The following is a 72,089-nucleotide window of genomic DNA, read 5'->3' as shown; positions in this document are numbered from 1 at the left end:
CAACGGCCCTCGAAAGTATGTCACTTTTAGTGATAACTGAAAGGGTAAGGTGGTTGGCCTTGGTAAGGTGGCCATCTCACATGATAGCTCCATACAAAATGTTATGCTCGTTGAATATCTTGGCTATAATTTACTTTCTGTATCTAGACTAGCCGATTTCAGTTTCAATGACCTATTTACTGAAGTGGATTGCCAAGTGTTTCAAAGAGATAATCATAATATGGTCTTTACCGGCATACGTAGAGGTGATCTATACATTGTTGATTTCACTCAAAAGGCTCAACCTAGAACTTGCTGAATTGCTAAATCTTCTAAAGGCTGGTTGTGGCATAGATGGTTAGGTCATGTGGGCATGCGAAATCTTGATAAGCTTACTAAAGGTGATGTTGTCCTTGGTGTTAAAGATGTTATATTTGACAAGGATAGACTTTGCAGTGCTTGTCAAGCAGGAAAACAAGTTGGAGGAAGTCATCCCGTGAAGAACATCATGACCACGAGAAGACCACTCGAGCTACTTCACATGGATCTTTTTGGTCCCAATGCCTACAAGAGTCTCGGTGGTAACTCATTCGGATTGGTCATTGTTGATGATTTTTCAAGATTTACGTGGGTGTTCTTTCTTGATGATAAATCGCGGGTCCAAAAGATCTTCAAGAACTTCGCTAGGAAGGCCCAAAATCAATTTGAAGTGAAGATAAAGAAGGTTCGCACCAACAACGGAACGGAGTTCAAAAATGCCAATGTGGGCACCTTTCTTGACGAAGAAGGGATTTCACATGAGTTCTCGGCTACGTACACACCTCAACAAAATGGAGTTGTTGAGAGGAAGAACCAGACTCTTATTGAGATGGCAAGAACGATGCTTGATGAGCACAAGACGCCAAAACACTTTTGGGCAGAAGTAGTTGAGACAGCTTGTCATGCAACGAATCGTCTATATCTTCACAAGCTACTCGGCAAGACAGCATACGAGCTTCTCACCGGTAACAAACCCCAAGTTGGATACTTTCGAGTATTCGGCTCAAAGTGCTATATTCTTGATAAGCATCATCGTTTGAAATTTGCTCCTAAATCTCATGAAGGTTTCCTACTAGGTTATGGTTCAAACTCCCGCACGTACCGCGTCTACAACAATTTCACCCGAAAGGTTGAAGAGACGGTAGATGTGAAGTTTGATGACTCTAACGGCTCGCAAGTAGAGAAATTGCCAATTGATGTAGGTGACAAAGATCCTTTGGAAGCAATACAAGACTTGTCTATTGGCAAGATTCGCCCAACGGAGGTGAAGGAGAGTACCTCGTCCGTCCAAGTGGAAGCCTCTACTTCACGCCAAGGTGAACCACAAGTTGACCTCGAGGCAACCACAAGTAGAACACATCAAGATGATGGAAACGAGGATGTACAACAAGATGAACCTCATCGACCTCCTTCTCCACCTCCATGAGAGAACAACAATGCCAACGACAATCAAGAGAGACAAGAAGAAGAACAAGACAATGAAGAGGATGTTCCACTCCGACCCAAACAAAAGCTCTCACGAGTTCGAGCAAGAGTCTCAAGAGATCATCTCGTCGAACAAATCTTCGAGGATATTCAAACCGGGAGAATTACTCGCTCTAAAACTCGTTTGGCTAACTTTTGTGAACATTACTCATTCATTTCTAGTATTGAACCTATGAAGGTTGAAGATGCTCTTGATGATCTGGATTGGGTGAACGCCATGCATGAAGAGCTACACAATTTCGAGAGGAACCAAGTGTGCACGTTGGTTGAAAAGCCCGATGAGAAGCACAATGTCATTGGAAACAAATGGGTGTTTCGAAATAAGCAAGATGAAGATGGACAATTTGTACGTAACAAAGCTCGTCTCGTCGCTCAAGGCTACACTCAAGTCGAAGGTATGGACTATGGTGAGACATATGCCCCCGTTGCTAGACTTGAATCCATTCGCATCTTACTTGCTTATGCCAATCACCATGATATCACATTATATCAAATGGACATTAAAAGTGCATTTCTTAATGGTGAAATTGAGGAGGAAGTGTATTTTAAACAACCTCTCGGCTTTGTTAATCCCAAGAAACCCGATCATGTATACAAACTTCACAAAGCTCTTTATGGTCTTAAACAAGCTCCTAGAGCGTGGTATAAATGCTTAACTAAGTTCCTTATTGAAAAAGGCTTTGAGATTGGAAAAATTGATTCTACACTTTTTACTAAAAGGTTTAATGGTGAATTATTTTTGTGCCAAATTTATGTGGTTGATATCATATTTGGTTCGACTAACCCTCATTTTAGTGAAAAGTTTGGAAGGCTAATATCGGAGAAGTTTGAGATGTCTATGATAATTGAACTCAAGTTCTTTCTTGGTTTGCAAATCAAGCAAACTAAGGAGGGTACCTTTGTTTCCCAAACAAAGTATACCAAAGACTTATTTAAGAAGTTCAACATGCAAGAATGCAAAGGTATGAATACACCCATGCCTACTAGTGGACATCTTGACTTGACTAAGGATGGCGAACCGGTTGACCAAAAGGTTTACCGCTCTATGATTGGTTCATTGTTATATCTATGTGTCTCCCATCCTGATATTATGCTAAGTGTTTGCATGTGTGCACGATATCAAGCGTCCCCCAAAGAATGTCATCTTAAGGCTGTGAAAAGGATAGTGAGATACTTAATTCATACACCAAACTTTGGCATTTGGTACCCTAAGAGGTCTTCTTTTGATCTTGTTGGCTACTCTGATTCGGACTATGTCGGTGACAAGGTTGATAGAAAGTCCACTTTGGGTACTTGTCAATTTCTTGGTAGATCTCTTGTGTCTTGGTCCTCCAAGAAGCAAAAATCGGTATCCTTATCCACCGCCGAAGCAGAATACATTGTTGCCGGTTCATGTTGTGCTCAATTACTTTGGATGACCCAAACTCTTAAAGATTATGGGATACATGTGAAACATGTTCCATTGCTTTGTGACAATGAAAGTGCTATTAAGATTTCTCACAATCCCGTGCAACATTCTCGAACTAAGCATATTGAAGTTCGTCATCATTTCATTCGAGATCATGTTGCTAAAGGAGACATCGATCTTAGGCATGTTCGCACCGATAAGCAATTGGCAGATATATTCACCAAACTGCTTGATGAGAAAGTATTTTTCCATTTGAGAGGTGAATTGAACATCATTGATGCCTCAAACTTGGAGTAGAAACTCCATGTGGATGCATGCAAGTCATGAACCTCTATATGACTAATCCTTGATGTTTCTCTTATGATGAAGATCATGTGTCTTGGATATACTTGTACCCTTGCATGTTATCTAACCCTTGTAGGTACTTGGATAAGCCCAATTCTATGAGATTGCAACTCACTCACATCCTAAGCAATCTCTACATCACCAAGTCTCTACAATATGGTGGTTGAAGACAAGGAAGCATGAATCCTTTCAATATATCCTTTGACAATTTCTATATATAAATTTCATGATTGTCATTTTGTATACACAAGTGCTCTTCCTTGCAAAACTAACCCATGTAGGTAGATGAACTCAAACTACACGCGGTGCTCCAACTCTTGATGAACTACATCAACCTTGAGCATCCTACACAAGTTCAACTACATGATCAAGATCAACACCACCACCAAGGTATGTTATTCCATCTTAGAGAAGCTTTACCCCAAGTCATGGGTCAATGAAGCTCAAAATATGTGAATACATCAAAGTGCTTAAACGAAAAATGGCACCCCATTTTGAGCTTAAACGATGAGTATGACCTATGATCCTTCACTTGACTCCTAAGTCAATATACTCAAACATAGGTGACTTTGTCACCGACCAATTCTAAATGAAGTTCTCTAGTGTTTCTCTGTGTTCTTACATTCGTCTCTTGCATGCTTGTTCCCCTTTCAAAAAAAACTTCATCTAGATTTCTTTTCTTTGTTTTTTTTGCATTCCCTGCATTTAATTCATTGCAAATCCTTTAGTTAATTCCTTGCAAATCTTTGTGAGATCTTCTTTGCCTAGTGAATTGAGATGACAAAATATTTCCTCTATGTTAAACTCGGCCTCACCGATCTTTGCCTATCGGCTAGACCAAACCGACTCAGTGTCACTGATGTAAAAGAATCGGCGTTACCGATTTAACTACTGAGAAAACATTTTGCCATTACAATTGTCATTTCATCTCCAGCTCCACTCGATGATTCTTATCCTCTACCTGCATCACAATCTACATGTTGCTTTGTCGTGTGACTCAAGGACCAAACCTGTTTGACTCATGCTCCAGAAGATCCCTTCTTGGAAATTGATGTCAAAGGGGGAGAGAGAGATCACATCAAAGCTTATCTTATGGGAAAAAGAGACCCTATGGGAGAGAGAGACATCTTAGATTTCCCAGATGCCTATTATCCAAAGAGGAGAGAAGCCACATCTCTTTAAGAGGGGAAAGACATGTTAGTAAATGTCTCTTTGTGTCTTTGCTTTGATTTTCTTTTACCCTATCTTCTCCCATTATCCGATATCATATTCAGGGGGAGAAATAGTTCATATCTAAAGGAAGAAAATCTTTGGAATTCATTGCATATCTTTATTCCTTGGGGACATGACTATATCCAAATAGAGTACTAAGTACTCACTCACTACATGTCATCCCAGTCTTGGTACTCTTTTGGTTTCCTGTTCTTGCTTTGATTAGTAGTTATTCTTATGTTATCTAACCCTATTTTCTCAAGTTCATCTCTTCCAAAGTCATCTCAAGACCACAAGGTAAGTATATGCATCACACTCATGTGCATGATGATCTCTTGTTGATGTACATATTGTTTGCAAGAAGGACTCATGAACATGAAGGTACATTTTCTGCATTTCACATCATTTGCTCTGATGCATATAGCCAAGATACATGTAACTCATTGCTTGCTCTGACATGCTCATGCATTCACATGCTTTCATAATCTATCTTCACATGATTGCATAAATGTAGGGGGGCCTATGCATGTTACATGTCTTTCCAAAGCTTTACTTGCTACTCTTCATATCTTTATCTAAAGCTTTGATGTATGTTGTCATCAATTACCAAAAAGGGGGAGATTGGAAGCACAAGTGCTCCCTGGGTGATTTTGGTAATTAATGACAACATATCTCTTGTTGTACTAATACTTTTATCTAGTATATTTCAGATGAGTTCACCATTGGAGTGGCAGGACAAGAGGATGTGGAACCTCTTCTAGATGCTAAGGAGAAACATTGGCAAAAGCTCAAGACTCTTCATTTTCATTTTAGTGATCCAAGATCAATTGAGTCCATAGGAAAAGCCAATACTATTAAAAGGGGATGAGGTGTTGCTTAGTGGCTTGCTTGCTCAAAGTGCTTAGTGATATGCTCCAAAGCCCTCAACCACTTTCTCATTTCCACATATGTCTAAAACCTAAAGTCAAAACTCAGCCCCATCGATTTGATTCATCTGGCGCCACCGAGTTCACTTGACATAGCCACTGCCAGAAACCCTAATCAGTTTGGCCTCACCGATGGGATCTCGGTCTCACCGAGATGCCCCTGCAAACTCTCTGTTGCATATTGCAATTATTTCGGTCTCACCGAGATATGCGATCGGTCCCACCGAGTTTGCCTGACCAAGTCTCTGTTTCCTTATTACTGAAATCGGTCTCACCGAGTTCATGTGATCGGTCTCACCGAGATGAGGTTTTGCCCTAACCCTAGCGCATCGGTCCCACCGAGTTGATATTGTCGGTCCCACCGAAAACCCTAATGTTCACATTTTGAACCAGATCGGTCCCACCGAGTTTGGTAAATTGTGTGTAACGGTTAGATTTTGTGTGGAGGCTATATATACCCCTCCACCTCCTTCTCCATCTGTGAGAGAGCCATCAGAACATGCCTACACTTACACTACTCATTTTCTGTGAGAGAACCACCTAATCATGTGTTGAGACCAAGACATTCCAATCCTACCACAAGAATCTTGATCCCCAGCCTTCCTCAAGTTGCTTTCCACTCAAATCATCTTTCCATCATATCCAAATCCGTGAGAGAGAATTGAGTGTTGGGGAGACTATCATTTGAAGCACAAGAGCAAGGAGTTCATCGTCAACACACCATCTACTACCTTTTGGAGAGTGGTGTCTCCGAGATTGGTTAGGTGTCACTTGGGAGCCTCCGTCAAGACTGTGGAGTTGAAACAAGGAGTTTGTAAGGGCAAGGAGATCGCCTACTTCGTGAAGATCTACCCAAGTGAGGCAAGCTCCGTGGGCGATGGCCATAGTGGGATAGACAAGGTTGCTTCTTCGTGAACCCTTCATGGGTGGAGCCCTTCGTGGACTCGCGCAACCGTTACCCTTCGTGGGTTGAAGTCTACACCAACGTGGATGTACGATAGCACCACCTATCGGAACCACTCCAAAATCTCCGTGTCTCCAATTGCGTTTGCACACTCCAATCCCTTCCCTTTACTTTCTTGCAAATTGCATGCTTTACTTTCCGTTGCTCGTATACTCTTGCCATGCTTTCTTGAAATGTATTGTGAATGTTTAAAATTGTGCTAATCTCCAACCTCAACTTGAAAAACTTAAAAGTTGCTACCTTTACTTGTTGAGGGTCTAATCACCCCCCCCCTCTAGACACCTCTTCTCGATCCTTTCCCAGTCTCTTAGATGTGTGCGGTGCCCCTCTCCACAGTTTCATCCCTCGGTCATATTTTCGTAGTGCTTAGGCGAAGCCCTATGGAGATAACATCACCACCACCGTCACCATGCCGTTATGCTGCCGGAACTCATCCACTACTTCGCCCGTCTTGCTGGATCAAGAAGGTGAGGACGTCTCCGAGCTGAACATGTGCTGAACGCGGAGGTGTCGTACGTTCGTTACTTGATCCGTTGGATCGCGAAGAAGTTCGACCACATCAACCGCGTTAATAAACGCTTCCGCTTATGGTCTACGAGGGTACGTAGACACACTCTCCCCTCTTGTTGTTATATATCTCCATGGATAGATCCTGCGTGTGTGTAGAAAAAAAAATGTTTTCCATGCAATGTTCCCCAACAATTTGGTCCACATGCAAGTGTGTTCGTGTTCTGACCCTTTCCCGCATTTTTTTGCCAAATTTATAAACATCAGACGAGTCGGACGCAGCAACTGTCTGCAATCGGGTACGCAATAGACACGGTTCCCTAGGACTACCCATGTGTCGCCCCCTGCCCTTGTCACCCACATCATCACAGCAGATTGGGCTCCACGAGGCTTCCCTCCCGCTCTCGAAAATATCTACTCCCTCGCAATCTCAAAAATATCTACCCGCCTAGAGGGTTTATCTGTTTGCACACGATTAGTATGTGTGGACTGTGTGCGATATCTGTTACTCCCATTCTGCTTCAATCAGTTGATCCAAATTTTCAGTAGCCCTGGCATTTTACTCCCTCCTACATCACTCGCAATCTCAAAAATATCTGCTCGGCTGGAGTTTTTTTCTGTTTGATAGCACACAATTATTATGTTTTAACCGTGTGTGATGTTTGTTACTCCCACTCTGCTCTGCTTCAATCCCTTCATCCAAATTTTCGGTAGCCCCGCCATTTTACTCCCACCTAGTAAAATTTTCAGTACCCGTGGCATTTCCTCAAACACCACCTTGGACCCCCCCCCAACTCCTCCACACACACACACCAAATCCTTCGCTCACCCAAATCCCCCGCTCACACACATACACACCACCCCTACCTCGCTCGAAACCTAGCTAGGTCGCCGCCGCCGTCGCGCTGCCTCCATCATCAACCTCTGTCGATCTGCCCGTGCAGGTTACCCACCGATATACACACCCTCGCTGCCCTCAGTTTCTTAGATGACGCCTGCGAAATGCCCCCTTTCCCGCAGATCCCCATCCCTACCCCCTACCCCACTCTAGAGCGTCGTAGCCCAAGCCCGGCTACGCTTCTTGGGGAGCTCGGGGAGTGAATGGCCCAAAAGAGCTTTACCACAGTCTCTTCGCCCGACGTCGGCGAGGTGGCCGCCGAGGAAGCTAACAACGATGATTGGATGCAGCCTTTCAATCAGCAGGCTAGAGTATTCTGGCATGTCGCGGACGCTGACTAGGACATCGAGGTCGTTGACAGCAACGGCTTGACGCGGGCTATGTCATACATTAAGTTGCCCACCCCCAATCCCTCGGGTTCGACAACCGTCGATCTCATCGGTGGCCCTGCCAGTGATCTCCTGCGACTCATTGTGAACAATTTGCCATCCTTCATCGCCATGGAGCCCATTTTGTCATTTCTGACGGACACGTTCTGCGACACTGGCTTGGGATCCTCAGCTGCCAAGTCAGACCTCATCGACGGCAACCATGAGGAGGAGCCAATCTATGACAAGTGAGGAAACCCGTGATTTGTTTTGTCGTGCCTCTTCACCGGGGGAATCACATGATTTGTTTTCTCGAACCCCTTTTGTAGTGAGAACCTGTCCAGTATTTATTGCTATATTTGGTTGTTTGATTTACGCCTTTTTTATTTCTACGATTTTCGGTTGTTTGTAGTTAGCATGTCTAGTTTCAATTTCCATCTTTGGTTGTTCGTAGTATGCCTTGTTTATTTCAGTTATTCACAATGTGATGTTCTATATGTGCTAGTATGGACTGTGCAATTCAATTTCATTAATACCAATTTTAACAATAGCTCTATGAATGACTATATTTGGTTGTTGTTAAGCATGTTGTACTCCTTCCAGTCCTTTTTAGTTCGCATATAAGATTTGTCTAAAGTCAAGCCTCATAAAGTTTGACCAACTTTATAGAAAAATACCAACATTCACAATATGAAATCAATATCAGTAGATGTGGCATGACTTAAATTTTCATATTGTATAACTTTAGCATGGTAGATGTTGATATTTTTTCATGCAAATATGGTCGAACTTTATGAAGTTTGACTTCAGAAATTTTTTATGCAGAGTAAAAAGGACCAGAGGAGTATTTAACACGCCTTCCCATTTGATTTAACAATAACTAGTGTACTTCGACCTACACAATACAAGTTTGAATGACTATGTTTGCTTGTTTCTAAATATTAGGCATGTTGCAGTTAATAACACACCTTTCCACTTCTTGTTTTTCTTAACGAGCGTGCTTAAACCTTTGCCATGAAGCTATCATTTGGAGATTATGTTCTCTACCATGGATATATTTGGTTGATGTTTAGCATGTTGTGCTTAACATGCTTTTAGATGTACTTACACAGGACAATATTAGGAACATCTGTTGTTTACCATCGAGGTTACTTTCATCCCATGGCTTATATATACTCACTGTTCAGGATATCGGTAGTTGGTACCATATAGGCCAGAGGCTGATTAGGGATTAATTGTTGAATCAGACATTTAACTGAATATATCTGTAACCCATTTATCGGTAGGTTAACTAGGGCCATATCTAACATATTTGAGGCTACATAGCCAGATGCATTGTACTAAATGACTAAATATGCAATCCTAGGCCACAAAACAACAAGGATGGGCTATTTGGTTCTAGGCCTAGGAGTACCACACTTTGCCATACAATGTTGCCAAACTTGCCAAAGGGGTTAGTTCTTCAAACTAGAGCCACAAGTTGGCATGCCTAAGAGATCTTGCCACACTTTTTGAGTGTATGTGATGTGGGACCATAGTGTGGCTTGCCTAAGATGTGGCTTAAACCAAACACACAGCTAACCATAGGTGTGGCAACCTTTGGCAAACATAGTCTCAAACCAAGAGTGTTGCCTTAATGTTCTGATGATGTCTAGATATACGTAGAAGAACAGCAAGAACACCAATAACAAAGCAGCAGTTAACTACAGTTAATTGGCTGATATTTGTACAAATGTAATAAACTCCCTCTACCCCATAATATAAGATGTCTATTCATCCACGCCGTGAATATATTCGATGCTATAAGATCTTATGTAATGGGACGGAGGGAGTGTTATACTACATCATATTGCAATTTTTGTTTAGCTTCTAATGTTAACTTGGTGCTTTTAGGTACATGTCATTGGTAAAGATCCATGCTTCGACCCTTTCTGCGTATGGGGCGATAAGATATTGATGAATCAGCATCAAGTGAGGAAACTGATAAAGATTTGTTACTAAAATGGGTCAAAAATGGCAATTAAACTATTTATTTACACTTTATCCAAGACAACAGTGAACTGCAGCATGGAAAGTAAGAACTCTGCAGTCTTCTTTTTACTGCCCATAATGAGTTGTGTTAGATGACAATGTCTGAATCTTTTTCCTTTGTAATGGTTCTCAAAGCAGTTTACTCAAGATTACCTCTCAAACTACATGATTGGTGGGCATGCAAAGGTTAAAGTATTTCTACCATAACACAGTGACTATCTAGATGCCTTCATGTGTCATGAAGACAGTGAAGGATGGGCGGTCGGCCATCACAAGGGGTTGGACTGAGTTGTGTGTGCTTTTTGCATGGAGGATAGCACAATACAGGCATTCTGCTTCACCTTGTTCAACAATCAGAATGTCTTTTGCATCTTCCTTTACCGTGTTTAATAGTACAAGTATACAACCTTGGTTCCTCATTCTTTATTTGGTACTTATGTATTTCTTGAACATGTGTATCTGTGAATCGAATAATGCATTGGTTGTTTAACCCGATGAATATGAATAAAGTTATAGCCAACTTTCAAATTCAAATTCGGTACAATTTTAAATAGCAACGCTTTAATTAGGGTCGAAATATGCTCTGCAGGTCGTTACGGCACACATGGTCTGTAAAGCACAAACGTGTGTGATATACATGTACTTCCAACAAGGTTTGTAGAGAGGAAACGTGTGCGACCATGCACACGGTTGCCGTTTGTGAAGCGTGTGTGATATCAGACAATATCACAAACAGTGCGAGCAAACTAAATGTTTGTGATAGTGGCCTTATCATACACGGTTTACAATCATGAACTGTTTCGAATGTCATAGGCATCATAAACGTTGCACCACATAATAGCGTGTGTGATAATTATCCTGTACGACACTGGTACGATGGTCCGACGTTTTATAATCCTATCCGACACTCGTATGATGATTAGGTAATCTTCTTAATTACAGAACGCATTTGATTTGGGAGAAGTGAATGTGTGTGATAGTCTTTTGATCGCACATGCTTGGCAATCATGAACTGTTTGTGATGGAGTGCGCATCATAAATGTTGCACAACATAATAGTGTGTGCAATGGTAAGGCCAGAACACACAAGTAGAAAAGATGGAGCATTTGGGATATTTGATATATCACAAACATTTGTGTGAAGAATCGTGTTTGGGACAGATGCCCGCATCGCATAAGCTTAGTTATGCAAAACATATGCATTCCTAATACCTATCCCCGATGGTTTCTGGGTCGTGTGGGAAGGACCCCCCCCCCCCCTATCGCCCACACTCACTAGACGACGGTTTAAATGTCGACGCGGAAAGGGGTTAAAAACCATTTGTATAGCAGCTCGTTGTACCAGTGTATAATTGTTCTGGGGCTATGCATTTAAACTACAATATATACACTAAAACAAAGCATTGTCTAAATGTCTGGCAAAACTACACCATATGAGTTATGGAGTAAATAATCTAGACAGTACTATCATGTAGATTATCCCTCCTACAAAAGGTTTGGAGACAAAGTGTTTGTCACAAAGTATGGACACTTTCTACAGAAGGAGTTTTCTCGCTGAAGAAGTAAGTGGGAGGACAGTACAGCTTGACGATATTACAAAATCTCTGATGGATGTAAACAGAATTAGCTAAACAAAATTTGTTCCATAAATCTTCTATGCAACAGCACCAGAAAGTTTACTACACTAGTTGTAGACACACTGACTGTAACTAAAATTGCATAGGTCAGAAAGAGTTCATCTTAGAGGAAGATAAACCTACGCACTACAGGGAAGCGATGGTGGCGCTCAGCTCATAAAGGATTACTTAAAGCTATATAATCTAAAATAGTTTCATCAAGTTTAGAACTAGATCGATACTCCGGAAAAACAGACGCTGATGGTAATCATACTATCTATAAAGCAAGGATAGTTGCAAGAGAATTTTGCAGATTGTGAGAATTGATTATGAATCTATCTCACCAGAAGCAATAATAAGGTCTGAATGGATTATGATAAATCAAGTATCAAAAGAGCTAGAATCAACATTTTTATGAAATAGTTAAATAGTTTAACTTCATTGGAATGATGAGATTTGTGTATTCAAGAAGTTTAGTGGGATCAATATGACATTTCTAAAATTAAAATGTGGATGACATATTATTGGAAATAACATAAAGTTTCCTAGCACAATAAAAGGTTCATCGAAAAGAGTATTTTGATGAAAGACTCAGATAAAATAGCTTATTGTACATCAATTCTATGGAGATAGATCAAGATATCTAATTGTGCTAAAACCAAAGTATGTACATTTGACAAGGTTTCAAAGAAGTTTGAAATGGAGAATGATAAAAGATTTTCTCCTGATCATCGCATGGTGTAACACTTAGCAAAATCAATGTTCTAGGACAGTTGATGAGCATGTGTAGTGTTGGAAATATGCCCTAGAGGCAATAATAAAATGGTTATTATTATATTTCCTTGTTCATGATAATTGTCTATTGTTCATGCTATAATTGTATTATCCGGAAATCGTAATACATGTGTGAATACATAGACCACAACAAGTCCCTAGTGAGCCTCTAGTTGACTAGCTCGTTGATCAACAGATAGTCATGGTTTCCTGACTATGGACATTGGATGTCATTGATAACGGGATCACATCATTAGGAGAATGATGTGATGGACAAGACACAATCCTAAGCATAGCACAAAGATCGTGTAGTTCGTTTCGCTAGAGCTTTTCCAAGTGTCAAGTATCATTTCCTTAGACCATGAGATTGTGCAACTCCCGGATACCGTAGGAGTGCTTTGGGTGTGCCAAACGTCAGAACGTAACTGGGTGACTATAAAGGTACACTACGGGTATCTCTGAAAGTGTCTGTTGGGTTGGCACGAATCGAGACTGAGATTTGTCACTCCGTATGACGGAGAGGTATCTCTGGGCCCACTCGGTAATGCATCATCATAATGAGCTCAATGTGACCAAGTGTCTGGTCACGGGATCATGCATTACGGTACGAGTCAAGTGACTTGCCGGTAACGAGATTGAACGAGGTATTGGGATACCGACGATCGAGTCTCGGGCAAGTAACGTACCGATTGACAAAGGGAATTGTATACGGGATTGATTGAATCCTCGACATCGTGGTTCATCCGATGAGATCATCGAGGAGCATGTGGGAGCCAACATGGGTATCCAGATCCCGCTGTTGGTTATTGACCGGAGAGGCATCTCGGTCATGTCTGCATGTCTCCCGAACCCGTAGAGTCTACACACTTAAGGTTCGGTGATGCTAGGGTTGTAGAGATATGAGTATGCAGTAACCTAAAAGTTGTTCGGAGTCCCGGATGAGATCCCGGACGTCACGAGGAGTTCCAGAATGGTCCGGAGGTGAAGAATTATATATAGGAAGTGCAGTTTCGGCCACCGGGAAAGTTTTGGGGGTCACCGGTATTGTACCGGGACCACCGGAAGGGTCCCGGGGGTCCACCGGGTGGGGCCACCTATCCCGGAGGGCCCCATGGGCTTAAGTGGGAAGAGAACCAGCCCCTGGTGGGCTGGTGCGCCCCCCCTTGGGCCCCCCTGCGCCTAAGGATGGAAACCCTAGGCGTGGGGGGCGCCTCCACTTACCTTGGGGGGCAAGCCACCCCCTTGGCCGCCGCCCCCCTTGGAGATTGCATCTCCTAGGGCCGGCGCCCCCCTAGGGGGCCTATATAAAGAGGGGAGAGGGAGGGCAGCCGCACCAAGTCCCTGGCGCCTCCCTCTCCCCACGCACCACCTCTCCCTCTCGCAGAAGCTTGGCGAAGCCCTGCCGTGATCGCTGCTACATCCACCACCACGCCGTCGTGCTGCTGGATCTTCATCAACCTCTCCTTCCCCCTTGCTGGATCAATAAGGAGGAGACGTCTCCCCAACCGTACGTGTGTTGAACGCGGAGGTGCCGTCCATTCGGCGCTAGGATCTCTGGTGATTTGGACCACGACGAGTACGACCCCCTCAACCCCGTTCTCTTGAACGCTTCCGCACACGATCTACAAGGGTATGTAGATGCACTCCTCTCTCTCATTGCTAGATGACTCCATAGATTGATCTTGGTGAATGTAGGAAAATTTTTATTTTATGCAACGTTCCCCAACAGTGGCATCATGAGCTAGGTCTATGCGTAGTTACTATGCATGAGTAGAACACAAAGCAGTTGTGGGCGTAGATGTTATCAATTTTCTTGCCACTACTAGTCTTATCTTGCTTCGGCGGCATCGTGGGATGAAGCGGCCCGGACCGACCTTACACGTACGCTTACGTGAGACAGGTTCCACCGACTGACATGCACTAGTTGCATAAGGTGGCTAGCGAGTGTCTGTCTCTCCCACTTTAGTTGGAGCGGATTCGATGAAAAGGGTCCTTATGAAGGGTAAATAGAAATTGGCATATCATGTTGTGGTTTTACGTAGGTAAGAAACGTTCTTGCTAGAAACCTATAGAAGCCACGTAAAAACTTGCAACAACAATTAGAGGACGTGTGACTTGCTTTTGCAGCAAGTGCTTTGTGATGTGATATGGCCAAAGGATGTGATGAATGATATATGTGATGTATGAGATGATCATGTTCTTGTAATAGGAATCACGACTTGCATGTCGATGAGAATGACAACCAGCAGGAGCCATAGGAGTTGTCTTTATTTTTTGTATGACCTGCGTGTCATTGAAGAACGCCATGTAAATTACTTTACTTTATTGCTAAACGCGTTAGCCATAGAAGTAGAATTAGTCGTTGGCGTGACAACTTCATGAAGACACGATGATGGAGATCATGGTGTCATGCCGGTGACGAAGATGATCATGGCGTCCCGAAGATGGAGATCAAAGGAGCAATATGATATTGGCCATATCATGTCACTTTTTGATTGCATGTGATGTTTATCATGTTTTACATCTTATTTGCTTAGAAGGATGGTAGCTTAAATAATATGATCCCTCGAAATAATTTCAAGAAAAGTGTTCCCCCTAACTGTGCACCGTTGCGAAGGTTCGTTGTTTCGAAGCACCACGTGATGATCGGGTGTGATAGATCCTAATGTTCGAATACAACGGGTGTAAGCCAGATTTACACACGCAATACACTTAGGTTGACTTGACGAGCCTAGCATGTACAGACATGGCCTCGGAACACTGAAGACCAAAAGGTCGAGCATGAGTCGTATAGAAGATACGATCAACATGAAGATGTTCACCCATGTTAACTAGTCCATCTCACGTGATGATCGGACACGGCCTAGTTGACTCGGATCATGTTTCACTTAGATGACTAGAGGGATGTCTGTCTAAGTGGGAGTTCATTGAATAATTTGATTAGATGAACTTAATTATCATGAACTTAGTCTAAAAACCTTTGCAATATGTCTTGTAGATCAAATGGCCAACGCTCATGTCCACCTCAACTTCAACGCGTTCCTAGAGAAAACCAAGCTGAAAGATGATGGCAGCAACTATACGGACTGGGTCCGGAACCTGAGGATCATCCTCATAGCTGCCAAGAAAGATTATGTCCTAGAAGCACCGCTAGGTGAAGCACCCATCCCAGAGAACCAAGATGTTATGAACGCTTGGCAGTCTCGTGCTGATGATTACTCCCTCGTTCCGTGCGGCATGCTTTACAGCTTAGAACCGGGGCTCCAAAAACGTTTTGAGCAACACGGAGCATATGAGATGTTCGAAGAGCTGAAAATGATTTTCCAAGCTCATGCCCGGGTCGAGAGATATGAAGTCTCCGACAAGTTCTTCAGCTGTAAGATGGAGGAAAATAGTTCTGTCAGTGAGCACATACTCAAGATGTCTGGGTTGCACAACCGCTTGACTCAGCTGGGAGTTAATCTCCTGGATGACGCGGTTATTGACAGCAATCCTTCAGTCGCTCCCACCGAGCTACAAGAGCTTTGTGATGAACTTCAATATGCGGGGGATGGAAAAGCCCATTCCTGAGGTATATTCAATGCCGAAATCAGCGGAGGTAGAGATCAAAAAGGAACATCAAGTGTTGATGGTGAATAAAACCACTAAGTTCAAGAAAGGCAAGGGTAAGAAGAACTTCAAGAAGGACGGCAAGGGAGTTGCCACACCCGGTAAGCCAGTTGCCAGGAAGAAGTCAAACAATGGACCCAAGCCTGAGACTGAGTGCTTTTATTGCAAGGGAAGTGGTCACTGGAAGTGGAACTTCCCCAAGTACTTAGCGGACAAGAGGGCCGGCAAAACCAAAGGTATATGTGATATACATGTAATTGATGTGTACCTTACCAGTGCTCGTAGTAGCTCCTGGGTATTTGATACCGGTGCGGTTGCTCATATTTGTAACTCAAAGCAGGAGCTACGGAATAAGCGGAGACTGGCAAAGGACGAGGTGACGATGCGCGTCGGGAATGGTTCCAAGGTCGATGTGATCGCCGTCGGCACGCTACCTCTACATTTACCTACGGGATTAGTTTTAAACCTCAATAATTTTTATTTAGTGCCAGCTTTGAGCATGAACATTGTATCAGGATCTCGTTTAATTCGAGATGGCTACTCATTTAAATCCAAGAATAATGGTTGTTCTATTTATATGAGAGATATGTTTTATGGTCATGCCCCATTGGTGAATGGTTTATTCTTAATGAGTCTCAAGCGTAATGTTACACATATTCATAGTGTGAATACCAAAAGATGTAAGGTTGATAACGATAGTCCCACATACTTGTGGCACTGTCGTCTTGGTCACATTGGTGTCAAGCGCATGAAGAAGCTCCATGCTGATGGACTTTTGGAGTCTCTAGATTATGAATCGTTTGACACATGCGAACCATGCCTCATGGGCAAAATGACCAAGACTCCGTTCTCCGGAACAATGGAGCGAGCAACCAACTTACTGAAAATCATACATACTGATGTGTGCGGTCCAATGAGCGTTGAGGCTCACGGAGGAAATCGTTATGTTCTCACTCTCACTGATGACTTGAGTAGATATGGGTATGTCTACTTGATGAAACACAAGTCTGAGACCTTTGAAAAGTTCAAGGAATTTCAGAATGAGGTAGAGAATCAATGTGACCGAAAGATAAAGTTCTTACGATCAGATCGTGGGGGAGAATATTTAAGTCACGAAATTGGTACGCACTTAAGGAAATGTGGAATTGTTTCACAACTCACGCCGCCTGGAACACCTCAGCGAAATGGTGTGTCCGAACGTCATAATCGCACTCTATTGGATATGGTGCGATCTATGATGTCACTTACCGATTTACCGCTATCATTTTGGGGATACGCTCTAGAGACAGCTACATTCACTTTAAATAGGGCACCGTCTAAATCCATTGAGACGACACCGTATGAATTATGGTTTGGGAAGAAACCTAAGCTGTCGTTTCTAAAAGTTTGGGGATGCGATGCTTATGTTAAGAAACTTCAACCTGAAAAGCTCGAACCCAAGTCGAAAAAATGTATCTTCATAGGATACCCTAAGGAAACCATTGGGTATACCTTCTACTTAAGATCCGAGGGCAAGATCTTTGTTGCCAAGAACGGGTCCTTTCTAGAGAAAGAGTTTCTCTCGAAAGAAGTAAGTGGGAGGAAAGTGGAACTTGATGAAGTACTACCTCTTGAACCAATAAGTAGCACAGCTCAGGAAGATGTTCCTGTGGTGCCTGCACCGACAAGAGAGGAAACTAATGATGATGATCAAGGTACTTTGGATCAAGTTACTACTGAACTTCGTAGGTCCACGAGGACACGTTCCACACTAGAGTGGTATGGCAACCCTGTCCTGGAAATCATGTTGTTAGACAACGGTGAACCTTCGAACTATGAAGAAGCAATGGCGGGCCCAGATTCCAACAAATGGCTTGAAGCCATGCAATCCGAGATAGGATCCATGTATGAAAACAAAGTATGGACTTTGACAGACTTGCCCGATGATCGGCGAGCAATAGAAAACAAATGGATCTTTAAGAAGAAGACGGACGCGGATGGTAATGTTACCATATATAAAGCTCGACTTGTCGCTAAGGGTTATCGACAAGTTCAAGGGATTGACTACGATGAGACATTCTCTCTCGTAGCGAAGCTGAAGTCCGTCTGAATCATGTTAGCAATTGCCACATACTATGATTATGAGATATGGCAAATGGACGTCAAAACGGCATTCCTTAACGGTCACTTAAGGAAGAACTGTATATGATGCAGCCGGAAGGTTTTGTCGACCCTAAGAATGCTAACAAGGTATGCAAGCTCCAGCGCTCCATCTATGGGCTAGTGCAAGCATCTCGGAGTTGGAACATTCGCTTTAATGAAATGATCAAAGCGTTTGGGTTTATGCAAACTTATGGAGAAGCCTGCGTTTACAAGAAAGAGTGGGAGCTCTGTAGCATTTCTCATATTATATGTGGATGACATACTTTTGATGGGAAATGATATAGAACTTTTGGACAGCATTAAGGCCTACTTGAATAAGTGTTTTTCAATGAAGGACCTTGGAGAAGCTGCTTACATATTAGGCATCAAGATCTATAGAGATAGATCAAGACGCCTCATAGGTCTTTCACAAAGCACATACCTTGATAAGATATTGAAGAAGTTCAATATGGATCAGACCAAGAAGGGGTTCTTGCCTGTGTTGCAAGGTGTGAAATTGAGCTCGGCTCAATGTTCGACCACGGCAGAAGATAGAGAAAAGATGGGTGTCGTCCCCTATGCCTCAGCTATAGGGTCTATCATGTATGCCATGACCTGTACCAGACCTAATATAAACCTTGCCATAAGTTTGGTAGGAAGGTACCAAAGTAATCCTGGCATGGAACACTTGACAGCGGTCAAGAACATCCTTAAGTACCTGAAAAGGACTAAGGATATGTTTCTCGTATATGGAGGTGATGGAGAGCTCGTCGTAAAGGGTTATGTCGACGCTAGCTTCGACACAGATCTGGATGACTCTAAGTCACAAACCGGATACGTGTATATTTTGAATGGTGGGGCAGTAAGCTGGTGCAGTTGCAAGCAGAGTGTCGTGGCGGGATCTACATGTGAAGCGGAGTACATGGTAGCCTCGGAGGCGGCGCATGAAGCTATCTGGGTGAAGGAGTTCATCACCGACCTAGGAGTCATACCCGATGCGTCGGGGCCGATCACACTCTTCTGTGACAACACTGGAGCTATTGCTCTTGCCAAGGAGCCCAGGTTTCACAAGAAGACCAGGCACATCAAGTGTCGCTTCAACTCCATTCGTGAAAATGTTCAAGATGGAGACATAGATATTTGTAAAGTACATACGGACCTGAATGTAGCAGATCCGTTGACTAAACCTCTCCCTAGAGCAAAACATGATCAACACCAGAACGCAATGGGTGTTCAATATATCACACTGTAACTAGATTATTGACTCTAGTGCAAGTGGGAGACTGTTGGAAATATGCCCTAGAGGCAATAATAAAATGGTTATTATTATATTTCCTTGTTCATGATAATTGTCTATTGTTCATGCTATAATTGTATTATCCGGAAATCGTAATACATGTGTGAATACATAGACCACAACAAGTCCCTAGTGAGCTTCTAATTGACTAGCTTGTTGATCAACAGATAGTCATGGTTTCCTGACTATGGACATTGGATGTCATTGATAACGGGATCACATCATTAGGAGAATGATGTGATGGACAAGACCCAATCCTAAGCATAGCACAAAGATCGTATAGTTCGTTTCGCTAGAGCTTTTCCAAATGTCAAGTATCATTTCCTTAGACCATGAGATTGTGCAACACCCGGATACCGTAGGAGTGCTTTGGGTGTGCCAAACGTCACAACGTAACTGGGTGACTATAAAGGTGCATTACGGGTATCTCTGAAAGTGTATGTTGGGTTGGTACGAATCGAGACTGGGATTTGTCACTCCATATGACGGAGAGGTATCTCTGGGCCCACTCGGTAATGCATCATCATAATGAGCTCAATGTGACCAAGTGTCTACTCACGGGATCATCCATTACGGTACGAGTAAAGTGACTTGCCGGTAACGAGATTGAACGAGGTATTGGGATACCGACGATCGAGTCTCGGGCAAGTAACGTACCGATTGACAAAGGGAATTGTATACGGGATTGATTGAATCCTCGACATCGTGGTTCATCCAATGAGATCATCGAGGAGCATGTGGGAGCCAACATGGGTATCCAGATCCCGATGTTGGTTATTGACCGGAGAGGCGTCTCGGTCATGTCTGCATGTCTCCCGAACCCGTAGGGTCTACACACTTAAGGTTCGGTGACGCTAGGGTTGTAGTGATATGAGTATGCAGTAACCCGAAAGTTGTCCGGAGTCCTGGATGAGATCCCGGACGTCACAAGGAGTTCCGGAATGGTCTGGAGGTGAAGAATTATATATAGGAAGTGCAGTTTCGGCCACCGGGAAAGTTTCGGGGGTCACCGGTATTGTACCGGGACCACCGGAAGGGTCCCGGGGGTCCACCGGGTGGGGCCACCTATCCCGGAGGGCCCCATGGGCTGAAGTGGGAAGGGAACCAGCCCCTGGTGGGCTGGTGCGCCCCCCCTTGGCCCCCCTGCGCCTAGGGTTGGAAACTCTAGGGGTGGGGCGCCTCCACTTGCCTTGGGGGGCAAGCCACCCCCTTGGCCGCCCCCCCCTTGGAGATTGCATCTCCTAGGGCCGGCACCCCCCCAGGGGGCCTATATAAAGAGGGGGGAGGGAGGGCAGCCACACCAAGTCCCTGGCGCCTCCCTCTCCCCACGCACCACCTCTCCCTCTCGCAGAAGCTTGGCGAAGCCCTGCCGTTATCGCTGCTGCATCCACCACCACGCCGTCGTGCTGCTGGATCTTCATCAACCTCTCCTTCCCCCTTGCTGGATCAAGAAGGAGGAGACGTCTTCCCAACCGTACGTGTGTTGAACGCGGAGGTGCCGTCCGTTCGGCGCTAGGATCTCCGGTGATTTGGATCACGGCGAGTACGACTCCCTCAACCCCGTTCTCTTGAACGCTTCCGCACGCGATCTACAAGGGTATGTAGATGCACTCCTCTCTCTCGTTGCTAGATGACTCCATAGATTGATCTTGGTGAACGTAGGAAAAAATTTTATTTTATGCAACGTTCCCCAACATGTAGATGATTGGAGTTCAAAATACCTCAATAGTTGAACCCATCATGAGAACCATGATATATACAAAGATGAATGATTCTTATGTACTAAGTGGTAGTAACTGTGACCCTGAGATGGCTCACTGGGCAGCTAATAAAAGTTATCAAGTTCCTCATAATGATAAAAAGGATATGTTTTTGTCTAGAGGGGAGATGAAGACATTGTTGTATGAACAACATCTTCATGACTATAATAGATGACTATCGGGCTATACTAGAATAATAGTTTGAATGGTTTCAAACTTGAATAATATTGTGGATTCTATAATGGAAAAATTTACATGTTGAGGCTTAAGATGCTTCAAAGAAGAATGTCTGTATCAAGAAGTGTCTTGATAGAGATAAGATAAGAATGTCTTAATCAAGAAGTGTCTTGATAAAGATAGGATAAAAATATCTAAATCAAGAAGTGTCTTGGTATAGATTTGATGATCCTAAATGAAATGAAATTGACGACACTATATTACAAATAATAGGGCCATTATTCAAAGAAAAGGGGAGTTTAAAACCGACATAAAAAATACATAACAAGAGCAAGTTTCACAAAGGATCTAAATGTGACAAACCTGTTGACCATGAGACAACACCAGATAGCCATGAGTGTTAAGAAAATATGCAACTAGATTATTAACTCTAGTGCAAGTGGGAGTCTGTTCAAAGTATGCCCTAGAGGCAATAATATTGTATTATCATATTTCTGTGTTCATGATTAAGAGTTTATATTCTATGGTGTAACTGCTATGATACTGGAATATGCGATTCAGTGGAAAACTCATATGCATGTGTAGAACAATAAACGGTAAAATAAGATTCCTTGTCTCGCCTCTAAGACTAGCTCAAGTGTTGTCCGTGATCATGTTTTCCCAATCTTAAGATATCGTTAAGTGTAATGATAGTCTCAAAACAACATTGAGAGTGTGACGTTGGATGAACGATCATATCGAATTGGCCCAAACTTGTTTGTTATACTTTGAGATAGTATCGTCATAAGTCAATTGTTATAACATGAAGTGTTAACGTGTGATTTAGTTCCTTAGACCGTGAGAGTATCTTAGTCACTTCTTACCGTATGATGAGGTTTGGGGTTGCTCAAACTTCATCTATAACACGGTGATCATAATGACAGCTTACAAGTTCATCGAAAAGTTTGACAAGGGACACGATAGCTCGAGAGTAGAATTTGCTCCTCAGACAATGGAGAGATATACTTAGGGCCCTCTTAGTGTGATGACATCCATCATTGTCTGGCTAGACATAGGTGACGACGTCGCGGGGATACCAGAACATGTCAATGACAAAGAAGAACAAAACCGGTAACAAGGAGACCGGTATAGTGAGCATGTTATGACTCAAGAGGATACCGATATATCTCACCTCGGGTTTTGTAAAGTATCGTGAGGCAAAGGGAACGTCACATGATAACCAAAGGTTCACTTGAAGGCCATTCGTGTAATCATAGGGATTGATATGACATCCACGGTTCCGCTATTGGTCATTGAACAAAGGGGTTTCGCTCATGTCTATGATTTATCGAACCTACAGGGTCACAAGCTTAAGTTAATCACGATTTGATGGGTGTTAGTAGGATGATAGTGCCGAGGATTTATTTGTGAAATTGTTTCATTAATATTCCTAATAGTTCTGAGAGGAACCGGAAGCGTTTTGGGGTCATCAGAAGTGTTTGGGAGTTTATCGGGTAATACCAGATAGTACCGATAAATAATATATAGGTGGAAAATGATTACGGTGATGTTAAATTAATGATAAAAGGCTCTAGTGATTTTTATAAGTCTTTTATATTTAATTTAATATCAACGGGACTAAAAAGGCCAAGTGGTGGAAGGTGACTTGGGCCACAAAGGCCCAAGTGGAGATGGCGCCCCCTATCCTAAAAGGGGATGCCGAATTGGACAAGGGGAGGATTCCTCCTCCCCCTCTTGTCTGGATCCCCGAGGAGGGACTTTCCCTCCTTGGTGTCAACCCCTCCCTCCCCCTCTAACCTATATATACTAGGATATTTGTCCATTGAGATACACAAGTTTTGGAGCCTCCTCTAGTTCATCTAGTTCTAGTTCTAGTTGATCTAATTAGAGCTAGACCTACTTACTCTAATCCTCATAATTAGAAGCCCAGAGTGGTTCTAATCTCCTCCCTCTAATTCTCGAGCATTGATTAGCTCTGGATGGCAAAGCGCTACCGGATCATGAAGACCGTACTCTTGCAACCAAGTAGAGAAGTCGTGCTTTCGGTCTTTTGTTCGAGGGATCGTTTGAGGGCGGTTTGTGAGATTTTCATCAATGCTTTAAAGGACTTAAAGTATGATCTACACCGACTCGTCTACTTCCGCTGCACTCTGGAGTCGGTAACGATCGTTGATCCAAACCTTATATGCATCTTCATATTGTTCCTGGGTGATAGTAGGGCGATTTTTTTCCTTTCTACTACATTTTCCTACAGTGTCTACCAGAACCATGTTGTAGATCATGATGAGATCTCAAGCACAAGTACAAGGTTGTGAGTGTAAGTCCTCATACCCATGCCAGTTTCCATATCACTATTACACTTAAAAAGTTGATCAAAAGGTCTGGGAAACTAGAACATTTTGTGAGACAATAACTTGTTTGAATCTCTGTCATAGAGCATATCCTACCGTGGTTTCGATACCTAGGCTCATTCCTTGGGGAAATGCAGGGGACTTTCTACAATCCGAAATTGTATCTTAAAAGGTCATCAACCACCTTTTTTTGGTGTCGTTGTCGGGGAGGCATAACTGTCACTAGTCATTAGATTAGAGTTATTGTTTCATTTTTATTTCAGTTTGTGTCCTTGTATTTACTTGTTTTTCTAGTTTGTATTTTAATCAAAAACCCCAAAAGTAATCACGGCTAAGAAACTTGGAGAATTTGCAACTCCCGATGAGAATTTTATGCATGCACCAATCGCACTACCCAATGTTGCTACCAAAAAGTTTGGAATTAAGCCCCATCTTGTTATTGTGGTTCAATAAAACCAATTTGGAGAGGCTCCGCATTGACGGTATGCACTTGCATACTTTTACTGAACTTCGCAATATCACACGTATCAAAGATATGATTATGAACCCAACACTTTGAAGTTGCGTCTATTTCCTTTTTCCTTAAAAGGAAAAGCCAAAGAATTGCTTCTAGATTTTCCTCGAGGAATTATAGCTTCATGGAATTTATGTTGCAACATGTTTATGCCTAAGTTTTGTCCCACTATTGTATTTAACTAGATTATGTCACCGTTGAGCAATGGCGATAATGAATGCATCGTGGGGTCACGGTATCCTAGGACGCAACCTATTGTAGAAGGCATGACTGCTCTTGTCTTCCTGATGACCGAGTGTTGGGTCTTATCGTCAGGGGGGTGATCCGATTGTAGGCACTTGGCTCCTTAGTCAGCCCCGTTGTTATCTGACGCCTTGGGATGTAGTTCCATTGGACCTGACGTGTTGCCCCGTTGACTCATTGCCTTCTGATGGTATCTTTGATTGGCCTGGGCCTTTGGTCGGGCTATATGTATCCTTGGGCCTACCCCTTGGGTATAACCTCGTCGTTGTTACTTTTCTTTTCTGCTCTTTTCTTTTTCTCAGTTGCAGAAAATAGAGAATAAGAAAAGAAAAAACTAGCAGGCTTAGAAAAATGTGAAACTTTCTCTATGGGGTCTTCCATTTACACCTAGCCCCACAGAAAAGGTTTCACCAAGTTTTTAAGAATTTGAATTCAAAGTTTGAATTTAAGTCAAATTGGTTTGAACTAGAAGTATTTGATAGGAATGTCCAAAAATTGTAAATTTTTGGAGCTTTGAAAAGTGAATAGAATTATGGGCAAAGTTTGGAAGCTTAAATATGAGTTGAAATTGAATAGGATTTATGGAAAGGTTTGCATTGAATTTGGAAAGGGCAATTAAATAGAATAGCAACAAGGCTCAAATTTTTGATTTTCTGAAAATAGACATATTAACTATTTAAGGTCAAATATTTAATGGCATGATGACATGGAAATATATTAATTATTTGAGGTGAAATATTTAATGGCATGATGACATGGAAATGCAAAATAAAATTATTACAAACTCATTATGCCAAAATATGTGGTTTAAGACTCTGGGTTGTTACACAAGCCAATCGCTAAGAAGCTTCTCGAATGAATCTTCGCTATTTTCCAGTCTTTTCTTTCCCAATTTTTGGAAGTGAATGCAAATGCTAAGATATTTTGAAGGGAAACGAGCCCATGCCACAACAGAAAAATTGTATATGCCTCTCGTTCATTCACCTTCTCATAGAATTAAACTTTAGTTTGTTTTATGAACGTTGGTTTTGGTGGTTGAAGGCTACATTCACTGGAGCGAACCGAAGGCACGTCGCCGTCATCGCCCCTCCCTCATCGAAGCCGGGCAAACATTTTTTGTAGTAAATAGTCGGGAAGTCTCGTGCTAAGGCCGCATAGGACCATCTCACCAGAACAGCAACGTCGTCGATGAAGAAAAGCGTAGATTGGAAGGATCTAATCTGCAGACAAACACACAGACGCATACGAACGACGACTGTATCCAAGCGGATCCACCGAAGACAAACGCCGGCCGAACCCCACTGGATCAGATGAAGACACACCTCCACACGCTCTCCGGCGAGGCTAGACGCGCCATTGGGACGGGGGCAAGGCGGGGAAAACATTATTCCATCTTCTACGGGGTCGCTTGTGTTAGCTGAATGACATTTAAAGGCATCAAAGTGAAGCCATTCATTCCTACTCTGGCTAAAATCTTGAAGCTTGACAAGTTGACATGATAAATGAAAGAATTGGCCAAGCAAAGGTAGAACAATCCCTTCAAGCTCTCAAAACACATTCCATTAGTTTTATAGCATGCAAAGATACATAAACCGTTGGTTTGATCCCATGGGCGGGTGACCAGGCATTATGCTCGTCACCACAGCCAGACATTGCTTTAATCTTCTGAGCTCAAACCTAAGGATCTCCGCACAATACGCCTACTTAAGGTAAAACCGCCCAACCGGCTAATGTGAGCACGCCTTGAGGGGAGCAAAAACGGTAATCCCAAAAGTGCGTAACCTCACCACGGCGACGCAGATTTTGTTACTCGGAGGAGACCGCTTCAAAACAGAGCCATCCTCCGCTGACACTCTACACGAAGATAGTAAAAGTGAAGAGACTTGTGCAGTGGTCGCCGGCTGGCTAGAACTGGCTACCGGCGTAGGTCTGGCCGAAGCTCCAACCGGAGGGAGCCACGTTGTTGGACGTGATGGTACGGCCGTCGCTGGTGGTGACCCGGAAGGACAGCGGCTGGCCGTTGAGCATGGCGCCGTTCTGCCAGTTGGCGCCCCAGTTGTGGCTCATGGTCAGCCATCCTGTGCTAGGAGATTTCACGTACACCGCCGTCAGGTCGCCGGCGCCGGCAACGTTGGTGATGAGCACCAGATTGAAGTAGGAGTGGCCGGTGATGGTGAACCGGATGCCACCCGTCTTGACACACACCACCCTACAAAGTGCAAATACTACATGTTAGCTCGAGACGCACTGACAGGCCAACGCGTTAGAGCTACAGTCACCGATGCGATGGGTACCTTCTGTACTGGACGGGCACGACGCCGGCACGGGCCTGGGCGATCTTAGTGAACATAGGCTCAGCGAGGTCGAAATGCGACTGCGGCGGGTTGCACCACCCGCCCTCGTTGTTGGGGAGTGCGTAGTTGGCCGGGCAGAGGTTGGTGGCCGTCACGACGGCGGAGCCCGGCAGGCAGCTCCCGCTGCCGGCGCACCGGATCTCAAAGCACGCGCCGCAGCTCTGCCCGTTGTTGAACAGCGCAGTGCTCAGCGCCGCCGTGTTGGTCCCGTACCCCGCACTGAACATGTTGCCGTACCCACACGCTCCTCCTGCACACACCACACACATATCACAAAGATTAGTTAGCAACCATGCACCGGCGATGAACAGCTCAAATGGCTGGCCTAATTAGACCTCATTTCTGTGTGCTTACCCATTGTTCCTGACGCGTCGTTGCCGCCATAGAACGTGGCGCGGCCATTGCTCCAGGTTGAGTCATCGCCGGCGACAACTCCGACCATCGCGGCGATGGCAAGAGCTAGCAAGCCTAGAAACTCCATGCGTATATGGAATCCTTCTGAAAATCAGCAACGAGTGGGCTAGTTAATCGATACAGCCGAAAATCGCAGGAGAGAACAAGTACAAGGCTTGATAGCTCTAGCTAGGGACTTATCATCTCATCTACTGCTTACCGTATTAAGCAACTAGGCTTTGCTAGCTCAACACTTGAATTTGCAAGTGCGGAGATGTTGGGAGGAGTGCGAGGATCCTAACAGGAAGCTGTTGCCTATACATAGGCATAGGTCGGGATGCTCTGCATCTGAAATTGTGAGAAGTAAAGTCCACGTTTGCCACTGCGAACCGATCTTGATTTTTTTTTTGTTCGGGATTTATTAGTTAATATTATAATAGTGCATGTTGGTTACTGTAAATTCCAATGGTTAGTCCCACCTGTCGGTAATACACTTGAACATTTCAGAGAAGATACGTTTGTGTGTATATATACACAGTGAATAATATTTTGCCGGGAAAAATTGGAAGTAATTAAGTTCTCTAGGACATGGGCAAATGGGCACCTGTACTGTTAGCTCGAATAACAAACTGAGAGAAGACCTTGACTTCTCATCTATCAAGGAGTTGAGATACTGGGATACATAGTTAATGGCCAATCCACTGCGGAAATTAAAAGAGTTGATACGATTTAGTTTTGTGCACGAGTGCAAATTCCAAGATCACTTTGACTTCCAACTCGCTTCAAGTGCAAGGTAGTGTCCCATGTGGTAGTTTTGCTTATCACGAGATTATTAACCATTTTATTAGTAGATAGTTATGTCGGCTGCGTTGAAATGGTATGTCTGCAGGCTAAACAGATGATAGATTCAGAATGAACACTGGAAAACTGGGAAAGGTAAAATATATATATATATATATATATATATATGTATAGTTTTCGTTCATCGTCTACAATTTGGAATATACCAGAGACTCCAAGCATTAGGCATGCAACTATGACAAAAGGCACACACTGAGCTAAGGGCATCTCCAGCCGCGCCCCCAACAGGCCCCCCCAGGCCACTTTTTCGGCGCCGGCGCCGAAAAAACGGCCCGGTCGCGCCCCCAGGACGCTGAAAATCGCCAGTTCGGACCTTTTTTTCGCCCGGCGGTCACGGACCGAACCCGGCGCGCTGGGAAGCCGTTGGGGGCTCCGGCGCTAGGGAAAAGCACGCCTGGCCCACACCGACAGGGGAAAAGTCAAGTTTTTCTTCCCCCGACTCTCCTCGCACCCCCCGCGCCCTCGGCCACCACTAGTTGTATCCCGGCGACGGGCGCCGGCCTACTCCGCTAGATAGCCATTCCCCGCCGGAAAATAGCAGTGCTTCGCCGCGGCAGCCCCTCCCGCAGCACTGGGCACTGCCGGCCGCCGTTTCCGGCCGCGGAGGCGCAGTTTAACGGCGGGTAAACGCCCACCGATCGCAAGGTGTTCGGCGTTTTGACTGACTCGGCGATGGACTCCGATGAGGAGGAAGAGCTCGCCGCGCTGCTGGAGGAGGAAGCCGCGGTCGACGTCCAGGAAGAAGAGCATCTGATGGTGCTCGCCGCCCTCGCCCAGCTGCTGGCGAGCAATGAAAAGCCGCGTCGAGGTGGCTCGGCGCCGGGGCGGGTGAAAGCAAAGAACCGGCATCGTCTGCAAGGCTACTGCATGCTCTACTCCGACTACTTCGCCGATGCTCCACTTCATGGCGAGAGAACATTTCGGCGCCGTTATCGGATGAGTCGAAAGCTCTTCCTCAGGATTGTGAATTCCATCCGGGAGTTCGACAACTACTTCAAGTGCAAGATGGATTGCACTGGCGCTCTTGGATTCACCTCCATCCAGAAGTGCACGACAGCGATGAGGATGCTCGCATATGGAGCTCCCAGTGATTCACTCGACGACTATGGGCGCATGGCCGAGTCCACCAGCATAGAGTGTTTCTACAAGTTCTGTCGGGCAGTGGTGGCAGTGTTTGGGCCACAATACTTGAGAGCACCCAATGCGGAAGACACTGCTCGGATCCTAGCCCAGAATGCAGCAAGAGGATTTTCTGGGATGTTTGGAAGCATCGACTGCATGCATTGGAAATGAAAGAACTGCCCATTTGGTTGGCAGGGGATGTACAAAGGCGCCAAAGGCGGTTGCAGTGTGGTGCTTGAGGCGGTAGCCACACAGGACCTCTGGATTTGGCACTCCTTCTTTGGTATGCCAGGAACTCACAATGACATCAACGTGCTGCAGTGCTCTCCTGTTTTTGCCAAGCTCGTTGAGGGTCATTCTCCTCCGGTGAACTTCGAGATCAATGGGCACCAATACAACAAGGGGTACTATCTAGCTGACGGCATCTATCCGAGATGGTCGACATTTGTGAAGACGATCTCAAACCCTGTGGCAGGAGGCAAGAACGCCTGGTTTGCGAAGCTTCAGGAGGCTTGCAGGAAGGATGTCGAGCGGGCATTTGGTGTGCTCCAATCTCGATTCGCTGTTGTTCGGTACCCCGCTCAGACCTGGTCGAAAGATCAAATGTGGGAGATCATGACTTGCTGTGTCATCTTGCACAACATGATCATCGAGAGCGAGCAAGAAGACCCAGTGTTTGACACTGAACCATACTACAGGCAGGGTCCTCTAGCCGAAGTTGATCACCAGCTACCGGCAACTTGGACTGCCTATCTCAGTATGCGTCAAGAGATCCGAGACCCACAGGTGCATCATCAACTGCAGAAAGATCTGATTGAGCACCTATGGAGGCTCAAGGGGGGCGCCGCGTGATGAAATACGAGTTTTTATTTGTTGAACTATATAATTTATATTGAACTATTTGTTGTTGTACTATTTTGTTGAAGTATTTGATTTTTCTGTGATGAAATATGTGATAAGGAATAATTATGTTGATAATTGAACGCCGAGACACGGCGAAACCACGCCGAATATGGGCCTTTTATTCGCCGAAATTGGGCTGCAAAGTGGACCAATTTCGGCGTCTGGGGGCGACGACTGGGCGCAAAACCGCCCCCAGCGCCGAGTGTATCGCCGGCTCGCCCCCATGGGGCGATTTTTGTGCGTCCTAGGGGGGCCAACGGCTGGAGATGCCCTAAGAATTAAGATGGCATAAGTAACTGAAAGATGCTGAGCTTTGAGTTTTGAGTAGGTAATGACCTTTTAAAGGCACACAGTTGATGTAAGTGAGCTAAGAATTGAGATGCCTATGAGTACGTAATTCACAGTAAGCACATGTTGAATATATTCTATTTAGCACAAAAGAAAGCTGACTGCTTTCTTGCAGTATACCAAGGAATAGTTGAAAGCAGTCAGTCAGTACTACTGTGGTACCTTAGTGATAGACTGATAGTTGGAATTTTTTTCTGTCTAGTATTTCTGTCACGCAGAAATTTCTCCACATCTTCAGAAGGGCAAAACCAATTAAACAACCAGTATCAGTGCAAATTAATAACCAGTATCAGTCCAAGGAAATCAAGCAAGCAACTTGTTATTGTAAGGAGCCGAATCAGAGCTCAGGAATCAAGAATGTACTTGTTTAGTGGTTTCAAAATGGAACACTTGTTTAGCTCTACCAGCACGGCCAGCAAGATGCGGATCAGATGCTAGGGCACATGGCCACAGGGTCCTCCTAATTTGACTCCACATAGATTTAACTAAGCCCTCGATGCTGGAAAACAAGTGTTTCATAAAAGTTTGTCAAGTAAACTCTCAACAGCCGATCACATGTTGCCACTCTGCAGACTTCTAGAACCACATGGGATCGTGTAAATTTGTTAAGAAAAGGTTTTTTTTTTCACTTTCTCTTGCCACTGCATATTCAAAGGTTTTGCCAAATACGGAAAATAATGACTAACTCTTTACATGAGTAGAGGTTTTGACACCAAGGACAAGCGAGGTCATTATATGGCTGATATTTTACTAGAACTAAAAACCATCCATTGATCATGTAATAATACAACTAGGTACTCCTCTTTGAACTAAAACCACGACAAAAATTATGGAACAGAGGGAGTAGTAAGAAAACAGTGGTTTACATGGCATACCAATGCTAGCTACACTAGAACACTTCCAGATTTGGCTCTTCTCCTGCTACAATGATCGCTACGACGAGATCGCATGCCCAGCAAGCCCCTTGCAAGTGCAGGACACGAAAGTACAGAAAGCACTGGCTAATTATGTTTAACTAGTCAGGAGTCAGGAACATGGACCATCTCTTTCAACAAGGTCCTCTGTCAGACAGATATGGTTGTATTGTACCTTCAACATGGCCCTCGTATTTTATTTTATTTTTGTATTTCGGATTCCTTTATTGGCCTAGAGCCCTGGGATAAATCAAGTTCCTCTCATGAACTTGTCAAAATATATGGGGTTTGAGAAGCTACTCAATATCGCCTGAAGATCTTTATTTCTGTTGTCTAAAGGACAGTAAACATTTAACCATGAACCCATGACAAACATTATCCCAAATATCAGGCTTGTTCATATTTATATCAGCTGTACAAGATAAAAATATATATCCCAATTCATAAATAACACAACAGTTACATAAACGGGAGATGAGAAACTCAGGAATAAGGTCCAACGTTGGTCATCTCTGATTGCAGCTGGAACACAGGTGCACCAGCTTGATTCAATTAGCATGTACTCATACTTTAAAGTGGTAAGTACATGCACCAGCTTGATTCAATTGGAGTAGCACAGTACAGTGAACCTTGAAAAATACCACCCACTTTGCTAAGCCGCAGGGTGTGAATCAATTAATTCACCAAAACGTGCTCGCTGTAACTTTTCAATCACTCCATCCAAGTGAACAGTTACATACTCAAATCTATTCAATGTTAAGACTAAATGGGGAAAAAAAATCACACTTGTCACGGTAAGCGATAATGTCGTCTGATGAGGCTAACTGAGTGCATTCTCCTGCTAAGAAAATTGCAAGTTTTCCTTTTTGTGAGAAAGAAAATTATACAAGTATTACTCTCATTTCGCAAATTTAGATAGTCTTGCGATCTCAAAAAAATAAAAATAAAAGACTGTCTTGCTCACTTTCTTTAGCCAATACTCACGTGCTTCTGGAAGCTTCATGCCCATTTTTCCCACACCAAAATACATTTGTGAATGAAGGGAATGTCGTACAGGCTATAATACCATTCTCCAAAATACAACTTGGAACTTCCGAAAGCACAACAGGCCAACAGCCGTAGATCAAAATATTCATTCATGCCAACTTATTTGTTTGTTTCAACAAAAGAATCACTCATTTGGTCCAGTTTTACATACAAACGTAAACCTCGAGGGGGGGGGGGGGGGGGAATCCCTGCCCTCTTCCTCTTGCAAAATCATTCTAATATGTATACAATCAACAAATCAAACAAATCATGTGCTCCTGCCACACATCGTGTGTATTTACAGTGTTCCTCTGCTGCTGATTTCATTTCCAGCTGCTTCAACAAACTATGCACAACATCAGATACATATGCACATCCTCTTTACATGAAAAGGTAAGTTGGTAGCGGTAATCCAATATAGTATACACACTGCACACCAAAATGGAAACTTGGCAGGCAGAAAAACTTTCACAGCGGTGATTCACCCATGAAGACCCAGATCCGCAACTTCCCGGGTTCATGGTACTCACGCAGTCTAAACCTCGCAATGGGAGCACCGGACATGCCAAAACTCACATTAGTCAATCATTCAGCATGAACAAGGTCACCAGCATTCTTGTAGATACTCCCCATTATACTTCTTTACTGTACCACTTCATGATTATCACAAAATCCTATCATCACTTCTGTTTTGTACAAACAAACCCTATACATCACTTTGATTGCCCCGAGGGCAGCCCTCATGTTCATGTGCACTGCTTGTACCATTAATCCACGTGCCCGGTTCCATCATTTGCTCTTCTGTATGATATATATCAGGCACCACAAGTCCACAATTAGAAAACAACAGGTATGATTGTTGCTTTGAAATCAAACAAACAGAAACTAGCCTTGATGGATGAAGATTAAAGCTATCCAACTAATTTCCATTAAGAAAAATACTGGAGAAATAAATAAATAAAACTTTAGCCAAACCATTGTAGATCATGATGATAAACTAAAAGTTGAATATGTTAATGCCACTAAGAACTACAATGTTGATTTCCATACTAACATCTGTGCAGACTTTTGCAGATGAAAATATCTGAATGGTTCTTCGACTTCGTGCCAGCCTCAACTCTACTTTTCCTTTTCTCTAAAAAGCTTTACCCCATAAACTTGATTCCACTTTCAAGTTCAGATTCCCACCCAGGCAAACCATACAGACTCCTTTGAGTCCACGGCTCCACGCAGAATTCTAAGAACTTAGCTTGGAGGTTCAAGTTTCTTAAGTTAATTGATTGATACTCCCTCCGTAAACTAATATAAGAGTGTTTAGATCACTAAAACAGTAATGTAAACGCTCTTATATTAGTTTACAGAGGAAGTACTTCAGTATTAATTTTGCTGAAACTGCCGTAAACAGCGGTCTCTTGAAATTATCAACAGAAGCGACACAAAACATTAGCACTGCAAAGGTGGGCGCTTAACATGGCTCCAACTTGAAGTCCTACTGTTACTAGTTAGTAGGATGTGCTTGTGCCAGATGTTCATGCTGACTGTTATTAACTTGCCTTATAGCTTCAAAATCTCAAATACCTATGGCGTGAATAACACTGAATAGTTCCATATTCAGATCTTCAAAAAAGAGAATCTCAGATTATGCTTGATTATTAACAAAACACAGTTTAAGTTCATTCAGAAATATCAAAGAAAATGCAAGCCTTTATCATAACAAGATAAACTAAAATAGAAAAGTGCTCTAATCTGACATGTCACTCAATCTAAACCAACATAGAACATTATTAAAAGAAAACATCAGCCAGTATAAGAACCTATATTCAGTTTTCAACAGATAAAACTTAGAAACACTAACAAGAGCAAAAACACCCAGAATATGACAAGAAACCTACCATGGTAGGGTCCGAAAGTATAGCATATGCTTTCCCAATTATTTTGAACAAATAATCAGCGTCTCTGCGGATCGCATTCACAATTTCGCTCCATACTGTATCATCGATATTTTCACTTCTCACGAGAAAATTACCTGCCTGTGCCATAATTAATGTTAATGAACAGAAGAAATCAAGAAAGATGCCATAGTTGTCTACATGAAGATCGAATATAGTACTTTGTCTGGATGATGCCTTAATGCTGCTTTGCGGTATGCTCTTTTTATATCCACAGCAGAGCAGGATGGCTCAATTCCTCTGCATGGAAAAGCAGATCTCAGTCAGACATTCCAGGTGTGTTTCCGGGAAGAGACATTCAGTAACTAAGTTCTTCCCACTTTCGCAGAACAAAACTTTGGAACTATGTTCCAACATGCCCTATCCACATTGCTTTCCAACGGAAGTTCCTTTCCATAGGGAGCAAATGCATGTAGTGTACTCCCTCCGTTCCCAAATATAAGTCTTTTTAGAAATTCCAACAAGTGACTTCATACGGAGCAAAATGAGTGAATCTACACTCGAAAATATGTCTACATACATCCGTATGTTGTAGTCCATTTGAAATGTCTAAAAAGACTTATATTTAGGAACGGAGGGAGTAATTCTAAATGCCCAACTCCCCACTTTTTGCAGTAATATGGAAAATAAACTGTGACTACTCACCACTATCAGAAATGATTTTCATAACTACACACATGAAAGAAAGACACATTCATTGCACAAGGTGATGTCATGAATGACATGATAATAGTGTAGCATTTTCATCTAACTGCTGCAGAGCTTATAGGTAAAATGACAATTTCACTTTAGGAATAAGTTGGTCAGAGCGCCCTTCTATCAACTTAATCAATACTACCTCTCTTTCTAAATATAAGACATTTTGGCAGTATAAATTAAACTGCCAAAACGTCTTACATTAGTGAACAGAGGATGTATTAATTTACAGCATTGTAATTAATAGAGGTTAGAAGGACAAATTGTACATGTCGAAGGATGCAGCAGCAATAAAATTAGACACAAAGATGCACGGATAGATATCGCATAAGTTTAGGTCATTGTACAAAACATGATTGTGTATGTTCTACTTCAAACGAAATTAGAATAAGGACAGAGGCTTACAATATCAGATACATATTCAGTGATGTCCTTTTTCTGGCATCACGCTCCAAAGCAGAAAGCCTAAGATTGGCTCGGTGTAGATTGTTACGAACATTATCTAATTTTTCTGATGGCATGGACATATTGTCTTGTAGTTGTTCCTCAAGAAGAGAAATTAGTCTCCGAAGATCATTTTCTGCCTGATAGTAGTCCCTTATAAGTTCATACAAACTAGCCCTTCTAGAAATAACCTACAAAACACAATACATTAGGGGTGTTTTTCTTGGTTCTTTCTTATTTTCATACTCTTGTCCCCCATTTTGTGTACAAAGAAGGCTTTGGGATAACATCTTCTCGCAGGTCTACAATTTATCTAAAAGTTAATTGACAGCATAATTAGTCAACCAGCTCTATTCAAGACTTATCCAGTCAAACTTCCAACGTCATAAAAACAGTATGTATAGTGGATATAGAAAATATAACTCAATGTGAAAGGTTCAGCCAAAAGAATCCAGTAGTAACTCAAGCAACCACATAGATTTTTAACTTAGTTGCTCACACCATTCATATGAAGAAATTTTCCCTACTACAATGGCGATGTCAACTTCATCTGATCGAAAGGATGGAGAAAGCAGTAACTTTGCATAAAACATACAAGGTATAACTGGTAAATGGTAATCCAGAAAGATCTCCAAGCTTCGGGTTTCACTGAATGCAACCCAAGAACATGCATGTTATGCATAGGAAAATGAAGAGCAGGACATTACATATTGGAGCATTCCTATGCCCATGTGGCAGTAAGCAATCCAAAATCAAAGTATTATTATCTACCTATTTTTGGGCAACTTAGACAAAAAAGTACCAAATCAATACATCGCACATCAGGACGTTTAAGGTGGAGGGAGATGTTCACCAGATGGGTTAGCAAGAATAAATGCATGCCCTGCCAAAATACTTGATGAAATAAACAAGCACATTTATAGCACACCATATCATACAGACACTTTTGGCCAGAATCTAAACAAAAATAGAGAGCATGGTTAAATTTTGGTTTGATAGAAGATGAGGATCTTTCACCAACCTTACAATAGCTAGTGTCAAGGGCTATAGCTAGCGAACAATCTGCTATGGCGTCTAAAATTTGGCCCATTGCTTGGTATGCAGCCGCACGGTTGCCAAAACAGATTGCTGAAAAATGTAATGACTCCGCGTTGCTCAACAAAGCAGCACTATAATGTTCCACAGCCTCTGAATATTTACCAGCTTGAAAAGCTTCATTCCCAGCAACCTAAAATGAAGAAAATAAGAATTTCATGCCTCTAGTGCAAAATCCTTGCAATACTTGTGGAATCAGGGATATTATGTATGTACATGACCGAAAGACAATGCATGGTAGATAGAATTTGGATACAGTGGGACATCATATGATTAGACCAACACAGCATAGACAACCTGTAAACAAAATGCTGGATAGTTTTTTTTTCTAGAACAAAAATGTTGGATAGTTGGAGTATTGGACATCATATCTTTAGATAGTGAGGCTGCGATGATGCAATTGATAGCCTGTGACATGTCATCAACTAAATCATCCATGGAAGTGAAATAATAGAGGCAGAACGGACATACTTTAAGACGCAGTAGTTCAGAGATTGTCTTTGAAAGTAATGAAACTGATTGTTGAGACTGCTTCCCGCACCTAGTCAATATTTTCACAAATTTAGCAAACCATATGAGTAGTGACATATAGAACATAAAATCATACAACACTGACATAGAAATCTTCACAAAATATTACTTGTATTCCGCAGGTGTTGTTTGCTCGTACTTTTTCAAGAACTGATGAGCCTCTTCAAGCTTTCCTATGAAGAAATATGACTTGGCGATAAGATAATAGCACCAAGATTTCACAGAAAACCCGTAGCTGTCCAAGTTAATGTTTTCTAGATGCTCATCAAGACACAGAGGCACACTATTTCTTTCTGCCAGTTGCAGAGTTTCTTCACAAAACTGAATTAATTCTTCATATCGCCGCAGCTGCCAAGCCCCATGAAAGTAACAGTTAATTAATACACTTACTAGCTACAGTAGCAGTCAAAACTTGGCAATATGGTATGTAGGAAAAACAAGTTTACCGTAAATACAGACCAGTAACAGGGCTTCTGCTTTCATTTTCATCAAGTTATCTGAATGAATGCTTACGGACAAAGCATCTGTGATCATTTGTAAGGCGCTTGGTATCTTGTCAAATTCCTTTTTAACAAGATATTCCTTAGATTGAAGCATGAAAGTAGATACTTTCTGTTCGCAAATGACAACAACATACTGATTAGATAATCAAGTTCCATTGCAAAAGGAAATTGGTTCGGGTGGCTTTTGAGTTTTGACCCATCATAGTTCATATCAATAATCAAGTTCCATGTAACAAAAAAAATAGATCAAATATTTCCTGGAAAAAAATGCTATATATGGTTGCAGAATCATATAAACTTTATTATCTTAGATTCTATGATAAGGCATTCCACTATGAAAAGGACAACAGAAATGCAACAAAATACTTAATTGATTAATAAAAGGAAATAAGAAAACATATAATCAACCATCACACAAAAACAAATTTAATGTAAGGAAAGTAGTTTAGCAAGAAAATAGGTAGGCTATTGTAAGTGCATCTAGTGCCCCCTTTGTGGGTTTTGGATGATTAATGACAAAAAAGTTAAGAAACTAATATGTTTGTGAATATATAGAGGTGAAAGTCCCTGAGGATAGGAGGGGCATGAGGCCCAACATGGCGCGCTCGTAGATGGCGCCGCCCACGCAGCGAGCCCCGCTACTTCAAGCCCTGCCACGCGCTTCACGTCGTCTCCCATCACGATGCGCCGGTCCCGCCCCCGCGTGGCTGCCACAACGACGTGGACCCTTGGCGACTTCCTCGCTGCGGCTACCAAACAGATCAACGCAGCTCTCCCGATCCCTGGCAAGCGACCACGGAGATGCCCGCCCAACTTCTCCCCACGCCGCGGGCGATCGGCCTCGACTGCAGCTTGCAAGGCCGCTGCCCCCCCCCCCCCGGCCGAGAGGCGCGCCCAAGTCCACATCCTTCGCACCCTTGGTGTCGTTGGAGTCAACCAGAGGATCACAGCCGCTGAGATGAAGGCGTATGACGACCTCTTTGCAGTGCCCATGGCCCATCCCCCTGTCAGTCCTATCGGCCATCGCCGCATTGGTGGATCGCGAGCTCCCCGCTGATCCTGCCGTCGCGTCGATCACCACGGTGATCGCGGGCAGCCCGATCGAGGCCTAGCTGTGCCCCCGCGCCCTTCGTCGACCTCATCCCCATGGAGCACAACCCCAAGATCTTGATATGGAATGTGCGCCGCCTCAACGCGCGCGCACGTCTTACTGCTGTCAGGTCACTTGTTGTAACCGCCAACGCATCCCTTGTCTGTTTGCAAGAAACTAAGATGGCTTTGATCTGCTCGTCGACTGTCCTCGAAGCCCTCAGCTCGGAATTCGATGACTACGTGTATCTGCCCGCACTAGGAACCAGTGGCGGCATTCTGCTAGCCTGGAAGAGTAGGGAGATAGTCATCACTGACCCCCTATTCACCGCCAACGCCTTGACTGCCCGTGTTTCCGCCCCCACTGGCGTTGGCACACCGTGGTGGATCACCGTGGTCTACAGACCCCAGCCGGATGAGGCCAAGATCGCCTTCCTGCAGGAGCTCCGCGACATACGTATGGATTCACAGGGCCTTGGATGATTTGCGGGGATTTCAACCTCATATGTCGTGATGAAGACAAGAACAACGGGAACGTCAACCGACGCATGATGGGCCGCTTCCGGCGCACCCTCAACGACCTAGCGCTCAAGGAAGTTTACCTTAACGGTCGCCGCTACACGTGGTCAAACGAGCATTCGCCCCCGACACCGGTCCACCTCGACCGTGTCCTTTGCACCGCAGACTGGGAGGAGTTGCATGGCGAATGCCACCTCCGTTGCCTCCCCTCGGTCGTCTCCGACCAAAGTCCCTTGCTGCTCGATTGCTCGCCGGTGCGGCCGGCGCATCGCCGCTTCCGCTTCGAGGAATTTTAGACGCGCATGGACGGGTTTCATGACACCATGGAGGCTGCATGGCAATCCGTGAGCGACATCGACCCCTTCCGCCGCCTCATGCTACGCATGCAAGCGACCGCGCGCGGGCTCACAAGTTGGAGCGCCAAAACGGTGGGTAACGTGCACCTCAAACTTGCGATCTCCCAGGAGCTCCTCCTCAAGTTCGACACCACGCAAGATCACAGAGCCTTGTCTCCTCATGAGTACTGGCTGCGCCGGCAAATCAAGGCCTCCTACCTCAGCCTCGCCTCGCTTGAGCGGACTATTGCCCGGCAGCGCTCCCGCCTCGCCTCCCTCAAGGACGGCGACGCCAACACGTCCTTCTTCCACCGACAGTGCACATATCAGCGGCAGAAGTACAGGATCCACAGCCTTGTGGTCGATGGGCAAGTGGTCACGAACCCCTACGACATGGCCGCTGCGGCGTATGCGCACTTTGATGGCCTCCTAGGCTTCGCGTCCCCCCGTGAGTGCGCTCTGGAGCTTGAGGCGCTGATCACGCCCGTCGACTTGGACGACCTCGAGGCCCCCTTCGACGCCAAGGAGATATGGAACGCTGTGAAGCGCCTACCCGCGCGCAAGGCCCCTAGACCCGACGGCTTCACCGCCGAGCTTCTTCGCGCATGCTGGCCCATTGTTCAGCAGGATTTCATTGCTGTCTTCCAGCAACTTTACGAGTTGAGAGGGCGTGGATTCAGCTCCTCAACCAGGCGCTCCTCACGCCGCTCCCGAAGCGCACGGATGCCAGAGGCCTCGACGACTACAGGCCCATAAGCCTCATCCACCTCGTCGCCAAGATCTTTGCCAAGGTCCTCTCGCTCCGCCTCGCGCCCAAGCTAAACGCCCTCGTTAGCACCAGCCAAAATGCGTTCATCCCGGGACGAAGCCTGCATGACAACTTCGTCCTCGTACGGCAGTCCGCGCGCCTGCTACATCAACTAGGTGTGTCGCGCGTTCTGCTGAAGCTGGACCTGACTCGCGCATTCGACTCGATCAGCTGGACATTCCTCTTCGACGTCCTGCGCCAATATGGTTTTGGTGCCAGATTCCTGGGTTGGCTAGCGATCTTGCTCTCGTTGGCCAGCACCAAGGTGATCATGAACGGCGAACCAGGCCCGCCCATTTGGCACCGTCAAGGACTACGGCAAGGTGACCCCATGTCACCCCAGCTCTTCGTTCTCGCGGTGGACACGCTAGGCCGCCTGCACCGTCGCGCCACCGAGCTAGGCATCCTGCAGCAGCTGCACCCCCGGCGTTCGATCCCTTCCGTCTCGCTGTACGCGGACAATGTGGTCCTGTTCTACCACCCCACGTTGCGCGACACATCCGTTGTTAGGAGCGTCTTGAAGCTCTTTGGGCGCGCCTCTGGCCTTCACGACAACTTCTCGAAGAGCTCCGCCACCCTGATCTGAGGCGACACGTTGGGCGCCACGCCGCCCCTCGACCTGTTGGGTTGCCCCGTTGTAGAGATGCTGATCACCTACCTGGGCATCCCGCTCACGTTGCAGCGGCCCACCGCTGCCCAGCTTCAGCCCGTCATTGACAAGGCCGCCGGCATGCTACCTTGCTGGAAGGCGCACCTCATGAACAAGGTTGGCCGCCTCGCGCTTGTCAAGGCGGTCCTGGCGGCGACCCTATCCATCAACTGCTCGTGCTTGCCCCCCCCCCCCCCAAAGAAGACCCTGAAGGCACTTGAGAAGATCCAGAGAGGCTTTCTTTGGGCTGGGCGCGCGGAGGCTAACGGCGGTAATTGCCATGTCAACTGGCGGCGCGTCTCCAGGCCGATCTCTCTTGGCGGGCTTGGCCTTCGCGTTCTGGCGCGCACAGGCCTTGCGCTCCACATACGGTGGCTATGGTTCAGCCGCACGGATCAAGGCAGGGCCTGGGCCGGGGCCGGACTGGACCTACAGTTCAGCGACGAGGAGCGTGTGTTCTTCGCCTCTACCACCATGTCGGTTGGGAACAGCACGCAAGCCCTTTTCTGGGAGGATCGGTGGATTGATGGGTGCTCCGTCCGCGAGATCGCGCCGTGCCTGTACGCGTGCATCCCCAAACGCCGCCGTAAGCTCCGAACCGTGGCGGACGGCATCCTCGCCAACCGGTGGGCGCAAGACATCCAGGGCGCCGTGGGAGTCCAGGAGATCGGGCAACCTGCAGCTATGGCACAAGATTGAGCACACTACTCTCTCTACTGAGCCGGACCGCCTAACCTGGAAGTGGAGCGCGAATGGCACCTACTCCGTTGGATCAGCCTACCTCGCCACATTCCATGGCTCCATCCCCTGTGACGCATGGAAGCTCACCTTGAAGTGTTGGGCGCCCCCGCGTGTCAGGTTCTTCCACTGGCTAGCACACTTGGATCGCTGCTGGACAGCGGACCGCCTCGCCTGCCGCGGCTTGCCGCACCCCGTGTGCTGCCCACTTTGTGACCAGGCGCTCGAGACCATGAACCACCTCCTCCTCGCCTGCCCCTTCGCCCGACAGACCTGGCACGAGGTGTTCAGTTGGCTTAGGGTCCCATGCCCCCCGCCTGCTCACGAGCCATCACTCAATGACTGGTGGCAATCCACAAGGCAGCTCGCGCCCAAGCCCATGCGCAAAGGCCTCGCATCTACGGTCCTGCTCGTCCCCTGGATGCTACGGAAGCACCGCAATGACCGCGTTTTCAACCAAGGCCGCCCCTTGGTTGCTGACCTGCTCGCGAAGTTCAAGGAGGAGGCTGCCCTTTGGGCCGCCACTGGCGTGTTAGGGCTTAGAGCTATCATCCCGCAAATCTGGGACGTCCATTGACTACCATCCCGAGTTGTAACCGCCTCCTAGGAGGATTGTAACTATTAACCCTCCCCTTTTCCATAAAATAAAACGCAAGCTCTTTTGCGTTTTCTCGAAAAAGAAGTCCCTGAGGATTTGGTTTAACCGTGGAATATGACTCCTAAAAATGTTGTAAGAACATTGAAGCCTTCAGAATGCCCATTGAAGGATTGGAAGTTATTGTGAAGACTTTTGTTTACTAATTTATTTTTCTTCATTTGAGTCGTAGGGCAACGTACTATTAACAGTGGTCTAAGTGAAAGTAAGATTGAAGTCTTCGTGTGTGCGCACAATCAAACCAAATTCTTCAGAGAGTGAAGACTTAGAAATCTCTTTCAAAGTGAGTCATTTAGCCTTGGTGCCGAAGTTAAGTCTTTGGGACACTTGGGTTAAATTCATCACTGAGTAAGATGACTTGTTCCACAAGTCAGTCCATGCGCGCTTGTGTTTGAAATTCATATCGTTAGCCACGTGCCGCGTGTCATTTCAGCCCCCTTGGGTTGCTCGCCAGCTATAAATAGCCACCCTACCCCAACCATTTGTTGTTGGCTACTCCAAGTGAATTTGGGACAAGTGTTGTCTGAGCAACCCTTCCTCCCAAATATTTGAGAGAAATTCTAAGTGAGGAAAAAACACCCAGAGACTAAAAGTGTCAAGTGATTAAGCATCACCAAAGAACTTGATCAAACCTAACTTTGACTTGTTACTCTTAAGGACTGTGCATCCTCTAGATGGTTAGGAGTCGTTCAAGCGCGTCCAAAGTGCGGAATTGCCGAACAACAAGCTTTTACCGGTCCGGAGATCACCGCAAGATACCCCAAGTAATTGGGCGGGTTCGAGGACTTAGCTCAAGGAGAACAAGGCGAAGACTTGTGTGTCTTCAGAGTTGTGGCTCAGCCTCTCCAACCCAGGCATAGAACTATGCCGGCAGTTTGAAGTTTGAACTGGGGTAAACACATCATTGTGTCTTTGTCGAGCAACGGGTTCTAATTCCTCGCTCCTATTTACTTTCTGTAATCTGCCGATTTTCGAAGAATTTCCTCTTCCTTCTTTCTTTGTGATTGTTGCGAAGTTATCTAAGTATTTTCATACCTTTCCGCTGCTTAAGTTGTCGTTGAAGTGGTGTACTTTGTTTTCTAAATGAAGATTCCGTCCGTGCTTAGGCTGTTAGATTTACTCACACCTATAGCTCGTTTGTCTTCTGCTCCTGTGATAGCAGGTTTACTTTAGTCATGGTTACCTAGTAGGTTTGCCGCTTGCCTCGTAATTTATCTAGTTCTTCTACTAGATTTCCTCTGAACTGTGGTGATGTTGTCCTGTTATTCTTCTATTTACCGAAGTATTTTGTATTTTAGAAGAATTTGCTCAAATCTACCATTCACAACCCCCCCCCCCCCCTCTAGTTGACACATTTGATCCTACAGCGAGGCATTAGAGAGAGTAAGTCATAATCAAAGGGAGGTGTGTTTAAACGGTATTTTTCTGCTCATAGTCATCTACTGAACATATCATTGCATCGTAGGGGCAGAAGGCAGGTAACAGATCCACCAGGCATCTTTTTCATATTTATCATGTATGTAATGGGCTAAATGGAAATAGCTTCGTAAAATTTTATCAGAAACTATTGACGAATACATTTTTACCAATGGATCTTCTAAATAGATTAAGCAATGTGATACATTCCAGTTTATCCGGCGTGTTCAGCAGAACTGCAACAAGTTGGGAGCTGTACGAGTGCTTCATTGTGATGGAGATTTAGCGGAGTTGTGGATGACACATGGAACAAATTGTGAAGCTCTAGGAGAACCAGTACCATTTAACAGCTTACGGGTAGTTGAATGAAAAGTGGAAGCGGTTGATGTAACAGAAACCTCAAATTCTCAACACAAGATACTGTTGAGCATAAATTCATCTATGCTTTCAAAATTTGTTAAAATTCTGCTGTGAATTTGTCTTAATTTCTTGTATAGTTCCCTCAACAATATATACAGTTTTCCCAGTCAAAAAAAAACAATATATACAGTTTTTAGTATTTTCCAGTTGAAGCCGCAAATCTACTAAACTATGGTAATCAACAATTGCACTTAACATAAGCATCCCAGAAATAGTTATTTTGCAATGCGGTTCCTCGATAGCTCGTAAAATCATATTCTAGAAAAATTAATCTCAAAATCATGTATGCTTCTGGTTTCGCAGTTCTCTACTCAAAAGTCAAAACTCACTCAAAGTAGCATAGAGGGATACAGTTGATAGAGCAGACTAATTCTACAGATTCCACAGTTCCTCAAGATATGATAACATGAACAACGACAGTATAGCACCAGAGGCGGGCCTACCTGAGCTTTTTGTAGACCATCAGAAGCCTCTTCTATGACTTTACGATCCAAGCTTGCCGCATGATTAGACTTCAAACAGATTTCAAAACCCTTTTGTGCTTCTTCGACATCCCCCAGAGCAAGCAGACAACTATACACATTTAGCCGAGCATATTGATTAGATCATATATTCAGCAATATTATACAAGTTATATAACAAGGGCAAGACACTTATGACCAATTACATGCACTACTAACTCCTAACATCAAATAACCACATTAAGTTATGGAATTCGAATTAACAAGGCTATTAACACTTTGCAAACTAATGTCAACTGAATGTACACAAACAACAAGGAGTATAGTTAGGCATGTTAAGGCAGTACTCAGCCTTAGACTTAACTACAACACATGAAATGTTTCTTTCCTCTGAGATCTGAAATTGCTAAGAAAAAAACAATTGAATTGGATATTTACTTAAGAACAATATCTAGTTTTTTCTCCTTCACCAAATAAAAAGTTTAAGAATTATGATGCAAATTCCAATTATTTAAAAAAACTGTATATATGTGAAAGTTCGCAAATTGGTGATTTGTCAATGTAACAGCCCTAGGTATTCATCTTACTTGGCAGCTCTGACTTGTGCCTTGAGAAAGCTGGAATCAATTTCAGTAGCTTTCCGACAATCAGAGAGGGCATCTCTCATCCTACCGAGAGATATCCGGGTAGCTGCACGATTGCTGTAGCACAGCATTAATGCTTTCTGAGAAGCTTGATTTTGAGAAACAGAATTAATCCCATGGGTATAGCATTCCTCCGCCTTAGCTAACTGTCCTGCAGCATAAGCTTGGTTTCCCCTGGTGAACAATAAACAATTAAGCTTAAAATGCACCAAATATACAGTTAAAGCAACAAAAAAGAAACTCTAATCCCCTTATTCAAATCAAACCAAAACTCAACATATTTCAGTTTTAAATGTTGATATTTCATAAACAACCACTGGTGGGAATTAATTCTAAGCCAACAAACTCCAGAATTATCAAACACAGCACATTATCCATAAGCATAAACTTGATTACATAGCATGAGGAACGGGTGTGAAAAAAAAGGCAAAAGGCTAACAGAGGAACAAATAACTGAATTTTGATTGACTGAAATACATCACATTGGTTCTTGGTTGGAGATAATTTCATAATTTTCTTCTGTTATGGAAGATTCTAATTTTCTTCTGTTATGGAAGTTCAAGCACAGTTGCAATCCTTTCAAAGTTTGCTTTCAGATTACTGCAGATATTAAACTGGTGTCCACTGTCCACATATAAATAATCATATTTTGTGCTATTTGCCTATTTCAGAAGATATAGTTGATATAACTGTGATATTTGCAACTGTGCAGGCATAAGTCATTAAACATAGTATGTAAGTTCATAAATACGCCAGTAACAAAATACGAAAGGTTGTGTAGACACCTTATACGCCAAGTTTCACAATCCTCCTGATATCTAAAGTTTCCTGTTTTTGTACATGTTACTACTGAAGGTTCTGCTTTGCTGTATTCAGTCCATTGAGGCACTAAAACTGCGTCTGGCTGGCTTGCTGAAACTTTTGTGTGTGCAAGACTAATGGCAGATGTAGGAAGGCTTTGAACAAAGTTAGTATGAGTCGTCATTCCTTCAGAACTTCTATTCTGTTGTCTTTGTGAGCCCAACTTACTTCGATCGAAAGTAGATGAAGCAAATATTAAGTCAGAGTTACCACAACTTTCCAAGTTAGCTGCAAAAGTAAGCCCAGTTCCATCATGGCTACTTTCTGCTGTTTGCGTAGCATCAGCTACCTCTGGGCCACTGTTACCAGAACCCTCTAACCTGAGGCCAACTTTTCCAGATTGTTCCATACTAAAGTTTGTTTCCGGAGTCACTTTTCCAGAAAAACTGTCAGCTGCAAGGACATTCCGCAATGAAGAAACCTGACGGGTTGAGGAAAACTTCTTTGGTTTAACTGCCCTTCTATTCATGCTCATAGCCTTAAGCACTCCCTTGTCTCCAGCTGAATTGTGGTCTTGTAGAAGAGTAAATGATCTCTCATCGAAAGATCGACATTCACCAAGTCCAGATGCTGCACCTACTTGTGTTTGCATACCATCAGGCAACTTTGTGAAAGAAACCTTTACAATGTCATCTTGAGCTCCAATGCTAAAAGGTGCAGTATTCGAGGCTTTTTCTGTTTCATGGACTTGACAATGTCTGGAATGTGGAGCACCCCAATTACGTGAACCAGGTGCAAGCTGTGACTTGAGACATCTGCCATCCTCAGTAGCTGAAAGACCAAGTTGTTCAGAACTGCATGTTACCTCCTCTTTATCAGATGAATCCAACTTCTTGACATTACTTTGCTCTGTATTTGCAGTGAACAGACTATGTTGAGCACTAGCACGCTCCCCGAAGACAAACAAATCATGTTTGACATTACCACCAGTTGCAGAAAGTTTGCTTCCATCCTTTGTGAAGTAAACTTTATCTACAGAATCTCCTACGGATGAGTTACCACAGTCCTTGGGGACTTCCATGGAATCATTCCTGTCAGTACATTTTGTTGCAGTGACCGCTTGACCAACTAATGATGAATTTGTTTCGGTACTCTTGCACCCTACTGTCTGAGAGAGCATGCCACGCCCTTCATCGCGCTGCTTAGCAACACCAGGAAGAATGCTCGGACGAAAAACCTCATGTGACTTCAAATTGCTTTGAGAGGAACCAAAACTACCGCGAGAATTTATCTCCAGCACGGAATCATTTAGTCTAGAAACATGAGCACAGTCTCTTTGCTTGCCGGAAGAATCATCTTGTACAAGCTCATCGGCTGCTGCAGAGAGGCTGCACAACGATGCAGCACTGGATCCAACCGAGGAGCTTCTCTTCATCTCCGATCTCGCCGAGACGCCACTCCCAAAAACAAAATTAGCGCCACGGGAAGAACCCCATGAGCCCGCCGACGCTGGATCCTCCGCCACGGCGCGGTTAGACGTCGAGGCGTCCGCGCCGAAGACGAAGACCGAGGGGCGTGATCCACCTGCGGTGCTCGGTCGCGAGCCAGCGCCCGCAGCAAAGCTCGAGAGATCACCGCCGAGGCGCCGGCTGGGGGAGCAGGAGGCTCCGGGGTGGTCGGAACGAAAGGGGGCGGCCTGGCGCCGCGGGCGGGCGACCCGCGGCCTGTGGGTGGCGGCGGGGATGGTGGGGAATGGGGCGGAGGCGGCGAGCGGATCGGGCGAGGGATCCATCGGGTGGGCGGCACGGGAGAGGAGAGCGTGTGCGGCGGAGGGCGGCTTTACGTCGGCGGCCGCGCGCGGGCGACGTGGATTTCGTTTTCCGGCGGGGCAGGGGTGTGGGCCATAGACAGATAGAAAGAGACGGGAAATGGATTGGATTGGATTGAACTGCTCTGTACATACCCAGCTGCTGCATTAAAATAGGAAACGAACAGAAAATGATGAACGTGCCGACACGTGCATTACATGGTCAGCGGCTCGCCCTCCATGGCATGGTATCCCACCCCCATCGCAGCCTCAGGGTCAGGGTCTCCAACCAACCTGACAAGGTTAGCAAAGCTTTCACATGCTTTTTTTTAGCTGGAGAAAAAGTGTTTTTTTTTCTGACCATGCTGGAGAAAAAGTGTTCTGGAGTCTTTAGGAAATCCAGAATGTTACATTTAGATCTTGCAGGTGTGTCACAGCCTATATCTCAGTAACGTGTTCTCATGGACTTGCCCAGGATTTGAAGAGTATGTATTCAAATTCTCAAAGGGAGCCCAAATTTTTATTTTTATTTTAGGGAAAATACTGCCGCTTTTATTAACTTACGAAGTTCGGAATCTCATCCGACAAAACAGAAAGAACGATGTCCGCAGGAGCCCCCAACCAAACCTTACATAGTTCGACACCCACTCCTACTCTAGCTAGCTTATGCGCGGCAGCATTAGTTGAACGTCTAACCCAAGTCACCTTGTGATCAACAAAGGATCGCAACAAGGTTTTGATCTCCTCCACCAAAGGCCCGGACGCCGAGAGCTCCTTTGTGTGTTTCTTCAGCATCTGCACAACTCCTTGAGAGTCTAACTCCACATGCACTAGTGTCGCGTTGATTTCTTTTGCTACCTCAAGAGACCGCTTACATGCCAAGATCTCAGCCACCTCGGGATCAACGACCTCAGAGAAATGGTGGCACATACCTGCTCTGAACGCTCCCATATGATCCCTAAGCACAGCCCCACCTCCAGCCTTGTCCCCCATCTTTGATGTTGCGCCGTCGGAGTTAACCTTGATCCAACCCTCGTCCGGTGGCTCCCATTTCTGATGCTGCGGACGAGCCGGAGCATTACCTGAAGCGGGATGTGCCAGCACCCACTCCTCTATCTGCCCCAAGACTGAACCCAATATTTCATGTGGACGTTTGATCATCTTCCCTTCTCTTGTCTCGTTCCTAGCCAGCCACAGGCTATACAGCGCCTGCACCGTCGCCTGTTTTGCTTCATTGGATGCTCCCGCTAGCCACTGCAGTAGCCAACGTGCTACCTCTCCCTGGGAGACCAACTGGCATGGTGGGATCGCCACCAAATCTCCCTTCTCCGAGCGAAATAGCTGCCAAAAAAGTACCGAGTGTGGGCACGCCCAAAATCGATGAAATAAAGTTTCCTCGCGTCCACAAGCAACGCAGAAGACCCCAGGTTTTATCCTTCGCCGATGGAGCTCTGATCCGACTGCCAGTCCATTTGAAATGAGTCTCCAGAGATGAATCTTGGCCTTTCCAGGTGTGTTCGTGCCCCAAAGGGCCATGTACCCCTTGTGTTTATTCACAGAACTAGATGACTCCGGCCGTCCAAAGCGCGATCTAACCATGGCCATTTTCAGATGATAAGTTGGTCGTACCGAGAAGATTCCATTCTTTGTGAAATTCCACGCTTGGTAGTCGTCAATACCCAAGCCACCCACCACTATCTGCAAAATTTCACTTGCATCGCCCGGGGTAAACATCTCCCTGACTCGGTCGCTATTCCAACTTCTTCCATCTGGCAAGAGGAGATCGGCCACCTTAGTCACGCCCGGAATATATACCTGTCCCAACGGCTTCATAGCCCCGCTCCTCGGGATCCAGTTACTGTGATGTATGCTCACTTTGGAGCCGTCTCCAATTCTCCAAAATAGGCCCTCTCGAAGTAGATCCCTGCCGTGCAAAACGCGTCTGTAAGTGTATGAGGCTGTAGCAGGGCACGTTGCGCTCAATATGGATTCCTCTTTGAAGTAACGCGCCTTGAGCACTCTTGCCACCAACGACTCCGGGCATTGTAGGACACGCCAGGCTTGCTTTGCAAGTAGAGGCTGATTAAACACTGTCGGGTCACGAAAACCCATCCCTCCATCCCTTTTAGAGGTGCACATCTTTTGCCATGAAATCCAATGTACTTTTTTCTCACCATCCTTTGCCCCCACCAGAATTTCGACGAGATAGAATTCAGATTCCGGCACGTTTTCTTTGTGAGGTGGAAACAACTCATGGTGAAAGTTGGTACTGATTGGAGTCCAGACTTGATAAGTACCTCCCTTGCCTTCTTGGACAGACCCAAATCCTTCCATCCGGTGCATTTTCCTTTTGAGCTCTTCGTGACATACCGAAAAGTGCCCTCTTTTGATCGACCAACCAGTGTTGGAAGACCGAGGTACCGTTCACTAAGTGCTTCCAAGGTCACCCCCAACACCGCTTTGAGCTCTTCTTTAGTGTTGTCCTGACAGCCTTTTCCAAAGAAAATCGAGGATTTTTGCAAATTCACCTTCTGTCCCGAAGCTTGCTCGTAGCTAGCTAAAATCTCCCTTAGAGTCTCTAGGTACTCCATGGATCCCTCCAAGAACACAATATTGTCATCTGCAAAAAGGAGATGTGTGATATGGGGGCCAGTGCTCCCAAACGTCACTCCTTTCAGTCTATTTTCTGCTTGCGCTTTCCTCAAGAGTGCAGAGAAACCCTCGACACAAAATAAGAATAAATAAGGCGAAAGAGGATCTCCCTGTCTGAGACCTCGGGAAGGTAAGAAGCACCTAGAGCATGCACCATTAAGCTTTACCGAGAAACTTGTCGTCGTCACACAACGCATGATCATCTCTATCCATGACGGTGCAAAACCAAACCGTTCCAACATCTGTTGCAAGAACACCCACTCAACTCGGTCATAGGCCTTCATCATGTCCAGCTTTACAGCACATAAGGGTCTCTTCCTCTTCCTGTTGCGAATGGCATGGACACACTCGTAGGCTACTAGCACGTTATCTGTGATAAGGCATCCAGGCACGAAAGCACTCTGCTCCTCTGATATAAGCATGGGAAGTATACTCTTTAACCTGTTGGCCAACACCTTTGTTGCAATCTTATAAAGCACGTTGCACAAGCTAATCAGTCTAAACTGGGATAGCAGCTCCGGTGAGTTGACTTTAGGAATCATAACTATCACTGTAGCATTAAAAACCTCCGGTGTAGCTGCTCCACTCAAAAAATCACACACAGCTCTGCAAATATCATTTCGGAGCAGCGACCAGTGTCGCTAATAAAAGAGCGCGGGGAGTCCATCCGGCCCCGGGGCTTTAGTTGGTCCCATCTGAAATAGAGCCGTCCCTATCTCAAAATCTGAAATCAGTGTTGTCGTCGTGTTCATCTCCTGTGTAACTGCCCACTGAATATTTTGTAGCACCCCCTCCACCCCCACAGACCCTTCCGACTTGAACAGCTCTTCATAGAACAATGTTGCCATGGCTCTCTCCTCGTCCACAGTACACCTAGAACCATCCGGTCGTCGCAAAGCCTTGATACTGTTCTTCCTTTTATGATGTGATGCCCGGTTCTGAAAGTACTTAGTATTTTGATCACCTGCCTTTGGCCAATCCACTCTCGAGCGATGTTTGTACATTATTTCTTCTCTTTCATACACCTCCCTCAATTGCTCTTCTAGCTCCCGAACCTCGCACTGGTAACCCGAGCTAAGCGCCCATTCCTTTGCTTCCAACAGTTGGGCTTTCAGCCGTTTGATCTTCCTTCGTATCGACCCAAAGACCTCATGCACCCATATCTGCATCGAGCCCGCCATTCTTCCTAATTTTTGCCATACTGCCATTACTCCCTCCTCTCCCGTGCTCGCCGCGTCCCAAGCCTCTGCTATCATGGACTCATACTGTTCATGCCTGGTCCAAGCCTCCTCATACCTGAACGATCGATCCCCCACCCCCATGCGCTGTGGAGCCGTCTCTAATATACGCACCAGGAGAGCTTGGTGGTCCAATTCTTCACATAACAGATGCTCTACCGAAGTCTCAGGAAACATACTGAAAAAATCATCATTACATGTGGCACGGTCCAAACGAACCTGAATATTATCCTGTCCATCTCTTTTGTTATCCCATGTGTAGGGCTAGCCAGTAAAGCCAAGATCAGCCAGGCCGCAATCGGCTAGGCAATCTCGAAAATCATCCATTTGATTGAAGCACCTTAGGTTACCCCTCACTTGATCAGTACAGAAGAGGGCCTCGTTAAAGTCACCGACACAGAGCCAGGGTAGATTATCTTGGTCCCGAAGAAAACGAATAGCATCCCATGATTTTTCCTCAATTCAGTTTTGGGTTCTCCACAGAATCCAGTGATCCTATAGAGTTTACCCTCCCAAGCAACCTCAACATCCAGAAAGTATTGGCACCACAGCCTCACTATAACTTGAATATGATCCCTCCACCACAATGCCAAGTCCCCACTTCTTCCATTGCAACTCACCGCAACTCCACTAGTGAATCCCAGACTCCATTTCAACCGTTCCATAGCTCTAGCTAATTTTTTTATTTCTGAAAGGAACACCACCGCTGGGTTGTGAGACCTAATGAGGTCTCGCAGTTCGCCCACTATCGAGTCCAACCCCAATCCTCGACTGTTCCAAGCAAGGAGATTCATTGCTCTAGGCGGCCCTGGGCTCCAGGGTCCGCTGCTTTATCATCTCTGTCTTGGATGCGGTCAAACATCAAGGAAGTCTTCCTCCTCGTATCGCGAATGAACTCATCCTCTCTACTTCTCCCTTCTGCATCTCCTTTTGCTATCCACACCTGCCTCGGCCTCCTCTTCCTATTGTCTGCATCTCTCCAAAAGGTTGGTTCCGACCGGTGTCTCTCCCGAGAATCTGTCATGTCCTTCCTCACATAGTAGCCCATGCGCCTCCCCCGGTTCCCATGCATGTCGGGTCCCCCCCAGTGGGTCGACCCGATCTAGATCTGCATGGCGCCTGTTATGCCCCCCCCCCCGAGACATGGTTTCTGCTATACCCCCTGCTACCATCATTTGTTTGCCCTTCGCGCTCCACCTCCCTGTGATCACCCCTTTGACTCCCAACACGCTGCTCCATAAGTTTACTTCTCATCTCCGTCTCCCTTCTGGCCTCAAGGCTGTCCCTAAGATCCCTCCCATGTGTCATGTCGAGCTTCTCTCTAGCTTTGTTTGGGCTGGATACTTCGCCTCCCGCATGCACTGGGTGGTCACCAGTGCGACCGTCTGAAGTGCGCAAAAATTCAGTTTGCATATTTCTCTTTGTAGGTATATCCCTGACCCTTGGGTGCATGGTGTTATTGTTAGCCGTCTCACCAGTGTGAGAGCTACCATAGCTGTTATAGCTGCCCGTACCTCCTGCTTTTGACCCATCTTTGCTCACATTGTTCCTCCCTGGGGACGCCCGAAGCCAGCTCCCCCATTGTAACGTCGAGTCAACTGGGGGTTCGCACTCACCCCCTTGTGTACAAGTCTACCACAGTCAAAACAAAAATGCGGGATCTTCTCGTAGTAAAAGTCAAACCATGTCTTCTCCTCTTCATCCTTCTTCTTCCTCAAGTAAATACCACGGATTAACGGTTCAAACACAGAAATCTTAGTCCGAATCCTAAAACTCTATCCTCTAGCAACTCCATCTTTATCCACATCGACCTTCACCGTCTCTCCTAACCAATCCCCCAATGCCCTCCCAAAGACTTCAGTCCTCTTGTCTGGTGGCAGGTCCGAGATCCTTACCCACACATCAATTTTATCAAAGATCATCTCAGACGGTCTCTTGTCTCCTTCATACTTCTTCATCACCAGCATGCTAAAATCGAACTGCCACAGGCCATTGTGAATGACATGCCTATAGTCACCCTCCGAACCAAAGTGAACTTCAAAAATATTAGGGCCAATCTCGGCAAACTTAGCTTCTTTGTGTAGACCCCAAGCCCTAGGCATCGTCTTCTCCACAACGGACATCTTCATAGGACGGGGGGAATAGACTTTACCTGTAGCAGACCATCGGTGATCTTTACGGACTTGCGGGTGTCGATCTTCAAAGACAAAACCCTCCCCCTCCTTGTCCATAAGCACCATGCCTCTTAATCTCACCGAAAGACTTGCCGCCGCATCTGGCGTATTGCTCTCTACAGGAGACTTGCTTGCCTCCCTCCTAGCAGATCCAGCTCCCTTCCGCGCCGGCGTGGCTGCCGCCGCAACAGATGGGGTCGGTGTAGGTTTGTTCGTCGCGGCTGCATCCTTCCCTCCTGCTTCTCCCGCCATGAGCGCCGCTCCAAAGCGCGGAGACACAGGTAGACTGGCCCGACTCAAGGGAGACGCCATTGCCGCCCCTAGCTTTGCCAGAATCCAACCACCCCAGTGCTCCGAAACCCTAACCCTAGCGAGAGAACGCGGTCGCCCTGGCGATCACCTCCTATCGCCCGTAGCGCTTCGAGACTTGGTGGACCCTTTCCGCGCCCTGGAACCCAAATTTTTAGAAATGTGTGGAATTAATGCCAAAAAGCCCAATAAAAATCAGTGTCCCTATTTGGCATACACTGTCGGCGTCTTAAGGGTAGCTATAATGTGGCCAAATAGTGATTTCAAAATCCATTTTTGGCTTTGGGATGGCTCCCACTAATGGGCACCCGATGTTTTTTTCGAGGGTATGCCTAGGCGCACCATAGCTTTTATATAAGGCAGAAATTTGATTACAAGAACACTGTCACTCACTGCGAACAACAAGGGTAGCATGAACATCACACCCCGGCAAGTCTAAAGACATCCACCACACGACCAAACAAAAACTACAAAGCAAAAGAGTTTGTCCTAACTAACTGAAAACAACACCGCATCTCGACCAATGCCAGACACCTCCAGAGACTACAACGTCTTGGGCGCGCAAAATGCCTGAGAGGAGGTGGCAAGTGAATGGCAGGACTTGATCGGATCCAAGAAACACAACGTCTTGGGCACACCAGCAATGGTCATACATAGCATCGTTAAGGATCAAGAAAGGACCACGGCGAACACCGTAGGAGAGCAACGATGAACCAAGCCGTGCCTCCAAACACACTGCCTCAACAAAGAAGCGACGTCGAGGACGCTGCCATCATGTCGATCCAACCGAATTGAGGCTTTCGCACGGAGACACCCACCACTCCAACCGGGCGAGAAGAATGTCGAATCCACCTTGACAACAACTCTAGGGAGGGGTATGCCACCCACGGGCGCCATCGTAGCCGGCCCGGCCAAAGCCGAGCAAGATTTTCATCCGAGCATCACACAGCTCCATGCCATCGTAGCCGCCAGCCAAGGACCGCCGACAGACCGCACGATAAAGAGAAACGCGGCCCAACCAATATCTCCAACCTGGCCAAAGAACAACAGCCACCAACAACTCCAGCAAGGGCCAGGACCACTCGCGATGGTTGTCACCCACACCAAGGGACAACCTTGCGACGACCCAGCACTTCTTGATGGACAACTACCACGCCAACATCATTGAGAGAGCATCGCCACTCGCTACACAACCCAGGAGGTAGCTGGGCACTCCCTGCTCACCAGGAACTCCATCCTGGCTGAGCCATCACAGTGCCACAGCCGACCTGGTTAGTAGCGCGCATCGCCGCCTCCAGACAACAATGTCGCATGCGCCTGCGCCACCACACCGTTGCCCGCACTCGCCATGACCACCGCCCACCATGCCTCTCATCATGCACCGCCGCACACCACGCCGCACCAGCACCAACCGCCTGCACCACCGCGGTGCCCAACGGCCATGGAGACCTGACGTCACCACCCCTGCTGGCAGCAACAACTGAAGCTTGGACTGTCAGATCCAGATCCAAAACGGACCGAATCGGGATGGGAGCAAGACCAGAGGCCGCATCACCGAAGGAGCCACACACCTCCACCGTGCCGAGCTGCCGTCGGACCTTCACAACACCACGTCACCAAAGAAATCCGTCGGAGAAGCACCCTGTCGGTGTCAAAATCGGCGAATCACTGGTAGGGGGTCCCGAACTGTGCGTCTAAGGCTAATGGTAACAGGAGGCGGGGGACACAATGTTTACCTAGGTTCGGGCCCTCTCGATGGAGGTAATACCCTACTTCCTACTTGATTGATCTTGATGATATGAGTATTACAAGAGTAGATCTACCACGAGATCGTATAGGCTAAACCCTAGAAGCTAGCCTATGATTATGATTGTTCTTGTCCTACGGACTAAACCCTCCGGTTTATATAGACACCGGAGGGGGCTAGGGTTACACAGAGTCGGTTACATAGAAAGGAATCTTCATATCCGAATCGCCAAGCTTGCCTTCCACGCAAAGGAGAGTCCCATCCGGACACGGGACGAAGTCTTCTATCTTGTATCTTCATAGCCCAACAGTCCAGCATATGTATACAGTCTAGTTGTACGAGGACCCCCTAATCCAAGACTCCCTCGGTAGCCCATGAACCAGGCTTCAATGACAATGAGTCCGGCGCGCGGATTGTCTTCGGCATTGCAAGGCGGGTTCCTTCTCTGAATACTCCAAAGTAGATTTTGAACATAAAAATCATGTCCGGCTCTGCAAAACAAATTCCACATACCACTGTCGAGAGTACAATATCCCACGAGTCTAATCTGCTGACAACTCATATTGTGACATCACGCCACGACCCAGTCTTTATTCGAACCGTTTTTTATCCTGCCCCTCCGTATTTCGAGGTGCGGTTTCATTAGCACGTCTTGTCCAAGCAGAGATCGTGTCCCCTTATCATGGGATTCTCATCAATACGGGCATGGGTTACCCAACCGTGCCATCAGCACAGCGCTTGGGAAATAAGCGAGTTTTAGGGCGAACGGGGAGGCGCACGATTTTTACCTCCTTTATAAAGGGATAAGGATTCCCCCTTTTCACCCACGCCCTCTTCTTCCTCTGCTCATTCATCCTCGAGCTCCAACACCCAAGCACCCATCTTTTTCGCCCAAAAAGCACTCCAATCATGTCCAGATCCAGAACTGGAGGCAAGTGGATGACCTCCTCCGTCAAGAAGGAGGACATCAAGAAGCTCCGGGAGGCCGAGTACTTGTCCGAAGACATCGCTCATCGGCTTTCGACCAAGGTGCAGATCATCCCCACCCAGGAGCCCCAAGAAAGGATGGTATTTCTTTCCCACTTTGTCCACGGGCTGGGGTTCCCCCTCCACCCATTCGTCTGTGGACAGATGTTCTACTACGGGCTGGACTTCCATGACTTGGCCCCCAACTCCATCATCAATATTTTGGCATTCATTGTCATGTGTGAGGCCTTCCTCCGCATCCCACCTCACTTCGGCCTATGGCTGAAGACCTTCAATGTGAAGCCCAAGGTGGTGAGTGGCGAACAAGCGGAGTGCGGAGGTGCTATGGCGGGCAAGATGCCCAACGTCACTTGGCCTGAGGGCTCCTTTGTGAAGATTGTAAAGGGGTGGCAATCGGGTGGTTCTACATCACTGAGCCACGCGGCGCCAACTGGGCGGCGACCCCTGAATTCCAATCCGGAGTCCCCATGCGGATCACCTCCTGGCAAGAGAAGGGTTTAGCCTGGGGCTCAGCGGAAGAAGTGAGCGGGCTCCAGACATGTGTACAGAACATGATTGACAAGAAAATCAAGCTTGTCAACGTGGTCCAGGTCATGCTCTTCCGCCGGATTCTTCCGTGCCAGCTCCGAACTTGTAACCTGTGGGAGTTCGACCTGGCCAAGAACCAGACGCTGCTGGAGCTCTTCGATATGACACACGAAGACATCTGGAAGGTGCTTTTCAAGGCCGGCGAGGTACCACCGCCCACGTCCGAAGATCGCGGGCTCAGTGTAAAACGTCGGGCTAATCCAGTAAGTTCTTTTATGTTTGCAAGGTATATCCTTTGCCGGCATATCTGCGGAAGGAGTCTAAGCCGCAATGCCAATCTTTCAGGCCTGGGTAACGATAGCGGAGCAGATCGATTGTCCGGCTCCGCTGCTCGAAGATCTAGAAATGCCTCTTCTAACGAAGATGTTGTTTCCGACGCCTTATGAGGCGCCGGAAAAGAAAACCAAGAAGGCGGCCAAGGCGACCAGAGGGGGTCTCCGCCGCAAGGGTGTCTCGGACATGACGTCCGAAGACGTCAAGACGCCTTCCTTCGTCGGAGACAACGAGGAGGAGGAGGAGGCCCGTTCCCCCCCTCCCCACTGGGAAAAAGAAGAGGAAGGCCTTCGCACACGGGGAGGCTGAGGTGCCCAAGAAGGGAAAAATCTCCCTTCCGGACTACTCTGTCGTAGCCACCAACAGTAGCGAGGAGTGGGGGGGGGGGGCAGGGTCAAGCCCCTGGCCAAACCGTAAGTATCCGGACGCGGTAATATTTCCGAGTTTTTCACTTTATCTTTTTTAATGTGTTAGACCATGCAACTACAGTCCGGCCCAATCCAAGATCGAGCTCTCCTCCTCTTCGAAGGGGTCATTGGATCCTTCGACGGTGAACAGCGAGTCCCTTCCAACGGCCACCTCCCATAAGGCTGCGGACAACACCGAGGTGTTGCCCCGAAGGATACCGGGCCAAGGGGAGGCCGTTCCGGTGATGCCGTAGGAAAGAAGTCCGGTTGCCGGGCACATGGGGGGCAAGACCCCTACAGACCCCGGCGAGTCCAGTTCGAGCCTCAGCAGGATACAACTCCGAAGACCCAAGTGGCTCCGGATTCGGGCAGGCAGACTCTCCCGAACGAGGGGGGCAAGCCGTCTCCGTCGGTGACCTCTGTCCATCCAGAGGCACCGGACAGATTGCTGGAAGCGCTACAAGGCACTTCCATTATGGAAGAACACCATTCTCTTATGAGTATGGTGATTGAGAAAGTCCAATCCGCCAAAAGCGAATTGATCGAAACCTGTATTAGCATTCTAACAGGCTTTGAGGTAAGTAATATAGTTGTAAAAGAATATCACCTTGTAGACAGTAGCCCCTGATGCTCTGTTTGATGTTCAGAAAGGAGAACCAAACAGAGGATCAAAATATTTTTCGCAGGAGTCTAACATAAAATGTCTGTGTGAATAAGCAGGCATCGCTGCTAGCCGCTGCCGCTCATACTGCGGAGGTCTCCGGCTTGACGCGGAATCTGGAGCGGGCCGAGGAAGAACTCGACCTCGTGAAGAAGCAACTGGAGGGCAGCCAAGGTATGCACTAACTGGTGCTTTATATTTAGGAAAGATGAAAAGTTCGTACTGACTGAAGTGTCATGAACTTTATTAGGGGCCGTCACCGAAGTAGCGGCCCTCAAGAAGGCATTGGCCGAGGCCGAAGACAAAGCGGCTAAGGAACGCGCCGCGCGCTGATACGTTTCCAATGTATCTATAATTTTTGATTGTTCCATGCTATTATATTACCCCTTTTGGATGTTTATGGGCTTTATTTTACACATTTATATCATTTTTGGGACTAACCTACTAACCGGAGGCCCAGCCCATTGTTGGGGAACGTAGTAATTTCAAAAAAATTCCTACGCACACGCAAGATCATGGTGATGGCATAGCAACGAGAGGGGAGAGTATTGTCCACGTACCCTCGTAGACCGTAAGCGGAAGCGTTAGCACAACGCGGTTGATGTAGTCGTAAATCTTCACGATCCGACCGATCCAAGTACCGAACGTACGGCACCTCCGAGTTTAGCACACGTTCAGCTCGATGACGATCCCCGGGCTCCGATCCAGCAAAGCTTCGGGGATGAGTTCCATCAGCACGACGGCGTGGTGACGATGATGATGTTCTACCGGCGCAGGGCTTCGCCTAAACTCCGCGACGATATGACCGAGGTGGAATATGGTGGAGGGGGGCACCGCACACGGCTAAGGAACGATCTGTAGATCAACTTGTGTGTCTATGGGGTGCCCCCCCCCCCGCCCCCGTATATAAAGGAGCAAGGGGGGAGGCCGGCCGACCCAAGGGGGCGCGCCAGGAGGAGGAGTCCTCCTCCTAGTAGGAGTAGGACTCCTCCTTTCCTACTCCTACTAGGAGGGGGAAGGAAGGGGAGAGGGGGAAGGAAAGAGGGGGGCGTCGCCCCCCCTCCTAGTCCAATTCGGACCAGAGGGAGAGGGGGCGCGCGGCCCACCCTTGCCGCCCCTCTCTCTTCCCACTAAGGCCCATGTGGCCCATTAACTCTCCCGGGGGGTTCCGGTAACCCTCCGGCACTCCGGTTTTCTCCGAAATCACCCGGAACACTTCCGGTGTCCGAATATAGTCGTCCAATATATCAATCTTTATGTCTCGACCATTTCGAGACTCCTCGTCATGTCCGTGATCACATCCGGGACTCCGAACAAACTTCGGTACATCAAAACTTATAAACTCATAATAAAACTGTCATCGTAACGTTAAGCGTGCGGACCCTACGGGTTCGAGAACTATGTAGACATGACCTAGAACCATTCTCGGTCAATAACCAATAGCGGAACCTGGATGCCCATATTGGTTCCTACATATTCTACGAAGATCTTTATCGGTCAAACCGCATAACAACATACGTTGTTCCCTTTGTCATCGGTATGTTACTTGCCCGAGATTCGATCGTCGGTATCCAATACCTAGTTCAATCTCGTTACCGGCAAGTCTCTTTACTCGTTACGTAATGCATCATCCCGTAACCAACTCATTGGTCACATTGCTTGCAAGGCTTATAGTGATGTGCATTACCGAGAGGGCCCAGAGATACCTCTCCGACAATCGGAGTGACAAAACCTAATCTCGAAATACGCCAACTCAACATGTACCTTCGGAGACACCTGTAGTACTCCTTTATAATCACCCAGTTACGTTGTGACGTTTGGTAGTACCCAAAGTGTTCCTCCGGTAAACGGGAGTTGCATAATCTCATAGTTACAGGAACATGTATAAGTCATGAAGAAAGCAATAGCAATATACTAAACGATCAAGTGCTAGGCTAACGGAATGGGTCATGTCAATCACATCATTCTCCTAATGATGTGATCCCATTAATCAAATGACAACACATGTCTATGGTTAGGAAACATAACCATCTTTGATTAATGAGCTAGTCAAGTAGAGGCATACTAGTGACTTATGTTTGTCTATGTATTCACACATGTATCATGTTTCCGGTTAATACAATTCTAGCATGAATAATAAACATTTATCATGATATGAGGAAATAAATAATAACTTTATTATTGCCTCTAGGGCATATTTCCTTCAGTCTCCCACTTGCACTAGAGTCAATAATCTAGATTACATAGTAATGATTCTAACACCCATGGAGTCTTGGTGCTGATCATGTTTTGCTCGTGAGAGAGGCTTAGTCAACGGGTCTGCAACATTCAGATCCGTATGTATCTTGCAAATCTCTATGTCTCCCACTTGGACTTGGTCCCGAATGGAATTGAAGCGTCTCTTGATGTGCTTGGTCCTCTTGTGAAATCTGGATTCCTTTGCCAAGGCAATTGCACCAGTATTGTCACAGAAGATCTTCATTGGTCCCGATGCACTAGGTATGACACCTAGATCGGAAATGAACTCCTTCATCCAGACTCCTTCATTTGCTGCTTCAGAAGCAGCTATGTACTCCGCTTCACATGTAGATCCCGCCACGACGCTTTGTTTAGAACTGCACCAACTTACAGCTCCACCGTTTAATAAAAATACGTATCCGGTTTGCGATTTAGAATCGTCCGGATCAGTGTCAAAGCTTGCATCAACGTAACCATTTACGACTAGCTCTTTGTCACCTCCATATACGAGAAACATATCCTTAGTCCTTTTCAGGTATTTCAGGATGTTCTTGACCGCTGTCCAGTGATCCACTCCTGGATTACTTTGGTACCTTCCTGCCAAGCTTATTGCTAAGCATACGTCAGGTCTGGTACACAGCATTGCATACATGATAGAGCCTATGGCTGAAGCATAGGGAACATCTTTCATTTTCTCTCTATCTTCTGCTGTGGTCGGGCATTGAGTTTGACTCAACTTCACACCTTGAAGCACGGGCAAGAACCCTTTCTTTGCCTGATCCATTTTGAACTTTTTCAAAATTTTATCAAGGTATGTGCTTTGTGAAAGTCCTATTAAGCGTCTTGATCTATCTCTATAAATCTTGATGCCCAATATGTAAGCAGCTTCACCGAGGTCTTTCATTGAAAAACTTTTATTCAAGTATCCCTTTATGCTATCCAGAAATTCTATATCATTTCCAATTAATAATATGTCATCTACATATAATATCAGAAATGCTACAGAGCTCCCACTCACTTTCTTGTAAATACAGGCTTCTCCAAAAGTCTGTATAAAACCATATGCTTTGATCACACTATCAAAGCGTTTATTCCAACTCCGAGATGCTTGCACCAGTCCATAAATGGATCGCTGGAGCTTGCACACTTTGTTAGCACCTTTTGGATCAACAAAACCTTCTGGCTGCATCATATACAACTCTTCTTCCAGAAATCCATTCAAGAATGCAGTTTTAACATCCATTTGCCAAATTTCATAATCATGAAATGCAGCAATAGCTAACATGATTCGGACAGACTTAAGCATCGCTACGGGTGAGAAAGTCTCATCGTAGTCAACCCCTTGAACTTGTCGAAAACCTTTCGCAACAAGTCGAGCTTTATAGACAGTTACATTACCATCAGCGTCAGTCTTCTTCTTAAAGATCCATTTATTCTCAATGGCTTGCCGATCATCGGGCAAGTCAACCAAAGTCCATACTTTGTTTTCATACATGGATCCCATCTCAGATTTCATGGCCTCTAGCCATTTTGCGGAATCTGGGCTCATCATCGCTTCCTCATAGTTCGTAGGTTCATCATGGTCAAGTAACATGACTTCCAGAATAGGATTACCGTACCACTCTGGTGCGGATCTTACTCTGGTAGACCTACGAGGTTCAGTAGAAACTTGATCTGAAGTTTCATGATCAATATCATTAGCTTCCTCACTAATTGGTGTAGTTGTCACAGGAACCGGTTCTTGTGATGAACTACTTTCCAATAAGGGAGCAGATACAGTTATCTCATCAAGTTCTACTTTCCTCCCACTCACTTCTTTCGAGAGAAACTCCTTCTCTAGAAAGGATCCGATTTTAGCAACGAAAATCTTGCCCTCAGATCTGTGATAGAAGGTGTACCCAATAGTCTCTTTTGGGTATCCTATGAAGACACATTTCTCCGATTTGGGTTCGAGCTTATCTGGTTGAAGTTTCTTCACATAAGCATCGCAGCCCCAAACTTTAAGAAACGACAACTTTGGTTTCTTGCCAAACCATAGTTCATAAGGCGTCGTCTCAACGGATTTTGATGGTGCCCTATTTAACGTGAATGCGGCCGTCTCTAAAGCATAACCCCAAAACGATAGCGGTAAATCAGTAAGAGACATCATAGATCGCACCATATCTAGTAAAGTACGATTACGACGTTCGGACACACCATTTCGTTGTGGTGTTCCGGGTGGCGTGAGTTGCGAAACTATTCCGCATTGTTTCAAGTGTAGACCAAACTCGTAACTCAAATATTCTCCTCCACGATCAGATCGTAGAAACTTTATTTTCTTGTTACGATGATTTTCCACTTCACTCTGAAATTCTTTGAACTTTTCAAATGTTTCAGACTTGTGTTTCATTAAGTAGATATACCCATATCTGCTCAAATCATCTGTGAAGGTGAGAAAATAACGATACCCGCCGCGAGCCTCAACATTCATTGGACCACAAACATCAGTATGTATGATTTCCAACAAATCAGTTGCTCGCTCCATAGTTCCGGAGAACGGCGTTTTAGTCATCTTGCCCATGAGGCACGGTTCGCAAGTACCAAGTGATTCATAATCAAGTGATTCCAAAAGCCCATCAGTATGGAGTTTCTTCATGCGCTTTACACCGATATGACCTAAACGGCAGTGCCACAAATAAGTTGCACTATCGTTATCAACTCTGCATCTTTTGGTTTCAACACTATGAATATGTGTATCACTACTATCGAGATTCAATAAAAATAGACCACTCTTCAAGGGTGCATGACCATAAAAGATATTACTCATATAAATAGAACAACCATTATTCTCTGATTTAAATGAATAACCGTCTCGCATCAAACAAGATCCAGATATAATGTTCATGCTCAACGCTGGCACCAAATAACAATTATTTAGGTCTAAAACTAATCCCGATGGTAGATGTAGAGGTAGCGTGCCGACCGCGATCACATCGACTTTGGAACCATTTCCCACGCGCATCGTCACCTCGTCCTTAGCCAATCTTCGCTTAATCCGTAGTCCCTGTTTCGAGTTGCAAATATTAGCAACAGAACCAGTATCAAATACCCAGGTACTACTGCGAGCATTAGTAAGGTACACATCAATAACATGTATATCACATATACCTTTGTTCACTTTGCCATCCTTCTTATCCGCCAAATACTTGGGGCAGTTCCGCTTCCAGTGTCCAGTCTGCTTGCAGTAGAAGCACTCAGTTTCAGGCTTAGGTCCAGACTTGGGTTTCTTCTCTTGAGCAGCAACTTGTTTGCTGTTCTTTTGAAGTTCCCCTTCTTCTTCCCTTTGCCCTTTTTCTTGAAACTGGTGGTCTTGTTAACCATCAACACTTGATGCTCCTTCTTGATTTCTACCTCCGCGGCTTTTAGCATTGCGAAGAGCTCGGGAATAGTCTTGTTCATCCCTTGCATATTATAGTTCATCACGAAGCTCTTGTAGCTTGGTGGCAGTGATTGAAGAATTCTGTCAATGACACTATCATCAGGAAGATTAACTCCCAGTTGAATCAAGTGATTATTATACCCAGACATTTTGAGTATGTGTTCACTGACAGAACTATTCTCCTTCCATCTTGCAGCTATAGAACTTATTGGAGACTTCATATCTCTCAATCCGGGCATTTGCTTGAAATATTAACTTCAACTCCTGGAACATCTCATATGCTCCATGACGTTCAAAACGTCGTTGAAGACCCGGTTCTAAGCCGTAAAGCATGGCACACTGAACTATCGAGTAGTCATCAGCTTTGCTCTGCCAGACGTTCTTAACGTCGTCAGTTGCTACAGCATCAGGCCTGGCACCCAGCGGTGCTTCCAGGACGTAACTTTTCTGTGCAGTAATGAGGATAATCCTCAGGTTACGGACCCAGTCCGTGTAATTGCTACCATCATCTTTCAACTTTGCTTTCTCAAGGAACGCATTAAAATTCAACGGAACAACAGCACGAGCCATCTATCTACAAACAAACATAGACAAGCAAAATACTATCAGGTACTAAGTTCATGATAAATTTAAGTTCAATTAATCATATTACTTAAGAACTCCCACTTAGACAGACATCTCTCTAGTCATCTAAGTGATCACGTGATCCAAATCAACTAAACCATGTCCGATCATCACGTGAGATGGAGTAGTTTCAATGGTGAACATCACTATGTTGATCATATCTACTATATGATTCACGTTCGACCTTTCGGTCTCCGTGTTCCGAGGCCATATCTGTATATGCTAGGCTCGTCAAGTATGACCTGAGTATTCCGCGTGTGCAACTGTTTTGCACCCGTTGTATTTGAACGTAGAGCCTATCACACCCAATCATCACGTGGTGTCTCAGCACGAAGAACTTTCGCAACGGTGCATACTCAGGGAGAACACTTCTTGATTATTAGTGAGATATCATCTTAAAATGCTACCGTCAATCAAAGCAAGATAAGATGCATAAAGGATAAACATCGCATGCAATCAATATAAGTGATATGATATGGCCATCATCATCTTGTGCTTGTGATCTCCATCTTCAAAGCACCGTCGTGATCACCATCGTCACCGGCGTGACACCTTGATCTCCATCATAGCATCGTTGTCATTTACGCCATCTATTGCTTCTACGACTATCGCTACCGCTTAGTGATAAAGTAAAGCAATTACAGGGCGTTTGCATTTCATACAATAAAGCGACAACCATATGGCTCCTGCCAGTTGCCGATAACTTCGGTTACAAAACATGATCATCTCATACAATAAAATATAGCATCACGTCTTGACCATATCACATCACAACATGCCCTGCAAAAACAAGTTAGACGTCCTCTACTTTGTTGTTACAAATTTTATGTGGCTGCTACGGGCTTAGCAAGAACCGTTCTTACCTACGCATCAAAACCACAACGATAGTTCATCAAGTTAGTGTTGTTTTAACCTTCGCAAGGACCAGGCGTAGCCACACTCGATTCAGCTAAAGTGAGAGAGACAGACACCCGCCAGTCACCTTTAAGCACGAGTGCTCGTAACGGTGAAACCAGTCTCGCGTAAGCGTACGCGTAATGTCTGTCCGGGCCGCTTCATCTCATAATACCGCCGAACCAAAGTATGACATGCTGGTAAGCAGTATGACTTGTATCACCCACAACTCACTTGTGTTCTACTCGTGCATATAACATCAACGCATAAAACCTAGGCTCTGATGCCACTGTTGGGGAACGTAGTAATTTCAAAAAAATTCCTACGCACACGCAAGATCATGGTGATGGCATAGCAACGAGAGGGGAGAGTGTTGTCCACGTACCCTCGTAGAACGTAAGCGGAAGCGTTAGCACAACGTGGTTGATGTAGTCGTACGTCTTCACGATCCGACCGATCCAAGTACCGAACGTACGGCACCTCCGAGTTCAGCACACGTTCAGCTCGATGACGATCCACGGGCTCCGATCCAGCAAAGCTTCAGGGATGAGTTCCGTCAGCATGACGGCGTGGTGATGATGATGATGTTCTACCGGTGCAGGGCTTCGCCTAAACTCCGCGACGATATGACCGAGGTGGAATATGGTGGAGGGGGGCACCGCACACGGCTAAGGAACGATCCGTAGATCAACTTGTGTGTCTATGGGGTGCCCCCCGCCCCCGTATATAAAGGAGAAAGGGGGGAGGCCGGCCGGCCCAAGGGGGCGCGCCAGGAGGAGGAGTCCTCCTCCTAGTAGGAGTAGGACTCTTCCTTTCCTACTCCTACTAGGAGGGGGAAGGAAGGGGGAGAGGGGGAAGGAAAGAGGGGGGCGCCGCCCCCCTCCTAGTCCAATTCGGACCAGAGGGAGAGGGGGCGCGCGGCCCACCCTGGCTGCCCCTCTCTCTTCCCACTAAGGCCCATGTGGCCCATTAACTCTCCCGGGGGGTTCCGGTAACCCTCCGGCACTCCGGTTTTCTCCGAAAACGTCCGGAACACTTCCGGTGTCCGAATACAGTCGTCCAATATATCAATCTTTATGTCTCGGCCATTTCGAGACTCCTCGTCATGTCCGTGATCACATCCGGGACTCCAAACAAACTTCGGTACATCAAAACTTATAAACTCATAATAAAAATGTCATCGTAACGTTAAGCGTGCGGACCCTACGGGTTCGAGAACTATGTAGACATGACCTAGAACCATTCTTAGTAAATAACCAATAGCGGAACCTGGATGCCCATATTGGTTCCTACATATTCTATGAAGATCTTTATCGGTCAAACCGCATAACAACATACGTTGTTCCCTTTGTCATCGGTATGTTACTTGCCCGAGATTTGATCGTCGGTATCCAATACCTAGTTCAATCTCATTACCGGTAAGTCTCTTTACTCGTTATGTAATGCATCATCCCGTAACCAACTCATTGGTCACATTGCTCGCAAGGCTTTATAGTGATGTGCATTACTGAGAGGGCCCAGAGATACCTCTCCGAAAATCGGAGTGACAAAACCTAATCTCAAAATATGCCAACTCAACATGTACCTTCGGAGACACCTGTAGTACTCCTTTATAATCACCCAGTTACGTTGTGACGTTTGGTAGTACCCAAAGTGTTCCTCCGGTAAACGGGAGTTGCATAATCTCATAGTTACAGGAACATGTATAAGTCATGAAGAAAGCAATAGCAATATACTAAACGATCAAGTGCTAGGCTAACGGAATGGGTCATGTCAATCACATCGTTCTCCTAATGATGTGATCCCATTAATCAAATGACAACACATGTCTATGGTTAGGAAACATAACCATCTTTGATTAATGAGCTAGTCAAGTAGAGGTATACTAGTGACGTTATGTTTGTCTATGTATTCACACATGTATCATGTTTCCGGTTAATACAATTCTAGCATGAATAATAAACATTTATCATGATATGAGGAAATAAATAATAACTTTATTATTGCCTCTAGGGCATATTTCCTTCACCCATTTGCTGTTTTTTGCCTATTTCAGTATTTCGAAGAAAAGAAATATCAAACGGAGTCCAAACGGAATGAAACCTTCGGGAGCGTGATTTTTGGAACAAATCTGATCCGGAGAGCTTGGAGTGCAAGTCTCGTAGGCCCCTCGGGCGGCCACCGACGTACTTCTTCTTCCTATATATACCTACGTACCCCGAAAACATCCAGGAGCACCACGAAACACAATTTCCACCGCCGTAACCTTCTGTATCCGCGAGATCTCATCTTGGAGCCTTCGCCGGCACTCTGCCGGAGGGGGAATCAGCCACGGAGGGCTTCTACATCAACATCCTTACCCATCCAATGAGTTGTGAGTAGTTTACCACAGACCTACGGGTCCATAGTTATTAGGTAGATGGCTTCTTCTCTCTTTTTGGATCTCAATACAATGTTCTCCCCCTCTCTTGTGGAGATCTATTCGATGTAAACTCTTTTTGCGGTGTGCTTGTCGAGATCCGATGAATTGTGGGTTTATGATCAAGTTTATCTATGAATAATATTTGAATCTTCTCTGAATTCTTTTATGTATGATTGAGTTATCTTTGCAAGTCTCTTCGAATTATCAGTTTGGTTTGGCCTACTAGATTGATCTTTCTTGCCATGGGAGAAGTGCTTAGCTTTGGGTTCAATCTTGCGGTCTTCTTACCCAGTGACAGAAAGGGTTGCAAGACACGTATTGTATTGTTGCCATCGAGGATAACAAGATGGGCTTTATATCATATTGCATGTGTTTATCCCTCTACATCATGTCATCTTGCTTAATGCGTTACTCTGTTCTTATGAACTTAATACTCTAGATGCAGGCAGGAGTCGGTCGATGTGTGGAGTAATAGTAGTAGATGCAGGCAGGAGTCGGTCTACTTGTTATGGACGTGATGCCTATATACATGATCATGCCTAGATGATCTCATAACTATGCGCTTTTCTATCAATTGCTCGACAGTAATTTGTTCACCCACCGTAATACTTATGCTATCTTGAGAGAAGCCTCTAGTGAAACCTATGGCCCCCGGGTCTATCTCTTATCATATTTGCTTTCAACCTATCTTTATTTGCATCTTTACTTTTTGCATCTATATCATAAAATACCAAAAATATATTTATCTTATCATACTATCTTTATTAGATCTCACTTTCGCAAGTGGCCGTGAAGGGATTGACAACCCCTTTATTGCGTTGGTTGCGAGTTCTCAGTTTGTTTGTGTAGGTGCGTGGGACTTTTGGGGAGCCTCCTACTGGATTGATACCTTGGTTCTCAAAACTGAGGGAAATACTTACGCTACACTTTGCTGCATCACCCTCTCCTCTTCGAGGAAAACTAACGCAAGCTTAAGACATAGCACGCGCGAGAAGCAGGAGGCCCGGGTCAGCGAGGTTCAGCAAGAGCTCCAGGACGCAGTCAAAAAGTACGAGTCCTTGGAACGTAATTCGAAGACTCAAGAGTTCGAACTTGCTAAGGCCCGCCAGAGTGCGCAAGATGCCTGAGCCGAAGCCTAGAGCGCCCTCCGGGAAATCCAGGTGGCCCAGGATATCGCGGCAGGTAAGGCTTTTATTGTGCAAAAGCAAATGTATGGAGGAAGTATTCCTTTTACTTACTCGAATTTGGATTTTTCCAGGAGCGTTTGCGGATCTGCCGCACAGCATATCAGATGCTGCAGAGTTCTTTCGAGCCGAAGAAGGGAGCTCTACGGAGAAGCTGTTCTGGTCTCAATACCTTGGATCAGAACATCCGTCGCCCCTTAGCGACCAGCTAAAGCAGTTGGTCGAGCTGCATAAGGCGGCCGAACTGGCCATGAAGGACCTAATAGTCAGGCTATGGCCTGCCGAGCCCGTGCCTAGTAGCTACTTTGGACTCGTGAAGCGGCTGGTCGCTGCCTGCCCTCGACTTTATGCTATCAAGCGGTCGGTCTGCATTGAAGGTGCGGGGATGGCTTTTGCCCGCGCCAAGACGCACTGGGCGAAGATGGATGCCACAAAGTTGATGACCGAGGGTCCGCCCAAGGGCAAGGAGCATCGCAAGCCCGAGATGTACTATGGCAGTGTCATGAAGGGATCCCACCTTGTGGCGGAGCAATGTTCGACAAGTTCTACAGTTGTAAGATGGAGGAGAATGGTTCTGTCAGTGAGCACATACTCAAGATGTCTGGGTTGCACAACCGCTTATCTCGGCTGGGAGTTAATCTCCCGGATGACGCGGTCGTCGACAGAATCCTCCAGTCGCTTCCACCTAGCTACAAGAGCTTTGTGATGAATTTCAATATGCAGGGGATGGTGAAAACCATTCCTGAGGTATATTCAATGCTGAAATCAACGGAGGTGGAAATCAAAAAGGAACATCTAGTGTTGATGGTCAATATAACCACTAGTTTCAAAAAAGGCAAGGTAAGAAGAACTTCAAGAAGAACAACAAGGGAGTTGCCGCGCCCGGTAAGCCAGTTGTCGGGAAGAAGCCAAAGCATGGACCCAAACCTGAGACTGAGTGCTTTTATTGCAAGGGAAACGGACACTGGAAGCGGAACTGTCCCAAGTACTTAGCGGACAAGAAGGCCGGCAACACCAAAGGTATATGTGATATACATGTTATTGATCTGTACCTTACCCGTACTCGTAGTAGCTCCTGGGTATTTGATACCGGTGCGGTTGCTCATATTTGTAACTCAAAACAGGAGCTGCGGAATAAGCGGAGACTGGCGAAGGACAAGGTGACGATGCGCGTCGGGAATGGTTCTAAGGTCGATGTGATCGCCGTCGGCATGCTACCTCTACATTTACGTACGGGATTAGTTTTAAACCTCAATAATTGTTATTTAGTGCCAGCTTTGAGCATGAATACGAGATGGCTACTCATTTAAATCCGAGAATAATGGTTGTTCTATTTATATGAGAGATATGTTTTATGGTCATATGAGAGATATGTTTTATGGTCATGCCCCGCTGGTCAATGGTTTATTCTTAATGAATCTCGAACGTGATGTTACACATATTCATAGTGTGAATACCATAAGATGTAAGGTTGATAATGATAGTCCCACACACTTGTGGCACTACGGCCTTGGTCACATTGGTGTCAAGCGCATGAAGAAGCTCCATGCAGATGGACTTTTGGAGTCTCTTGATTACGAATCATTTGACACATGCGAACCATGCCTCATGGGCAAAATGACCAAGACTCCATTCTCCGGAACAATGGAGCGAGCAACCAACTTATTGGAAATCATACATACTGATGTGTGCGGTCCAATGAGCGTTGAGGCTCGCGGAGGCTATCGTTATGTTCTCACTCTCACTGATGACTTAAGTAGATATGGGTATGTCTACTTGATGAAACAAAAGTCTGAGACCTTTGAAAAGTTCAAGGAATTTCAGAATGAGGTAGAGAATCAACGTGACAGAAAAATAAAGTTCTTACGATCAGATCGTGGGGGAGAATATTTGAGTCACGAATTTGCTACACACTTAAGGAAATGTGGAATTGTTTCACAACTCACGCCGCCTGGAAGACCTCAGCATAACGGTGTGTCCGAACATCGTAATCGCACTCTATTGGATATGGTGCGATCTATGATGTCACTTACTGATTTACCGCTATCATTTGGGGATACGCTCTAGAGACAGCTACATTCACTTTAAATAGGGCACCGTCTAAATCTATGAAAAAGAGACGACACCATATGAATTATGGTTTGGGAAGAAACCTAAGTTGTCGTTTCT

At 45.6% G+C, this 72,089-nt stretch overlaps 2 protein-coding genes across 2 annotated transcripts; both read right to left on the bottom strand.

The window, feature by feature from the left end:
* Positions 1-26,161: 26,161 nt before the first annotated feature.
* Positions 26,162-27,684, bottom strand: LOC543142 (expansin-A11). The gene is made up of 4 exons (XM_044492605.1): positions 27,591-27,684; positions 27,332-27,475; positions 26,918-27,227; positions 26,162-26,832 (listed from the first exon to the last, which is right to left on the bottom strand). The coding sequence occupies exons 2-4, from the start codon at positions 27,456-27,458 to the stop codon at positions 26,529-26,531; spliced, it is 741 nt and encodes a 246-aa protein (XP_044348540.1). The 5' UTR covers positions 27,459-27,475; positions 27,591-27,684; the 3' UTR covers positions 26,162-26,528.
* Positions 27,685-32,633: 4,949 nt separating this feature from the next.
* LOC123069680 (uncharacterized) lies at positions 32,634-48,235 on the bottom strand. Its single transcript, XM_044492604.1, has 11 exons — positions 46,282-48,235; positions 45,440-45,670; positions 44,835-44,964; positions 37,719-37,871; positions 37,369-37,607; positions 37,200-37,269; positions 36,655-36,861; positions 35,595-35,824; positions 34,655-34,733; positions 34,437-34,574; positions 32,634-33,345 (listed from the first exon to the last, which is right to left on the bottom strand). The coding sequence occupies exons 1-11, from the start codon at positions 48,087-48,089 to the stop codon at positions 33,334-33,336; spliced, it is 3,297 nt and encodes a 1,098-aa protein (XP_044348539.1). The 5' UTR covers positions 48,090-48,235; the 3' UTR covers positions 32,634-33,333.
* Positions 48,236-72,089: the final 23,854 nt, after the last annotated feature.

Source organism: Triticum aestivum, chromosome 3B, assembly GCF_018294505.1.
Source record: "Triticum aestivum cultivar Chinese Spring chromosome 3B, IWGSC CS RefSeq v2.1, whole genome shotgun sequence".
In the NCBI taxonomy this organism is placed as follows: Eukaryota; Viridiplantae; Streptophyta; class Magnoliopsida; order Poales; family Poaceae; genus Triticum; species Triticum aestivum.
The sequence above is the reverse complement of the archived record's forward strand: the minus strand, read 5'-3'. Positions and strand labels throughout refer to the sequence as shown.

Coding starts and splice junctions, on each gene's coding strand:
- LOC123069680 (XM_044492604.1), bottom strand. CDS start 48,089: ATGGATCCCTCGCCCGATCCGCTCGCCGCCTCCGCCCCATTCCCCACC. Junction 44,965..45,439: donor GCACAAGTCAGAGCTGCCAA/GTAAGATGAATA, acceptor AAATGTGTATAG/TTGTCTGCTTGCTCTGGGGG. Junction 34,734..35,594: donor CTGAATATGTATCTGATATT/GTAAGCCTCTGT, acceptor TTTTCCATGCAG/AGGAATTGAGCCATCCTGCT.
- LOC543142 (XM_044492605.1), bottom strand. CDS start 27,458: ATGGAGTTTCTAGGCTTGCTAGCTCTTGCCATCGCCGCGATGGTCGGA. Junction 27,228..27,331: donor CGACGCGTCAGGAACAATGG/GTAAGCACACAG, acceptor TGGTGTGTGCAG/GAGGAGCGTGTGGGTACGGC. Junction 26,833..26,917: donor GTGCCCGTCCAGTACAGAAG/GTACCCATCGCA, acceptor TGCACTTTGTAG/GGTGGTGTGTGTCAAGACGG.